The 72,089-nt window shown below is 35.4% G+C and overlaps 3 protein-coding genes across 3 annotated transcripts; all 3 read right to left on the bottom strand.

Moving 5' to 3' along the window:
- Positions 1-15,448: 15,448 nt before the first annotated feature.
- On the bottom strand, positions 15,449-18,643 carry LOC131064288 (cyclin-SDS-like). Its single transcript, XM_057998388.2, has 7 exons — positions 17,679-18,643; positions 17,211-17,375; positions 16,879-17,048; positions 16,657-16,785; positions 16,387-16,567; positions 15,822-15,866; positions 15,449-15,731 (listed from the first exon to the last, which is right to left on the bottom strand). Exons 1-7 carry the CDS (start codon positions 18,555-18,557, stop codon positions 15,699-15,701), a joined length of 1,602 nt encoding a protein of 533 aa, XP_057854371.2. The 5' UTR covers positions 18,558-18,643; the 3' UTR covers positions 15,449-15,698.
- A 7,900-nt stretch (positions 18,644-26,543) lies between these two features.
- On the bottom strand, positions 26,544-29,662 carry LOC131064289 (PHD finger protein MALE MEIOCYTE DEATH 1). Its single transcript, XM_057998389.2, has 3 exons — positions 28,991-29,662; positions 28,541-28,883; positions 26,544-28,279 (listed from the first exon to the last, which is right to left on the bottom strand). The coding sequence occupies exons 1-3, from the start codon at positions 29,280-29,282 to the stop codon at positions 26,794-26,796; spliced, it is 2,121 nt and encodes a 706-aa protein (XP_057854372.2). The 5' UTR covers positions 29,283-29,662; the 3' UTR covers positions 26,544-26,793.
- Positions 29,663-43,116: 13,454 nt separating this feature from the next.
- On the bottom strand, positions 43,117-44,162 carry LOC131868140 (uncharacterized). Its single transcript, XM_059215594.1, has 2 exons — positions 43,596-44,162; positions 43,117-43,170 (listed from the first exon to the last, which is right to left on the bottom strand). The coding sequence occupies exons 1-2, from the start codon at positions 44,160-44,162 to the stop codon at positions 43,117-43,119; spliced, it is 621 nt and encodes a 206-aa protein (XP_059071577.1).
- Positions 44,163-72,089: the final 27,927 nt, after the last annotated feature.

The following is a 72,089-nucleotide window of genomic DNA, read 5'->3' as shown; positions in this document are numbered from 1 at the left end:
ATTTGGCCTCATAAAAGGTGACATTTGAGCATACATCATAAGAGGTAAATATTAATTTTTTTTCAAAATTTGGCTTTGAGATTTTTTTTCTATTTCATCAACATCATAAATTAATTACTCTAATAAATACACCATTATTTCAATTACTATTAAATCAAATTTATATTAAGTGGATACTTGATAATTGACAAGACCTTTTAATAGATTGCATCATATATAATATATGTGGATATCTAAATGAGACTATAATACCCCTATTTATATATTCATTCCTTTACAATACCATATAATACATTATAGTATAGTGTAAAAAATAATATTTTAAAGTCATTGTGTATACTTGATACCTACTCATGTTTTGATATAACAAGGTGAAGATATTAGCTTTCTAGATTCCTTACTAACTATATATATACAAAAATATATCTCAAATTACTTATTATATTTTAAATTTATTACACTTCATTCTCAATTTATGAGTTAAATATCACAAAATAGAGAAATACCAAAATATTTTTACATATTCACACTATACTTATTACTCCTTTTCTTCTTGATAATCAACGTTGTTATAAGAGAATTTGCATCTTTTTTTTTCCGTCTTTATGCACACTCTCGTGCCTATGCTACATAAAGAAACATGCCACTTCATGAATGGATGTATCCTTTGAAACCAAAACTACAATTGCAAGAATACATGTTCACATTCAACTTATAAATCCACCCGAGTTCTTTGGCTTCCTCAACTAGTCCCTAAATGTCTTCTTGGCCAAAGATATTCATTCCTTGAGGATCCCTTTTATTGACAATTACCTCTATTTATCATGAGATCTTCTAAATATGGGCCTTTTTTTCTCTTGCATTCATTTCTTCTAAATGTTTAGTGTTGCTTGATAATCCGTAGCATTTGGTTACCATATGTCATGAATCTTTTTGTAGGCGGTTCATGTCACTTGTGACCTGCAGAAACTCCAAGCAAAGTATCAACTAACTTTTTGAGCTCTTTATTCTTAATCCACACATATGTGTTATGAGCTTAGTAGTCTGAAAAAGTGTTTGTTCCATCAAACTTATAAAACATAGATCATGAAGAAGAGATGAGATTTGAGTTGCCAAAGGCTCCACTTCACATAGACAAGAGGGATTTCATAAAGCTTTAACTTTGCTACAAGAATGGAGGAATATTAACAATTTCAATCTACTTTTTATTCCTCTAAGATTGAAACACATGCATTAGAAACATGGCAAGGCCACAAAACCTTTTTTTTTAACCTTGGCATGTGGCACACTATTGTTTGTTTCTGATTATTGGATGAAATCTTTTAAGAATAATTCTCAACATTACTATACAATTTTTTTTTCTTTATTGCGTGAGTTTGATTTATTTAAAAAGTCAAGCTCACAAATAATTTTTATAAGGCACAATCTTATTAATTTTGAATACTATTCAAATATGGATTTATAACAAATGTTATATTTGTTCATGATCTTAGATCTAATCTAACTATATTATCAATCTCTTTTAAACAATTCACTCTAATCAAATTTGAAATACTTCACATATACATGTAAATAATCTTATCATTAAAAGTGATCAATTGTGATATAAGAAAAGTATATGTTTTCTATGATTAATGCAAGATTATTTTTAATTGTTAAACACATTATTAAAGATACATGTATATATATATATGAAAAATATTCTTAAGGAGGTTGCTTTCACAGTGTTATAAGAGATGGTGTAACTAGTAATATCCCCTTTTTCCTTTTTTTATGCTATCTTTTATAAATCATTTATTGATGAGATGTGAACAAATAAACAAGAACCTCATAATTAATAATGTTAATCCTTCCATATAATGTTTTAATAAATTTTGTGTATCTATTCTCAATTTTTTAAAGATGCCCTTACAAATTAATTGGAATAATAGTGCCCTCAGTTGCATTACAAAAGACTTATGAGGGCAGTAATTGGGACAAAGAGAAGGAACATCATGACTTATCTCTAATTTTTTTGAAGTATCTAATGAAGGATATGTCTTATATTTCATTAAGAATATCAAAGTTATACTATATGTTATAAGAAAATTCATCAATATCATACTGTCACATTGATAAAGAGGAAATCATATACAAAGGGCAAAATATTTATTTATGAAATGTATAGGATAGTAAATATGCATAAGTAAATTTAATAAAGTGCTCAATAGCATTTTTTTTGAGATCAAAGATATTTGTTGTTCTATTGTATTTGATCCATTTTTTTTTTCAATCAAACTATTTATAATGGGTGGCTATTGCCCTTATAAACTGTCTAGGGAGCAAACCTAGAAAGGATAGCTCACCCGTTGCCTAAAATTTTCTATGGATCATTACTATATGTAGTAGCATGTCTATTTTGTATTGTAAACAAGACAACTAATTATTCATGCTTATTCTCATGAAAATATACATTGATCTCCTTGCTACCAATTATTGGACTATATTTTACATTTATGAGGAATATTATATGATCTTTGGCAAATGGAAAATGCATACTATTATGTTCTTTCTTTGCACCAAAAATCAAATTTAATTGATTACTATGTTACTAACTATATTGTTTCTTCTATGGCGAGATTATGCCTTCAAAACATATGGTGCAAGTGCTATTACATGGATGGTGCAATACTTTAATAAGAAGACTATCTTCTATATGTCTTTGAATCAAATGGGCAAAATATGAATGTACTAGCTCCTGATGAATCAATATGGCCTTGAAAGTTTATGGAAGAGTTCCATTTGGATACATATAAAAGTACCATCTTACTCAAGAAGTTACTTTGCTCCTGATGGATTTTCACTAACAGATGATAAATATATGGTTTGTAGATTGAAGAAAGCTTTTTATGGTTTGAAACAAGCTCCTAGAGTTTGGTATGCAAGGTTGAATAAATATCCATTGAAGCTTGGTTTTACTAAAGGCAGTGCTGATAGTAATCTATATTATAAGATCAGTGATAATGATATTCTGATTATTGAAGTTTTTGTTGATGATATTATTTTTGGAGGAGAAGATAAACTATGCATGGAATTTGCTAACAACATGAAGAATGAATTTGAAATGTCCATGATTGGTGAGATGAAATTTTTCTTAGGTTTGTAGATTACTCAAACTGACAAAGGGAATTTTATCTATCAAACTAAGTATTTGAGGGAATTTTTGAAGAAGTTTGGTATGGAGAATTCCAAACCGGTAAGTACTCCTATGGCTACAAGTGAGAAATTATCTATCAAAGATACTTCTACACCAGTAAATCTAACAAGGTATAAGTCTATGATTAGTGGTCTATTATATCTAACTCAGACTAGACCTGATATTATGAATGTAATAAGTATTATTTCAAGATATCAAAGTAAACCTAAAGAAAATCAAGAATGTGCAGTAAAGAGGATATTCTGGTATTTGCAGAGAACAACAGAATATGGTTTATGGTATTCCAGAAATGATGATTCCACTTTATGTGCATATACTGACTCAGATTGGGCAAGAGATACTGATGACAGGAAGAGAACTTCTAGTGGAGCTTTCTTTCTTGGAAAGAAACTGGTTTTATGGATCAACAAAAAATAGTCATGCATTTCTTTATCTACTACAGAAGCTGAGTATGTTGCAGCAACAACTAATTGCACTCAAGTCTTGTGGATGAAGCAAATGTTGAAGGATATCAGGGTAAATTATAGTGAGCCGGTAGTTATCTACTGTGATAACTTTGTAGCTATTGACATGTCTAAGAATCTGGTATTTCACTCTAAGACTAAGCATATTTCAATAAAGTATAACTTTCTGAAGGACAAGGTTGAAGCAAAGGAAGTCAAATTGGTTTATGTGAACACTAAAGAACAGATTGCAGACATATTCACTAAATTGCTATCTAAAGAATCATTTGAGTATTTGAGAGATAGGTTAGGGGTTTCTGCCCCTCCAGCAGAGACTTGATTGATGAAGTTTGTCATTAGTCTGACATGTATTATCAAAGATACTATTCATTTCGGCACTGATGAGTGGTGCTACTACTCAGGGGGAGTCTAATTAGCTTTGAGATTCAAAGGTTTATATCATTGCTTGATATTTTTGTCATCTTTCTGGCATTGATGTCAAAGGGGGAGTGATAGTAATGTGAAAAATCATTCAGAACCTCACAAAGATATCATTCACAGGGGGAGAACTATTGATTGTTGGTTGTCTTCCACAGGGGGAGACTTGTTTAGCATTTCTTGGTACTTAGATGTTTTTCACATGTAGTGTTGCCATCAATGCCAAAGGGTGAGATTGTTGGCATTATGGATGAATTGATTATGCGTTGCATTGATGTTTTTTCATTGATGTCAACACTAGGTGTTATGGTTGGTTATCAACAGACAAGTTTTGGTTAACGGTAGATGATCTAGTGTTACCGATAGAAGAGACTATCTGTTGGACACTTCTGACATGTTTGGATCAGTGAAGTATGTTTGATTTCATTTGGTGTATGCTACATGAGCATGTTTTGGTAAGCTGGTATTGGCTTGGTAATTGGATGCTATCATACACTCTGGTAAACTCTTACCGACACTAGTTTAAGGCTTTATTGACAGAGCTTTCATTGAGGAATCGTGATAGGATGCATAGTTAGTGTTGGTGCAGCTTCTTCATGGATTTTAGGATGCTGAAGATGTTCTTTGATCATGCAACAACTGTTTGAAGACATTACTTTGGCATGATGGACCCATAATAGGTCTGGTACCTATCTAGGTTATGGACTAGTATCATGCTAACGTGTACTCTACACATTACCGGGATTCCTCGAGATGATTTATGGATTTGTTATTATTATTTTGGTCTTAAGCCAACATGGCATATCATTGTAATATGGAATCATGTAATGATCTTATTGTAATATCTTTAGGTGGCCGACTTAATTGGTTAGGCCTTAGGGTTTGTATAAATAAGAGGTAGAAACTCTTTGTAGCATATCATGGTTATTGGAAAAGCCATGGTCAAGCAATGTAATGCGCGAATATTGCAATATCATTCAAGCAGAGGAGTTGGTCAATCATTGGTGATCGAATTGGATTCAGAAGAGGATTTAGTCCTCTGGCACTGAGCTTAACCGAGACTGTAATCAGGCATGGTAGATGCTATTTCTAGCAGTTCACTCTATTGGATTATTGTCCATTTATCTTGAGATGGTTGTAGCCTCTCTGTAGTCAGTGATACTCTTTTGTAATGAGCAGTATGCTCTAGGCAGTGTGCCTTCCTGCAAGTGCAAGCCCCTCATTGTAACACATACTTTCTGCAAAAGTATCATCTGACTGTGGGTAGGCTTCCCACTGTGGTCAATAGTGGTCAAACCTTCTTTTTAAGCTTTGTAATCTCGTAGGCTTGGTAGGACCCATAATGGTTTCATTATGGGACTGTGGGGTCCTTATTAACCCCCCTGTCATCCCGCAAGTCATCATTGGATGACATTACATCTGATGCAAGGATGCAGGGTCTCAATCCTCTTAAGCTCTTACCTAGCCCACATAACACTTGGTGGATTTTTAATCATTTTTTCATTTATGGTCGGGCCCACATTGTCATGTGGTAGCTCATTGCACTTTAAAATTCATCACTTGGTTGAGTCCACATTGCTCTTCCCTGCATAATCGGAAGGTCTTCTAATGATAGCTCACCATACCCATGGGGGCATAGGGTATACTCTCACCGATCCCTGCTAACTTGCGCACTTTCCCCCACCTTGACTTTTCAATTGCGGGGGTAGAAGGTGCATAGCCATCACACTTGAGTGACAAAACACTTGAGTAACAAAAGACATGAGTATTTTCTCTCATTTCAACAGTTATGTGTCAAGTCATAAGAACACTTAAAATGAATCATCATGGGTCGAATTTGGGATAATATGCATGTTATTGTTGGTCTATATAACCTTTTACATCAATAAAAAAAGTAGTGGCTAAAATTAACACTGCATATACAACTAATTGTTCATTAAAAATCTTAAATCTTGTAGTCTTAAGGTCATTAACATGTTATACAAAGGTAAGGATGTGGCTATATTTGTCTTTTCATTCAATTTATCATAGTAATGTGTTATAAATAATTTATATATGATCTTTATTATATTTAAGTAATTTATTTATAGGTATAAAATATAGAATTATTTTAGGAATTAATAATCTTGATAAATTTATCAAATAGATGATTATTTTGTAATATATCAAATTATATAACTTTCCTTAGAATAATCTTTAAAAGCTCATGTTTCATATATCAATAAAAATAGACTCAAAAATTACATAATTAAAATGTTTGGATAGAACACCCCAAACATAAATAAAAATTTAGACAAAGTATCATCCACACTTATCAAAATGCTAACAAGAAAATAAATTTTGTTTAATGTATTGAAGGATGAAACGAAGTCATATATAAATATTATTTTATAAAATATGTAGCCTTTAGTATTAACTTTCCAAAACTTATAATATGTATATGTAGATGTAGATGTAGATGCATATGTATGTATGTATGTATGTATGTATGTATGTAAGTCTATTATGAAAAAAAAAAATCTCTAGTCACATCAATAGAAAAAATATCAAATGAATGCCAGAAGGTTGCCAGATGGTTGCCAAATGGTTGCCATCAATGACAACACCAATTATTCTCATAAGAGTGTAGAATGCCAACATTACCGACATACAAGTTTTGGTTAACGGTAGAAGATCTAGTGTTACTAGCAGAAGAGACTATCAGTTGGACACTTCCGACATGTTTGGATTAGTAAAGTATGTTTGATTTCATGTGTTATATGCTCCATGAGCATGTTTTGGTCAGTTGGTATTGGCTTGGTAATCTAATGCTATCATACACTTTGGTAAACCCTTATCGGCACTAGTTTAAGGATTTATCGGTAGAGCTTTCATTAAGGAATCATGATAGGATACATAGTTGGTGTTGTTGTAGCTTCTTCATGGATTTCAAGATGCTGAAGATGTTCTTTGATCGTTCTTTAACTGTTTGAAGATATTTCTTTGGCATGATGGACCCAGAATAGGTATGGTACCTATCTAGGTTATGGACCAGTATCATGCTAACGTGTACTCTACACATTATTAGGATGCCTCGAGATGATTTATGGATTTGTTATTATTGTTTTGGTCTTAAGCTGACATGGCATATCACTATAATATGGAATCATGTAATGATCTTATTGTGATATCTTTAGGTGGCCGACCTAATTGGTTTAGGCCTTAGGGTTTGTATAAATAAGAGGTAGAAACTCTTTGTAGTGTATCATGGTTATTGGAAAAGTCATGGTCAAGGAATGTAATGTGCGAATATTGTAATATCATTCAGGCAGAGGAGTTGGTCGATCATTTGTGATCAAATTGGATTCAGAAGAGGATTTAGTCCTTCGTCATTGTGCTTAACCAAGATTGTAATCAGGCATGGTAGATGCTATTTCTAGCAGTTCACTCTATTGGATTGTTGTCCATTTATCTTGAGATGGTTGTAGCCTCTCTGTAGTCAGTGAGACTCTTTTGTAATGAGCAGTATGCTCTAGGCAGTGTGCCTTCCTGCAAGTGCAGGTCTGTCATTGTAACACATACTTTCTGCAGAAGTATCATCTGATTGTGGGTAGGCTTCCCACAGTGTTTTTTCCCTTTTCGGGTTTTCCACGTATAAATCATGGTGTTATGTGGTATGGTTGCTTTGCATTGATTATCTAGTTAATTGTTAAGTTGTATTGTTTACCGGTATTTGTTCCTACTGGCATCTATATGTGCTTTACCGGTACTTGATTTGTTTAAGGTTGTATTGTGGATTAAAAGTTATAATCTGTTAACAACCGATTCAGCCCCCCCCCCCCCCCTCTCTCAGTTGTTCACCAGTTATCCTAACAATTTGTGTCAGAGATTCGGTCCTCTTTTGCAGAAGCTTAACCGCTTGGGGTAGATCTTATGACAACTACAATTAATGAGTTAAGAACAATGACAAACACTTCACTTAACAGAGACATTTTGATTGGGAAATTATATACTTTTGAGCTTGAAGAATTTGGATCTTCTGGAGCTATAAAGTCTGAACCTACTTTACATGAATCATCATCAACATCTACTAGCAAAAGTGATTGGAAAGCCCTATATGCTAAAGAATTGGAAGACATGAGGAAAGAAGATGAAGAACTTGAGCAACTTGAAGCCTTATTTTCTAGAAGAGTACCTAAAGGACCAACTGGAAGTAAGGATGAAGGAAAAGCACATTTTAAATGTTTTTCATGTAATAAGATTGGTCATTTTTGCATCTAGATGTCTTGAAAGGAATGCAAGGTTTAAGGAAAGAGTTAAGAAATATTTTAAGCCTAACTCAAACAGATATAGATTCAAGAAGAGTAAACAATGCTACATAGTAGATGAGGAAGGAGTAACTAATGACTCTGGAGATGAACCGACATAAGACTCTGCTAGTGGATTTGGAAATGAAAAGGAATGGGTGTTCTATGCTTTGAAGGAAGATGAACTGGAACCGACTATCAAGAATGAAGAAAAACCCATGGCAGCAAAAGTTGAAGATAAGGATGAATGGGTAATTGATAGTGGATGCTCACGTCATATGATTGGAAATAAAGAGAAATTTCTATCCCTGCAAGAATACAATGGTGGTCAAGTCAGATTTGGAGATGACAAGGCATGTATGATCAAAGGTAGAGGTATTATTTCTTTGGATGGAAAGCATAACATTGATAATGTCTATTATGTAGAAGGTTTGAAGCATAATATTTTGAGTGTTGGTCAATTGGTTGATAAGGGTTTTCAACTTTAGTTTAAAGATAGAAAATGTAAAATCATTAACAAGACTGGTTTGGAGATTGCAACCGGTATTCAAACAGAAAGTAATATCTTTCACTTGAACACTAGTAATAAGACATGCCTGATTTCTCATATTGATGAGAGTTGGCTATGGCATAAGAGGTTGTGTCATGTTAATTTTCATTGTATTGTTAAGATCAGTTCAACTAAGGCAGTTAGAGATAAACCTAAGATTATGAAGCCTCATAATCTGATATGTAAGGAATGTGAATTGGGTAAGCAAGTTAGAAGTTCTTTTGAGAGCATACATGATAAATCTAATGATGTACTTGATTTGATTCACACTGACTTATGTGGTCCAGCAAGGACTAGAAGCTTTCAAGGTGATAGGTATTTTATGTTGATTATTGATGACTATTATAGAATGTTGTGGGTGACTTTTCTAAGGGAGAAGTCTGAAGCTTTTGAGAAATTCAAGATCTTTAAAGTGAAGGTTGAAACTAAAACTGAATTGAAAATCAAATGTCTAAGATCAAATCATGGCGGTGAGTTCACTTCTCATGAATTTAACAGTTATTGTGAGACAAATGGAATCAGGAGACAACTATGTGCACCTAGGAATCCTTAGCAAAATGGAGTAGTTGAAAGAAAGAACAAAACCATTTTGGATGCAGCTAGATCTATGATGATGGAAGCCAAATTGCCTCATATCTACTGGAGAGAACTAGTGAGTACAAAAGTCTACACATTCAACAGAGATCACATCAAAGGTGAACCTGGTAAGACCCCTTATGAACTATGGTTTGGACATACACCTATTGTTAAGTATTTTAGAATTTTTGGAAGTAAATGCTATATCAAAAGGGATGATTCAATAGGAAAGTTTGATCCTAGATTTGATGAAGGGATATTTCTTGGTTATTCAATTCAGAGCAAAGCATATAGATGTTATAACAAAAGATTGCAGAAAATTGTGGAGAGTGCTAATGTGAAAGTGGATGAACAATACATAAATCATTCTATATCATATGATAGGGAACCAGCAGTGGAAATGATCATAATTGAACTGGTAATGCCTCAACCGGTACAGGAAGCTAAGACAGTTACACCGACACAATAAGAAAATTCAACTGTGACTGAGATCAGAGCAATGAACCTGAAGTTCAAAAGGCACTAAGGTATGCAAGATTAAATCATTCTAAAGATCAAATTATTGGAGATAGAAACAAGGGAGTTATGACAAGAAGAAAACTGGCAAATGAAGAGGTATGTTTTATTTCTCAAGTTGAACCGGCAACTATTATTGAAGCTTGTAAGGATAAATATTGGTTAAAGGTTATGGAAGATGAATTAGATCAAATAGAGAAGAATGAAATTTGGTCTTTAGTTCCCCACCCTAAAAATAAGAATGTTATTAGAACTAAATGGGTTTTTAGGAATAAACTGAATGAGAATGGTCAAGTTATAAGGAACAAGGCTAGATTGGTTTGTAAAGGATATTCTCAAATGGAAGGAATTGATTATGGTGAGACATTTGCACCTGTAGCTAGAATTGAAGCTGTTAGACTATATCTTGCCTATGTAGCTTATAAGAACTATAAGGTTTATCAAATGGATGCTAAACTTGCATTTTTGAATGGTGAGCTTGAGGAAGAAGTTTACATTGAGCAAAATGATGGATTTTCACTGACAGATGATAAATATATGGTTTGTAGATTGAAGAAAGCTTTTTATGGTTTGAAACAAGCTCCTAGAGCTTGGTATGCAAGGTTGAATAAATATCCATTGAAGCTTGGTTTTACTAAAGGCAGTGCTGATAGTAATCTATATTATAAGATCAATGATAATGATATTCTGATTATTGAAGTTTTTGTTGATGATATCATTTTTGGAGGAGAAGATAAACTGTGCATGGAATTTGCTAACAACATGAAGAATGAATTTGAAATGTCCATGATTGGTGAGGTGAAATTTTTCTTAGGTTTGTAGATTACTCAAACTAACAAAGGGAATTTTATCTCTCAAACTAAGTATCTGAGGGAATTTTTTAAGAAGTTGGGTATGGAGAATTCCAAACCAGTAAGTACTCCTATGGCTACAAGTGAGAAATTATCTATCAGGGATACTTCTAAACCAGTAAATCCAACAAGGTATAAGTCTATGATTGGTGGTCTGTTATATCTAACTCAGACTAGACCTGATATTATGAATGTAGTAAGTATTGTTTCAAGATATCAAAGTAATCCTAAAGAAAATCATGAATGTGCAGTAAAGAGGATATTCTGGTATTTGCAAGGAACAACAAAATATGGTTTATGGTATTCCATAAATGATGATTTAACTTTATGTGCATATACTGACTCGGATTGGGTAGGAGATACTGATGACAGGAAGAGAACTTCTGGTGGATCTTTCTTTCTTGGAAAGAAACTGGTTTCATGGATCAACAAAAAACAATCATGCATTTCTTTATCTATTGCAAAAGCTGAGTATGTTGCAGTAGCAACTAATTGCACTCAAGTCTTGTGGATGAAGCAAATGTTGAAGGATATCAGGGTAAATTATAGTGACCAGTAGTTATCTATTGTGATAACTTTGCAGCTATTGACATGTCTAAGAATCTGGTATTTCACTCTAAGACTAAGCATATTTCAATAAAGTATAACTTTCTAAAGGACAAGGTTGAAGCAAAGGAAGTCAAATTGGTTTATGTGAACACTAAAGAACAGATTGCAGATATATTCACTAAACTGCTATCTAAGGAATCATTTGAGTATTTGAGAGACAGGTTAGGGGTTTCTGCCCCTCCAGAAAAGACTTGATTGATGAAGTTTGTCATCAGTCCGACATGTATTATCAAAGATACTATTCATTTCGGCACTGATGAGTGGTGCTACTACTCAGGGGGAGTCTAGTTATCTTTGAGATTTAGAGGTTTATATCATTGCTTGATATTTTTGTCAAGTTCTGGCATTGATGTCAAAGGGGGAGTGATAGTAATGTGAAAAATCATTCAGAACCTTACAAAGATATCATTCAGAGGGGGAGAACTATTGATTGTTGGTTGTCTTCTACATGGGGAGACTTGTTTAGCATTTCTTGGTACTTAGATGTTTTTCACATCTAGTGTTGCCATCAATGCCAAAGGGGGAGATTGTTGGCATTATGGATGAATTGATTATGTGTTGCATTGATGTTTTGTCATTGATGTCAACACTAGGTATTATGGTTGGTTACCAATAGACAAGTTTTGGTTAACGGTAGATGATCTAGTGTTACCGACAAAAGAGACTATCTGTTGGACACTTCTGGCATGTTTGGATCAGTGAAGTATGTTTGATTTCATGTGTTATATGCTCCATGAGCATGTTTTGGTCAGCTGGTATTGGCTTGGTAATTGGATGCTATCATACACTCTGGTAAACCCTTACCGACACTAGTTTAAGGCTTTACCGATAGAGCTTTCATTGAGGAATCATGACAGGATGCATAGTTAGTGTTGGTGCAGCTTCTTCATGGATTTCAGGAAGCTGAAGATGTTCTTTGATCGTGCTTCAACTATTTGAAGACATTGCTTTAGCGTGATGGACCCAGAATAGGTCTGGTACCTATCTAGGTTATGGACTGGTATCATGCTAACGTGTACTCTACAGGTTACCAAGATTCCTCCAGATGATCTATGGATTTGTTATTATTATTTTGGTCTTAAGCCGACATGGCATATCATTGTAATATGGAATCATGTAATGATCTTATTGTAATATCTTTAGGTGGCCGACTTAATTGGTTTAGGCCTTAGGGTTTGTATAAATAAGAGGTAGAAACTCTTTGTAGCATATTATGGTTATTGGGAAAGTCATGGTGAAGGAATGTAATATACGAATATTGCAATATCATTCAGGCAGAGGAGTTGGTTGATCATTGGTGATCGAATTGGATTCAGAAGAGGATTTAGTCCTTCGGCATTGAGCTTAACCAACATTGTAATCAGGCATGGTAGATGCTATTTCTAGCAGTTCACTCTATTGGATTGTTGTCCATTTATCTTGAGATGGTTGTAGCCTCTCTGTAGTCAGTGATAGTCTTTTGTAATGAGTTGTACGCTCTAGGTAGTGTGTCTTCCTGCAAGTGCAAGCCCCTCATTATAACACATACTTTCTGCAAAAGTATCATCTGACTGTGGGTAGGCTTCCCACCGTGGTTTTTTCCTTTTTGTGTTTTCCATGTACAAATCATGGTGTTATGTGGTATGGTTGCTTTGCACTGATTATCTTGTTAATTGTTAAGTTGTATTGTTTACTGGTGTATGTTCCTACCAGCATCTGTATGTGCTTTACTGGTTCTTGATTTGTTTAAGGTTGTATTGTGGATTAAAAGTTATAATCTGTTAACAACTGATTCACCCCCTCCCCCCTCTCAGTTATTCATCGGTTATCCTAACAAAAGGGTTTTCCCCATGTATATCTTGTGTGATGTCTATATTTATGCATGTATGTTTCTTATTTCATTTATTTTATATCTTGTTTATAATTATTAGTATCCTAATATCCTAGTTTCTAACACATTTCATCATGGAATGTACGACTTATGAGGATTTTCGTAATCAATACGAAGATTGTTTGATGGTTGACAACATGCATCCGCTATTTGAAGAAGATATGATTAATCAGACAACCAACCTACTAATTAAGATTAATAGTAGGAGATCCGACATGGAAAAGAGTTTCAAGAGAAATTAAAGATGGTTTCTTTAGTCCCATAGATTGTTTAGTCTCATGGATGTCATTGAAATCATTCATTCATTCATTCGATCAATAGTGGTCAAACCTTCTTTTTAAGCTCCGTAATCTCGTAGGCTTGTTAGGACCCACAATGGTTTCATTACGGGACTGTGGGGTCCTTATTAACCCCCCTGTCATCTTGCAAGTCATCATTGGATGACATTACATCTAGTGCAAGGACGCAGGGTCTCAATCCTCTTAAGCTCTTACCTAGCCCACATAACACTTGGCAGATTTTTAATCATTTTTTCATTTATGGTCGGGCCCACATTGTCATGTGGTAGCTCATTGCACTTTAAAATTCATCATCTGGTTGAGTCCACATTGCTCTTCCCTGCATAATTGGAAGGTATTCTAATGATAGCTCACCATACCCATGGGGGCGTAGGGTATGTTCTCACCGATCCCCGCTAACCTGTGCACATTCCCCCACCTTGACTTTTCAACTGCGAGGGCAAAAGGTGCATAGCCATCACACTTGACTGACAAAACACTTGAGTAACAAAAGACATGAGCATTTTCTCTCATTTCAACGACTATGTGTCAAGTCATAAGAACGCTTAAAATGAATCATCATGGATCGAATTTGGGATAATCTACATGTTATTGTTGGTCTATATAACCTTTTACATCAATAACAAAAGTAGTGGCTAAAATTAACACTGCATATACAACTAATTGTTCATTAAAAATCTTAAATCTTGTAGTCTTAAGGTTATTAACATGTTATACAAAGGTACGGATGTCGCTATATTTGTCTTTTCATTCAATTTATCATAGTAATGTGCTATAAATAATTTATATACGATCTTTATTATATTTAAGTAATTTAATTATAGGTATAAAATATAGAATTATTTTAGGAATCAATAATCTTGATAAATTTATCAAATAGATGGTTATTTTGTAATATATCAAATTATATAACTTTCCTTAGAATAATCTTTAAAAGCTCATGTTTCATATATCAATAAAAATAGACTCAAAAATTACATAATTAAAATGTTTGGATAGAACACCCCAAACATAAATAAAAATTTAGACAAAGTATCATCCACACTTATCAAAATGCAAACAAGAAAATAAATTTTGTTTAATGTATTGAAGGATGAAACGAAGTCATATATAAATATTATTTTATAAAATATGTAGCCTTTAGTATTAACTTTCCAAAACTTATAATATGTATATGTAGATGTAGATGTAGATGTCGATGTAGATGTATATGTATATGTATGTATATATGTATGTATGTAAGTCTATTATGAAAAAATAATAATCTCTAGTCACGTCAATAGAAAAAATTTCAGAAAAAGCAAATCCCACATAGATGTCGTGTTTTAATGAAAAATAAAACTAATAATTTGTATATATGCTAAAATAAATGTAAAAATGTACCACACTGCACATAAATGTCCTTCTTTGAATGAAAAAGGAGATTATTTTTGTATATATGCTAAAATAATTGTATTAAGAAATAATACAAGTTCAAAATTTGTGTAATTACTAATTTAAAATTTAATTTAACAATAAAATATTTAATAAAAAATACCAAAAATATCCATATACTAGATAAGAGAATAAAAATTATAAGTTATGAAATAATATCACTCAATTAAAAAAAAAAAAAACTTATCCAAGATCATATAAGTATCATACTTCACATCATTTTAATTGCATTATCAAATCTACTATCTAAAATTTCTCTTCTAATTCGCATTTACCATCTTGTTTAGCTATATGGCCACCGACAGTAAATATAGGTTAGTTTTCTCAGTGAGGATGCGCTTTTTTAAAAACATATTTTTTTGTAAGCAATTAAAATATCAGTGGGGAAATCTTGTAAGATCAATTATATAAAATATTGACACTTACTAAAAGAAAAGAAAATCTTAATCGTTAATGCAATCAAATTTATTCCGAACTACGTTTTCACAGAAAACACAGCAGAAATGGGGCCTCCCCGGAAATTTGTTGTTTTTACACGAGTACAATAAGACTGTAAAGCAAAGTCTGGATGGCGAGTCCGAGGAAAATCTTCTAAGATAAACAACGATTTATTCTTCTCATAACTATCTACTACCACACGTTCTCCAGCAACCATTCCAATCTCTGCATACAAACATTGTAATTAGGCGTCACAAATTCGAATTAGTGTAAAACATGATTTATCGTCTGCAATATATTTGTCAATTTGAATACCTCGACGCAGTCTTTCAAATCTTCATCATCATCCTTCCTACATTTCTGATAAGCGTCCACATTAAAACAAATTAAATAGACAGTTCGTGGATATTGCATATGATTTTCACATGATCCATAATATTATTGTACATAATTTTTTATTTTGATGCTATATTTTTTATTCTTTTGAGTCTAATTTTATGTTTCATCATCAATTATAAAATTCAAATTTCATCAACAATCATCCAGAAAAAAACAAAATTCAAAAATTCAAATTTGAATCAAACATCAAAGAAAACTTACACAATCAAAATTAATTAAAAAATTCAAATTTCATCAACAATCATTCAGAAAAAAAAAAATCAAACATTCAAATTTGAATCGAACATCAAAAAAACTTAAACAATCAAAATTAAAAATCAACAATCATCCAGAAAAAAAAAATCAAACATTCAAATTTGAATCGAACATCAAAGAAAACTTACATAATCAAAATTAAAAATGACGTACAATAAGCTTGTGGATATGACTGTTCAGAAATTTAAGTAAATCTAGAAAAGGAATATTAGATTAATAGAAGTACCTCGATTACCAATTTGTATGAATCTTTTCGATCAAGCATCTGACAGGCGAGAATGACTAAAGATGAAGCTATAGTTGACGGCCAAAAGCGGAGCAGCTGACGATCTACTAAGGACATGCATGCCAAGTATTTGGCCGTCGTCTCAAGCTCCACATCTCCTCTCGCAGCTTTCAAATAATACCTGTGCATAAATACCCGAGCTGTTACAGCTGTGCGCTCTCCGTAATAATGCGGCTAATGCCTGAAGAATGATATTAAAGATGAACATACCACAGAAAATTAGCAATCGTGGGTGTGTAGCATCGGTAATTTAATCCTTTGAGAAGAAGATATTCCATTGCAACGACTTCCCGTCGCTTGAAAAAATTGTTTGCGATCTTGAAAGTTTCCTGCTTTATACTAAGAGGCAAAGTACAGAGGTTAAATATTTTCCTTTTGGAAGAAATATTTGAATCTAGAAAAAATAAAGGCTTGGATGATATTATTTAATACCAATTATAAGGTTGCTTTTCTTCGAGTCTGATGGCAAGTGTCATGCAGGCGATTCCCAGGACCTGCAGCAGACGGTTGTCGCTTGGAAACGTTCCCTTGGAAAGGAATCTATCCATTAAATTTGCGCCTAAGAATAATGTTTCCCACTGAAGCTGATTCGACGCCGTGTGCTGTGTTCATATCAAGCCAATTCTTGTTATTTTTTCGAATTCAAAGAATTTGCCGAACTGTTCCACATATTATATGTAATAACTCCATGATTCAGTTATTTCTCTCGTCTTTTGAGAAAATAAAGATTTTTTGTGAAATATCCGACAAATAAAATGCAGAACCTCCATAATCCAGTTAATCATAACAAGACGCTGTTGTCCAATGGCATCGGAGAGGTTCGAGTCGAGATAATTCCACATATTATCCCAAAACAGTGCTTGTCTTCCTTCTTTTGCTCTAAATTTCTGAAAAGTTTTCTCATCTTCGTCATCACCAAGTTCGAAATCCTGCAAAGCTCATGGAATAAAGTATAGCTTAAACAGTTAAATATTAAAACAGAAATATTTATAAACTTTGACAAATTTCGCCTCTTTAGCTTTCCTGCAGCCATTTTTATCCATATTTCTGCAACAATTTTCAAAATATCTTAATTTCTGGCGATCTATTTTTTGCAGAGCTTAATAAGTCTGAACGTCAATTTGCAGAAAAGATATGTAGGCTCAACAAAATTTATGACCTGTGTTCCTTTAACATTCACATAACAATTCGAAATAAATAAATATAAATTAAAGGTTTGAAAAGTTTGTAACCTCGTTATTGTCATTTCCAGTACGGGATTCTGAAAGATCCGTTATGCTAAACGAAAGCTCCGGTAAGTTAGCATAAGCAAAGTCTTTCCAAGACAAAAATTTCTCCTCATACTCAGTTATTAAAGAAGAACAGGTAAGCACTGAAGAATGTGCAGCAGAGTCCAGTAAATCATCGGTACTCGCGCTGAAAAATGGACTAATCGGATGTACCTCATAATCTGAGTAGTAATATGGAAGATCAGGCGTTGCGTCAGAAAATGCACAAGGAGAAGGAAATGCCGCTTCACAATGGTCAAGCTTAGACAGGGCCGTTTCAATCTCTGGATCAAATACAGATTCGGTGAACGATAATTCCCCCGGATACACCGAACTTTGCACAGAATTCTTAAATTTCCTTTCCTTTGGAGGCTCAGAAGGCGAGAACTGATCTGGATAGATGACATTTTGTCTAAAGCAGTTTTCTGTCAAAATATTGTTCCTTGAAGACGAGAATTGTTCAGAAATGGCAGGTGCCGGTTCCCTTTCCAAGCAAGAATTCTCGGAAGAGGCAAATTTAGCCTCAATAGGTTTATTTTCCGAAAAGAATTCGGGCTCTGGATAGATATTTGAGTGGAGGTTTTCCTGGCATGAAATTTTTTCACATGGCTGCTGAAGGAGAGTGGAGTGTGAAGTGGAGGGAAGTGTGTTACAAGAGAAAGCCGAGTTTCTGCGGTGAATTAAGGATGCTGATCCAGCGCCTTTGTGAAGCAAAGCGGTTGAGCCAGAGGAAACGTTTCTCTTCGTTTGCTTCTTCTGCTTCCTTGGCTCAACTTTTGTGCGTTTCTGTGGTGGCGGAGAAACTCGATTCCTGGTCTTGCGCTTCCTCGCAACTTTCACCATTTTCTTCCACACAATCTCTTTCTTCTCTTCTCTTCCGCTGCGGGTGTAAACCGGGGAAAATGCTGATATAATTACTCGAGGGGATTTCTTTATTTATGTTAACGAAGTATCAAATACGGTAGGTTGTCGACCGTATCTTTGCGTGAGTGTGTTATTATTAGCAATTCAGATTTTTATTTTAGGATTTAATACCAATTTGTTGTTTTATATAGGAATATTCTTTTCGGTTGAGGGATAAAGATTAAAGGGTGTTTATTTTTCGAAATTATTTAATCGGGTGTTTATTTTTCGAAATTATTTATCTATTATTTTGATTTAATTTGTTATGGTATTCAATTTTTACATTGAGCAAGATGTGATTCTTTATAGACTTATTTAAAACCATTCAACGTCACTAATAAACCAAAGATCTATCGATACAATTTAAAATTTCAAATATGTAGGATGCAAATTCATTCCAAAGAATTTAGAGTATATTTCATAGAATATAGTATATAATTGTAAAATTAATCATTGGATAATATAATTTAAACGATTTTGATTTTCAAAAGAAACGTTTATAAGGTTGTTTAGTGATCACTTCTCAATATTATATTATATATGTGTATTCAATAAGAAGAAATTGAAGGTGAAATTTAGAGGAAAATGTAAATGAGGAAAGAAAATGTGTGTCTATATGGTGGTTACAAAATCTTAGTCTTCCCTATTTTTTATCTATGGAATGTACTTGTCTTGTATCCACAAGTTCAGTTGTGTTATTTATGGACTCATTTTCTTCATTTTGCTCGAGATGCATTAATCTATGTGATATTCTTGGTATCTATGAAGATTGGTGGTATTAATGAATATTTTTGCTAGTCTATTGTATGACCTAGTTTTGAGGGATTTTTGCCATGATCAATAAGAGTAGAAAAAATGATGTTGCTCTTTAGTCAAGCAAAGGGGATCACTTCTATAAATCATGGATTTGAACTTGGGTGGTCATGAATAAATATTGCTCTTCAATCATGCAAATGATTTCAAAACATGTGACCACAATGAGGAAATCAGAGAGAATTATCACTATTCAATCAAGCGAATGGGATTATTTCCGTAAGTCATGGATCTAAACTTTAGTGATGTGCGGATAAAAAAGGATCAATGCTAACAAGTACATATAGATTTAGGTTAGGTTTGGTCTATGTGCTATTTTTATGTAGTGACTAGCATACAAGTACAAATTCTACATAAAAGGTGACAGATGACTTGATTCTAAGTTGATTCCATATACATTCATTCCACGAGACTTGTCTTGAACCTTAATATAAAAATTGACTTAACTAGTTCAAATTCCAATCTTAAAATTTTAGGTTTGAGTTAACTCCAATTTCTAATTGACCATTGTGTATTGAGTTACACATAATACATTTCAAGTGTGCTCTTTGGGAGTTGTATCAAGGACTGGAACCCTAGTTCATTTGAATCCTCTAGAAGCTTTCATTCTTACTTGTATCATCATTAAGAACGTAATTATCATAGTGTCAATACTACATTATTTGCTTGCATCAACATTTAGGAGCTTGTGCATAATTATTTGCTATTTTTATCATTTCTAGAAATTGTTAAATTGGTATCAAAGGGATTTGATTAAAAAAGAATAAATCCTTATTAAGAAAATTTCTCAAAGGTATTCTAAATACCACCAATCAATGATTACAAATTTTAGACATAAAAACAAATGTAGAAATCAAAATAGACCTTCAATAAATAAAATAGATAAATAATCATTTTATAATTCTTAACCATTAATTTAACAAACATCAATATTTTTAACAATATTAAAAAAAAATTAAACATTATATATTAAATACCCTACTATCTAAATTCCAAATTATGTATTTTGTTATTTTAATTTTACAAATATTTTAATACATCCAATCCCAACCCATCTATCTTTTAAAAACAATATTCATAAGAATTTAATTCATTTACCTAAAATAATTCAGGTAGGTATGTTTTTTTCCTCTATATGATTCTTTAAATGACTTAAATACATGATCACCTTGTATTTAAAAATATTTAACCATGCAAGAGAACATTATTAATCTACATTTAGTGGTTGAGCAAGTGGCCAAAAAAATACAATCCAATTGTTGCCAATCATGAGCTTTAGTATTTTCTATTTTGGAAGAATCCTACTTTAATTTCTAGTATGATCATTATTCAACTATTATATTCTATATGATCCTCACTGATATGCTATTATGCTCCAACTCTACGAATAGGGGGTCAATCCTTATAACGCTGTGATCCATAATTCCTTTACATGTTTTCATTTAAGCATCATTGACATTATTGAATAAGTAGCTAGAAGCCATCAATTGTCTAAAAAAACCGTAAAGAAATTACTAAATGACACATAGCTTCCTCCACCATTTATTGTTATGGTTCACACGTGTGTTATGTAAGTTGCCCTTTGTATATACTTTTTTTTTTTTTAATATTTTTTATAATTGTTTGGAAATAGTATAACATCTATCTTTTATTTATAATTGTTTGAAAATAGTATAATATCTATCTTTTTTAACAGCTCCTCCTTCTCCTCCTTCTATACGTTATTGCATGAATTTATGTTGACAATGTTTTATATCTTATTACATTCTAACAAGCATTCATCTATTTAGATTGCACATTCTTTTTATATTTTTATGCGTGCTAAATGTTGAAGAGGCTCTTGTAGGCTAATGCAGGCCTTTGACGGTCTATATGACCCCTACATTGACAATGTTTTATATCTTATTATATCTAACAAACATTCATCTATTTAGATTGTACATTCTTTTTATTTATTTATGCGCACTAAATGTTGAAGAGGCTCTTGTAGGCTAATGTGGGCCTTTGACGGTCTATATGACCTTTTTTGCACTTTTAGATCATATATGACAACTAATCATTTTTTTCAAAAATTGTATATACGACACTTAAAATTACTAATAACCGTACAAATTTATAATAGATGATATATATAATATATTATTATAGTTTATAATATTGATATATATTATTTTACAAGGTTTATTATAAATATATAAATTTATTTTTCATGAAGCTTAAAGTATTTAGTTTATTGTAGCTTCAATCTATGAAGCTTAAGGTAATTATTTTGTAAGTTTAATTATTTTTATTTCTCAATAAAATTGGATTTTCATTTCTTTTTAAGAAACGAATTCTGTGAAGCTTAAAGTATTTATTTTATTGTAGTTCAATTTCAATATGTGAAGCTTAAAAGTATTTATTTTACTGTAGCTTCAATTTGTGAAGCTTAAAGTATTTATTTTACTGTAACTTCACTATTTATTTTGTATCTATGAAACTTAAGGTATTTATTTTGTAAGTACTTTTTTTTTTTGGATGTAGGTGAGCAGCTTTCTTTAATTATCATATTTCCTAAATTTATTTTACTCCAGCCTTTCTCTATCTTGCATTTGCAATTTTTGTAAATCTTGTCTTTCTCTCAACCTATTTTTCTTCTCTATGCACAACTTCTACTCTTCAAGTTGTCTCCCTTCTTGTTTTAATTCAATATCTTATTGCAAAATAATATTTTATACATAATTAATGTATTTGTTTTTGTTTAGGTGCTTCAAAAATATGTCTTCAAAGAGAAAGAAACAAGCTACCATTTGAGAAATGTATAGGTGGACTAGAGAAAGATCATGGAACTTTAAATTAATAACAAAATTATTTGCACATTGATTAATTAAAAATAAAAAATATTTTTTCATATTTGATATGTATCATTGATTAAATTGATAAAAATATTTAAATATAAAAAAATTTATATTAACTATTCACAAATTTTTAAAAATATCAACACTTAATATTTTTCTTAAAATGTAAAATGAAAGGCATTAGAATGACTAAGCTATCATAAAAAAATCATATGATAGACAGGGGTGGCCATCAAATTTCAATGTTGGGCTAATGTATTAATCAAGCCTCCAAAATCATTTTTCTTCCTTTCAAAATAGTTTTTCTAGTCATCTTATTGAGGGATGTTCCTCGTATGTTTATTTAATTGGATAGAGATCATTTTTCTCAATTTACTTTTTCATGTATCTACCTAGTATCTTTTTGTTTAGAAAAATAAATGTCATTCTAGACAACAATACTTTAAAGTATATATAAAAAAACACTCTTTGAGAAGAAAGTATTTTCTATATTAGTTGATGTTATCATATATATATAAAGAGAGGGAAAAATGTATATATTAATTAATTCAAAAAATATTTTTTATCATTGTAACAACTATAATATTTGTTTTAATATGGTGTCAACAATTTTATTGCATAAAATATTCTACTTTTAATTAAATATTTATATTAGAGAAGTTATATTTTTACAATTGAATTATTTTTTAAAGCCAACAATTGTATGAGAGTCTCTAAGATTTATTATAAGGGCAATTGATGCAGGAGCATCCCCAGTCTATGAGAAATCTTGCATCAACCAAAAATGTTTCCTTTCAGTTTAAGTTCTTGTTTAGTTCAGTGTGCAGTTTTCTGTGTTCCTGTCGGTAGGTGCCAGTAGTTGCTTTCTTTTCATTGCAGATCCTATTTTCAGTCTCTAGGCTGGTTTATGTAATTAATTCCATATTTTTGGTCCATTTGGATTCTTTTCCGACTAGTTATCGCTCCCGGTTGACTGTTTCTAGGTTCCAAGACAGTTCTTGTGCTTACCGATTGGTTTTCCTTCATTTCTGGAGCGGTTTCTTAGCGTGTGGATCTATTTGGGGTCTTGTCCAATGTTCTTTGGCATGTGGCCGACCTTCCTGCTGACCCACACTTCTTGGTTGTTATTTTCAAGAAGAATTTCTTTCATTCTTAAGGCCGACCTAGTTACACGTTTCATTTTCCTACATTGGTAAATGTAATCTTTTGTAGCCGACGCAGATATATTCTAGAGGGTATATATAGGGTATTATGTAATCATTTGTAAGAGAGAAGAAGTAGAAATCAGAAGAAAGATTTAGATTCATAATTAGTGATTTGGTTGACTCTGAGAGTTCCATATGGATTATATTTGGCTTGTAGCCTGCATGTAACCGGTTGACTACCAAATGTTCTATGATGGTTGTGTGATGATAACCGGTTGGTTCTAAGACAATAATATGATCCGTTTCTGTAATCTTGGTATGTTTTCTTGTTTCTTTCGTTGTGTTACTCTTGTTGCATAAGCCGGCCAGTTCTCTTTTGAGGGTTTACCAGTTATGGTTGCATCAGCAACTCACAAGTCAAAATTGGGAATGAAATTAGTCTTAGTAGAAAAGTGAAAAATTTGTGTGGTGGAATTTTCTAGAGAAGATAGAATTAAAGAGGCAACCTAGTTAAACATTTATTATGATGGAAGCTAGTACTAGTTAAAATTTAACCCAACCTCAAATATCTATATTCAAAGATGAAACTTATGAATTTTGTAGTATAAAAATGAAAATCCTTTTTATTTCTCAAGGTTTACGAAATTTTGTAGAAAATTGATTATATACAACAAATAGATGCTCAAGCTCTTGTGGTCTTGACTTGGACACATGGATACTACTTAAAGGAAAATAGTGAAAAAAATTCAAAAGTCTTGATCATCATCTAATAGGCTATACATGATACAATTTTTATATGAAATTTTGCAACTTAAAAGTTTAAAAAATCCTAGGGTTTTTTACAAAATTCATATTAGGGAATTGACAAAGTGAAAACAATTAAACTTTAGATGCTAATAAGATATTTTGAAAATCTGGTCATGAAATATTTTTAACCATGTGGAGCTCTTTACTCATGTCATGAGTTTGGTTAACCAAATCAAATATTATGAATAAAATTTAACTAATTAGAACATTATGATAAAAGATCTAAGATGTCTCCCTCCCAAATATGATCCTATTGTAGTGGTCATTGAGTCAAAAACCTTAAGCCTTCTATTAGAAGAGGCATCTGATAAGGGTTTAACAAGGCTAGAGGAAGAGTACAAAATAAAAATTTCAATAAAGAAGCTAGTAATGGACAAGGTAGAGGTTATTATAGATGAATAAATTCTAATGATAATCAAAGGAGAAATAAAATTATGAAAAATCAAATGTACAAAGCTAATACTACAAAAAAATAGTTATTATGAATGAGAGTGTTGGAAAAAAATAATGTAGAAATTGATTTGAAGGAAAAGTACATGAAAACAATTAATTTTTTGCATGCAATTCTAGAAAGGAAGGGTCAAACAATATATGTCTTCTTGAAAATGGTTATATGATAGGAAATAAAAATATTTTTATAAATATGAATGAGCTAATGAAAAACACTGAGTGTAGCATGGTAAAGATAAGGAAGCAGATATAGGTAAGGGGACCATTGTAGTCAAAATAAAATACTATGAGAAAAGGTATATTTGTGATGTCTTAAATGTACCTTGATTAGCATATAATTTATCGAAAATAACACAACTTATTGAAAAAGGATATTCTATCATATTTGAAAATAGTGAATGTGTTATTTATGATAAAAACAAAAACAATTAAATAGTGGCAAAGTTTGGCACATTGCAGAATATGTTATTCCCTTTAAGATTAGCATACATTGAAACTCAAGTTCTTAGAACTAATTATAAGGATCAATCTTGGTTGTGGCATACCAAATAGGACATTTAAGTTTTAGAAGTATGTTTCTCTCTTAAAAGAAAACAATAAGAGGGATACCACTTATCTCACAAGATGATTAGGTTTGTGAACATTGCATTGTTAGAAAACAACATTGAGATTCCTTCCCAATATGAAGAAATTGGAGAGAGAAACTACCACTTGATTTGGTACATAGTAGTATTTGTGGTCCAATACAAACATTGTCTCTTAATAAAAATAGAAGATTTCTCTTTTTTTTTTTTTGGATGGTTTTAGTAGGACTTGGGTCTATTTCATCAAATACCTTGCAAAATCTTAATCATTTAAGGCTAGTGGAGAATAAAATTACTTATCCTATCAAAATCTTGCATTCAAATAGAAGGGGAGAATTCACCTTTAATGAATTTCAAGATTTTTGTAAAAAGTTGTAATATAAAAGAAATTGAATTCTAGCTATACTTCTCAACAAAATGGAGCTATCCAATGCAAAAATTAACCCATTTTGTAAATGGCTAAAAGCATGCTTAAAGCCAAGGGTCTACCAAATACCTTTTTATTTGAAGATGTTGCTACATCTTGCCTATTTGTTGAATAGATGCCCAAAAAGAGTCACACATATGAAACCTTATGAGACATGTTATAAAACCTAGTGTAACCACCTTATGGTTTTTGGTATGCATTTCTTATGCTCACATAACTAAACAAAAAGGGCAAAAGTTTGATGATAAAAGCGAGAAAGATATTTTCATTGGCTATATTAAGGAGATCAAGTATTAACAATTATATAATGCAATGAGTGAAAGGTCAATTATTAGTAATAGATGTTATCCTTGTTGAAAATAAAGCTTGGCAATGAAATGAAATTTTGAACAAGGAAAGGAAAATAGTTATTGATTTGGAACTAGATGTTTCATCTTCTTCTCTTGACAAGTAGTAGTTCAAATCCTAGTGCATTGCCTCCATCAAGCTCACCACCTTATCCATCTAGGCCTTAAAATTCTTAAACAAATTTAGAAACTATTAGATTTGATTCAATTGCAAACTTTACTTTTTTTTCTCATATTCAAGTTGAACAAAGACAATTTGAAGATGCAACAAACAAGAAGTATGGATCAAAGTCATGAATGGATAAATTTGAAGATGCAACAAATAAGAAGTATGGATCAAAGTCATGAATGGATAAATTACTTCTATTGAAAAGAATGCAATGTGGGAGCTTGTTGATTTTTCACCTAAAAAAATGTTTTTGGGTTGAAATGGAGCTACAAATCTAAATCTAAATTTAATGGATCCAATGAAATGCATAAAGAAAGATTGGTGGTAGAGGATTTTTCTCAGCAAAATTAAAAGTCAGAATGTTGGGAAAATTTATTGTAACACTAATGAATGACAATTGAATTTTACAATGTACGCCAGTGTGGGTATTGGTAATCTCGGACTGTTTAAACAAAATACAACTCAGACTGAAGAATCTCTAACCTCATATGAGCATGCTTACTGTTGCTGTTGTACATGTACAGAGATGAATTAAGAAAAGCAAAAGAGGGTATCAAGAAGATACTGATGATGGGTATTAATGAATGGCAACATTGATCAAAGAATAGCTTGGTACAAGCCCATTCCGCAGCGGTTGCAGAGAAAGAGCTGAGGAACAGCATCTGCATCGCAAATGCCAGCGCAACGAGTGTGCTGCCACACCTCGCACATATCACATGCAATCATGCGTTCGCCGTCATCATCTTTGGCGCCACAGGGGCAGTCCACAGTCCAATCGTCGGCACCACCTTCGTAACGCAAATCACTCGAAACATCGATGCCAGTGCCTTGAACCATGACAGTAGAGCCGGACTCTAAGGTCCCAAAAAGCAGATCGTCGTCGTCGCCCTGCAGGTCCAGGATGCCTTCCACCACCAAATTCTCAGTGACAATGTAGGTGTCCCTGAGGGCTCGCTGGGCCTCCTCCTTGAGCTCTCCAATGGTGGCGTGGGGGGGCAGAACTACCATCTCAGCTGGAGGCAGAGGACGGTTAGTCATCGACATGTCCATGGACATGTGATTGTTCTTCTCTTTGTTCATCACTACCACATTGCACAGCACTCTCAGCATCTCGTCCTCGTCAATTGCCCACTCGTTGTGAGCACCCTTGCGTGTCATCTCGCCCTTGTAATCCTTGATGAACTGCTTCGTGTCCAGAATTATCTTCGTCGCCGTGGGAATGGCCATCAGAATGTTGCTGTTAGTGCCGTTACTAACAGTCTTGAATCCTTTTCTGGCGGGCTTGTAGTTCTCTAGAACGTGCTTATACAGATAAAAGATGTCTCTCTCAACTTCCGTCCTCCGCACCTGCCACAGGGGATCCTCTACGCCACACCCAAAATGGTCCACCGACTCTACCTTATTGACATCTTCCAGACTGTATTCCAGAATTTTGGTCGCCGGATTGACGGCCCTGCGAACGATAGAATCGCCCACGATACGGTTGCCCAGAGACTTGAGCACGAAATCCAAGAGGCCTGTATCTCCGATGTGTAGTCTGGCCACGTCTCTCACGTCCTGCCGCGACATCTTGTCCTTACTGCAGTTCCTCAGAGCGTCCACTACCACCTGGGCCGCAAGCTCGAGTCTCTTCACGGACCATCGGCACTGCGTATAGGCAGCTATGTGGTTGGAATTAAGGGCATTTCTTTCTGTGAACGACTTCGTGGAACCATTATCGCTGGTCATGGTGGTGCTGCCGCTGGTGGAGGGCGATGACTGCAGAGGAAGACGGGCCTTGAGCTCCAACATGTAGCGGAACAGATCTCCTACTGTCTGCAGTTCCTGTCTGCTTATTCTTTGGTACTCATGTACGATCTCGAGCACTTGAGTATCAACCCCTTGAAAGTGTTGCATCATCACTTTCAAAGGAATTCCACGAACAGCCTCGATGGCTTTACTGTACATTTGTGGAGTCACCCCGAAGCTCCCGTGTCCGAATACATAACCCCATCGTCCATACCACGATTGTCCATACGCAGCGCAATTGAGCAGCCTGAATGCCATACTTCTCTTCTTCGCCAAATCTTCCACGCTAACCTTCCTGCAAAATGGGGATTCTTCATAAACACAATTTCTAACAACAAACCTTACAGATGATAGAAAAATGGAAACAATTTTTTACTCATTAGGGTTTTGGAACGCATCAGAATAACGAAACCAAGTAACCCCTTTCTTAAAAAGAATGGCTAAGTATAAACCTCAAGGGTTTTGGATCGTATCATGATGATCGAAGGAAGCAATTCTGAAGTTACAGAAGAAGAATTATTGATAAATCTTTTAAAAACGGAAAGAAGAATAATACCTTGCTCGCAACATAGAGCACATTCTGTCCCAGAAATCCATAATGTGCCTTCCAGAGGCATACTTTGAACCCTTTTCTCGACCATTGATGCACAGAAGGTGCCCAAAGCCATTGCCATGGATCACACCGTGCAAGAGATGAGTGTGCAGATCCAGAGTTCTACCTTGCACCACCTTCTCACCGCATGTTAAACAGCTGGAGATGTTAGAGACACGATCGTGGCAATTGGGGCAAACCCTTGTTCCAACCATTGCAGCAGCTAATCCAAGCGGCCGCTCTGCGATTTCTGGCGCGGCAATGAGAAAATGATACCGTCGTTTCGAGACTAAATGATGACTCCAACCTAAAAAACAAAGAAAGAGAAAACTCCATTAGAGGATAATGCGATCAGAAATTAGGGTACCACCATGACAGAAAAAAATCCGAAGGAGTTTTGGGTGAAATGCTTACCAACACAACGGCACTGGTCGCAGTGGGGGTTTGGCGAATTGAGCGCATTCTCTTCGACAACATGAAGCGGAATGATGGCACTTTGTGTTTCTCCCTGCAAAAGAACGATCCAGGCGGGATTACCATCAATATTGTAAGGCTCTCTCTCCGCGCATTCCTCCAGGAAAACACGAATGTTGTCTCTGAAAGGCAAGTCATAATCCGCGGGGCAGCCTGGATCACCAAATGTCTGGAAATCGAACAGCTTCTCTCCCCGTTTCCTCTTCCGACGATTCTGACAATTCACGTACATGATCTTCCCTGATTTTGGCTCGAATTAAACTTTTACAGAGATAAAACTCACCCTTTATCAAACCACAAAAACACAGAGAGAATTGAACTGCCGAAGCTTCTGAAGGCGAAGAGAATTCGCAATTTCAAAAACACAAACGCGCCTTACAGAGCTACAGAGAGAATTTGAATAACAGTTGCAGGTTAACAATCTAATTTGAGAGCACTTCGGGTTAAAGATCGAAACGTTTCGATATCGTCCAACGGCAGAGATTTCGAGGCGAATCTTCGCCCTCATCTCGGCTGTCCAATGTCCTAACGGCATGAGGAATACGAAAGGGCTGCATAATCGGCGATAAGATCTCATGGGCATATTCTGCGCTGGTAAAACAAAGCTTCAAGGGTAAAACCCAGAAATTGTTTTCAAACATGCAGACAGGTTGACAGTTAGTTTGAAACTGGAATAAGGGTAGTTCTGAGCATAACGGTATTCCGTTAGATTTCAGTTGAAGAAAGGAGAGATTGGATATCAAATCTGATTATGTCCAGGGCCCGGACCAGCAGCCTTTTAGCCGGACTCTTCTTACAGATTCAAATGAATTAAATGTCCCTTTATTTGCGGAGTGATCAAAAGATTCGATTTCTTCATGGGCGTGACAAGAGGAAGTGGTCTGGATTTCAGTTAAATCGATTCGTTTTCATTTATTTAATTTTCCCTTTTCTAATTAAAATATTTCAGCGCAAGCGTGGAGCAGCCCAGAACTTATATACATACAGCAAATGTACAAACTCAATGTGAGTTGGAGTGCTCGAAACTGTTCTAACTTCTATTAATAACGGCCATTTTTCCTGTGGTTTACATTGTAACAGGCCATTTCAGATTTTTTTGGTTTAAATCGATGTTTTGTTTAAGGTTAAATTTTTTAATAATAAATATATTTGAATATAATAGAATTTTGTCAATAATATAAATTAAATATTAGATTAAAAATATTAATTCTAAAAATAATTAGTATAAGTAGTATGTAAGCTTCTAGATTAAATTGTGTTCATATTGGACATTTGGAAATACCCTTAGATGATGATGATGATCATTTATATATATATATATGGAATGTCATGATTAATATAAGTTTATAGAAATTACTTGTATAAAAGATTACAAGTCACTATTTAAGAAATCTATTCATTTAGAAATCACATTTACATTAAAAGTCAATTATGGAAGACCAAGAGTCACAACTTACAATTCCACATTAGATGTATCTATAGACATTTGAACTTGGGTCTCCACAATGAGAACCAACACTTAACTAAGTAAACTCAATCTCTTAAACGAAAAATTCTATTGTTGATATATAAGACATTCAACATATACATTATAAACAATATTATGAAACATTAATATAAATTAAGAATTGATATCATTAAACATATGAATTAATGAACTTTCAATCTATAATCATTTTAATTTGAGTTTTCATTACTATTGTGTATAAATATAATACAACAAAATGAAAAATTCTAAAGGTTACATGTAAAAATGATAAATTTTAGACAATCTGAGATATATTGTTGTTATACCTCTACCTCATTGCTGCCTAAATCAAAATTTGACTCTAAATATAATTCACTACCAATATAAAGGTTGCCTCATCCAATGGAACACCTACCAATCTCTCATTTCCCTCCTCCTCATCAATCTATGTGGTGTCATGAAGATCATCATCCCATCATAAAGCTAGATTTTGTCAATACCCAAGAGGCTTTTAAATTGAAGTCTAATGGTGTTATGCATTGCCCCGACTTCTCTCTCATCAAGAAATAAGACTATTTCTCTTGATAGTGTGGATTGATATGTAAGACTATTTCTCATGATAGTGTGGATTAAGATGTTTTGGATCATTTTTTTCTCTATAGTAGACAAATTGAACACATATAAAAGTAGATTGATGTTAAGAATCCTCAATTCTGGTGTATCCTTTCCATGTCATTTCCACCTTCTTCTATGGTCAAATTTTGTTAATATGGCTCTATAGGTCCTTGTTTATGATTTTCTAAATGTTGGACTATGAAGATTAACAAAGGTAGGCTAAAATTAAATTTATATTTTCATCTAAATAGACTTTTGAATGGCCTCCAATAACCTTTATCTTATCTCTTCATTATTATTTAAAGAGGCACTCTCCTAGTCTATAGTGCATACAATTTGGGATTTAAAGAAATAATTTTTATATGAAGAAATGTGTCCAAGTGTTTGATGCAAAGCTCCCAAGGATTGTTTCCAATCAACACAAACCAAGGACTCAAGCCTTCAATCAACTCCTAACACAAGGCTTCTCAACCACAAGGTACAGACTCCTCTCAGGACATATATACACCTGACTCTTGGTGTCCTTAATAAATTTTGTAACCCAAATACTCTGGAACTCCCTTGCTACCACTCAATCCCACAATAGGACAACCTTGTTCTCAAAACTCAATACACGCATCATGGACACATATGAGCATTTCATGACAACAATGAAGAAGTGGTTTAGAGACTCCAAAAACTACACAAGAAAACATCAATAAAACAATTTGTGACACCAAACTTGGTCTCTGATTCTTGTTTTACATAGACTGTGCAATACTTAGCCTTCCAGGCCTAGTAGCCCTTCTTCAGGTGAAAATGGAATTACAACTCACAATCCCTTGGTTTCTGACACAAACCCAAACACTTCTCTAGACCCCTCTTAGATATTCTAAAACATATCCCAAAACCACCATATGATGCTGTGGACTACTATTGTCAACCCACAATAGTCACCTATACCTAATACCCCAATTAGGTCACTTTTGCAAAGTAAGTATCCTAAAAACTCTTCACCCAACCCAAAAACCACACTCAGTACTTATTTCCAATCTCCAAACCACATGATCCAACTTTATTCAATGTCTAAACCTCTTAAAATTCCCTCACATAATCAATTTAGCAGTCAAAACACTCTTACACAATCTGTCACATAGGGATGCCAGATTGATTATTGTCTCTCCTGATTGGAAAGCATCCTTGCTCACTCTGCCACCACCAAAATGTCAAAATAGACCCCTAACCCCATACTTTCACCAACTTTCATCATCTACCATTGATGGAGTACGGAGTTGTGGGCATATTTGTGCCAAAACCCTCGGTGGAGAGGGTTTCAAACCACTAGTCACAAAAAATACAATAACTTTCATTGTACTAGATTAAATAAGGTCTAACTAGGCTTAAATGAAAGGTTATTCACATGACCATTCAACCGTGCTAAGTTAGATCATCCTTTGTCCGTACAATTCCATACAAAATAGACTGTTACAACAACAACTATGAAATTACAATGCAAAACTCACAATTCTTATTGCCAATCACCAAAGGTTACATCAACCCACCTTGACTTGATTTGAGAGAGGCATATATAGGCCTATTACAACCACTCAAATGGCTATAAAATATTTTCAAATCAGTTATTGTTTGCAACTTGACAACAAAAGTTGCTCATGCAAATTTTTGCAATTGTGAAAACTTTTAACTCCAACCTATGACACCTTCCTAGATCCATCAAAAATATCACAAATAGGTTACAGATGGTTTACAAAGTTCAATTACATTTATCCCACCCACTTTCACACTTGGGTGTTACCTTTGACCATGAGTTGACCTACTAGGTCCTGATTGATTACAAATGCACAAGTGGCACCAAGGCCTTACAAACATGGATAAGTCAATGTGAAATGGTCTAAATGACCTTATTACATACTCAAAATGCTTGAAAACACAAAACACTACAAAAGACCCCAAAAGGTCTCAATGAACCCCTAGGTGCTCCTACACCATACACCCAGGGGTAGAAAAACTCAAGTCCCTTGAGGAACCAAGTCAGCTACAAAGGTACCATGATTCTTGATGTCTTCTTCACTCATCCATGTAGCATCTTCATCAAGGAGGCCACACCATTTGACAAGGTATTCCTTGTATGACTTTCTCGGGTAGTTCTTTTCACTACCTTGGTGTCCAATATGCATTCTAGTTTCAAGGGTTGACTAGGTGGCAAGTCCTTGACCCAATCATCATCCTCCTATGTTGCCATACCTACATAAAAACCTGCAACCATAGTACCCTTATATGGAACCAAATCAGAAACATTAAAGATTGGAGAGATTGCTAGACCCAAAGGTAGTTCAATTTCATAAGCATTCTGACCAAATTTATGCACCATCCTGCAGGGTCCTATTTTCTTCATCATCAACTTGGTAGGTTGGCCTTTTGGAAGCCTTTCCTTCTTCAAATGAGCCAAGACCATATCCCCTACCTAAAATTGGACATCTCTCCTCTTTTCATCTACCCTTTCCTTGTACTTATGTGCATTCTTTTGGAGAGTTTCTCTTACCCTATCATGAATGTCCTTCATAGTTATAAAAAAGTCCTCACCGTGTGCACTTCTTTGAATTCATGTCAAATCTCTGAGTTCAAAAATCCCCCTTGGATGCAAACCATATACTATATCAAAGGGACTCCTTCCTATACTCCTATTTGTAGAATCGTTATAGGCATACTCATCTTGTGATATGATCATGTCCCAAGCTTGCCCATGCTCTTTGGTTAGACACCTCAATAGGTTGCCTAAGGATCTATTAACCACCTCATTTTGGCCATCTGTCTGAGGATGGTATGCTAAATTGAATGACAAATTGGTTCCAAGCTTTCTCCACAAGGTTCTCCAAAAGTGACCCACAAACTTGGAGTCTCTATCGGTGACAATGTTGAGGGGTAAACCATAAATCTGAATAACCTCCTTAAATAACAAACCTGCTATATGGGAAGCATCATTGGTAATTTTACATGGCAAGAAGTGATCCATCTTGCTAAACCCCCTTTGAGTCCTAGGTAGACCCAACACAAAGTCCATGCTAACACTCTCCCATGGTCTACTAGGGATTGAGAGTGGTTAATATAAACCTGCATTAGATGATGTTCCCTTAGCCTTTTGACAAAGTTTACAACCCTCAACAAAATTTCTAACATCTACCTGCAGCTTAGGCCTGTAGCGTCCTAAAATTGCGACACTTGCAATTTTGACTGCATTTCGGTCTTCACGATGGCGACGCAACACGCAACCTGAATGGAGACCCTGAAACTTGCTCACGACACTGAAAACTACATTTTTCAAGCACCCTGGCCTGAACCTCCTTGCACCCTGCTGTCCCGGGGGGTGGGACCAGAGCGCCCAGTGCCTTGGTCCCTGGGTCCTATTTTGGGCCCGGTCTCCTAAGGGGTCTCGGGTCTTTTTGTTTGCAATTTGGAAATTAACTTTCCTGGTCGGCCTAAGGTCGGGAAAATCAGTCTATCAGCCCTAAATGACAAGTATATAAACTACATTTTTCTCTCTCATTTGGCATGAAGAGGATATGTGTACAAAGCATGGAAATTATACTCAAGCATTCAAGCATTCAAGCATTCCTTCTAAGTCTCCATTCAAGGCTAAGTGTTGCATTCAAGACAAGGATTCAACCATTGAAGAGGAGATCACATACTACATGCTACAACATACAACATACAACATACAACATCTAAACCTTCGCACATAAGGATACAAACATCCTTAGAACAAGGTATTAGTACTTGTTTTACATACATTTACATTTACAGCACTTGCTCATTTCTTGGTTAATTCCAAAACCGGGGTTTGACCTAAAGGCAAACCCCTAATCCCTAACCCCCCAATCGTCTTCGCTTTTCTGTGTGTAGGTTGCAGGTACGCGGTTGAAATTGAAGATCTGGAATCCTTGTGCAGAGACGAACAGATCCCCCTTCGTTTCGCGGATTTTTCGGAGGACCGTGGCGCCGGGCGCCATCGTCCCGACAACTTTTGCTCAAATTTGCAGGACAGTGCCCTATCGACATTTTACTGCTAATTCCAGGTCCGCAACTTCATCCTATAACCCGAACTCAGTTTATAAGCGAATCTTTATCACTTTTTATGCATGCTTAGCTTAATTTCCTTAACAACATTCTTTACAAAAGAGGGTAGCCTTGCTTTCCTAACCCTTGAAATTCATTTAGCATCCAATCTTACATTGTGTGGGATTGGATCTTATGAGTTTCAACCCCTCTTTTGAATGTAAAGTCTCTCCCCTAAGTGAAAAACCATCGAATCCTAGTGAACCTCCCTTCTCTCTCCTCGGAGTCGGAAGAGGGGAGAACAACTAGGGTTCGATCGCGATTTTTCCGCTTTACATTTTGGTGAACCCGACGTGAACATCCTTTCTGATTTTTCATGCTTAGATCTGAAAAAAAAAAATTGATTACATTTCCATGTTTGATCTTTTGCGAAATTTTAGAGGTGATTGCATAAAAACCCTAAATTTTCTTTTTAGTAATTGAACCTGCGAAATGTCTAAATGTTAATGCCTGTTTCAGATCTGCCCTTCTATTACAAATTTTCAATTCATATTTGTGCTTTAATTCTGAAAATTAAGTGGTTAAGTGTCAAAACCCTAATTTTTGAAACCCTCTTGATTCAACCTTTGTCCGACAATTTCACTGATCAAAACATCTCCAAATCAGCTGTAACTTTGGATTCTGCAATAAAATCGCAATATCTTTCATCCCTGAAAATTTGGAAAAAAGTTGCGAGGACCGTGGCGCCGAGCGCCATCGTCCCCGACATTTTTTCCGAAATTTCGGGAGCGAGATCTTACTGTATTTTCCTGCTAAAATCCAGAATTTTGGTTGATTTTATCAATTTTAACACTTTCAAAATAACAGTCAAAGTTGGTCTTGTGATTGCTTGGATTAAGGCTTCTAAACATTTAAAAATCATTGAAATTGAAGTTTTGTGTCAAAATTGTGTTCTTACTGTCCTAAATCTGAAAAGTGTGTTATCATTCATTAAAAATTTCAGTGCTTTATTCAAATTCTTGCATTTTGTGACTTTTGAAATTAAGTGCTTAATTACAACAACTTTGATTTCCGCTTTCAAAATTGAATTTTGCGTGAAATTGAGTCAATTTTCAAAATTCAAAATTTGCATTGCTCTTGACATTCCCTCTAAAATCATAAAATTCAAAATTTCAAGTTTCCCTCTCTTTTTCAAAATTCAAATTTTTGCATTTTTCAACAATCTTGATAGAGTTCAATTTCGAGATTACAACTTTAATTTGGCCTATCTACAGATCGTAAAATCACTCAATTTTTTCAGATTAGCTCTAAAATCATCATACCTTTCATCCCTGCAAATTTCGAAAAAAGTTGCAAGGACCGTGTTGCACTCCGAGCGCCATGGTCTCGGACATTTTTCCGAAATTTCGGGAGACTGTTGTGATTGCATTTAACAGCTTAAATCCAGAAGCTTGGCTGATTTTACTAAAAATTGCTACCTCTAAAATCAAAATTTTCTCTCCTTCTCTAGTGCATGAGTTTTACAACAATAAGCCCTACTTACACTATTCCCGTTAGACGAAGCCGTAGAATTAAGTCTTTCCAAGGTTTAACTACTGAGGAGATGGAACCTAATTTGAATAGCCTTTTTAATGAGGACATGGGTAATTCCTCTAATCCTCCTAATGATGAAGAAGCTCTCCATGAGGTTTCTGAAGAACAACTTTCGAAATTGGATAACCAATTTGACGATTTTCGACAATGGATGTCTCAAGAATACCCTGATAGTCAAGCTCTTCCTTTAATTGAGGGTCTAAAACGTATGCTTCAAAGTGATAAGAATGGAATTGATATTTTGCGTGGTATTACACACATTGTGAATTCAAATGTGATGCCTATAAAAAGTTGTGCCGAAACCTTAGGTTATACACAACCTCCTACACAAGTCAATCATTCTATTCCTTTGACAACTCCTATTGCTAGTATACCTACCTTTACATCAAACATCATGGCTACTTCTATACAAGACATTCCTCCTATGATTACTAGTCATGGGGGCAACCCTTCTTCTTCAATTAACCCTATTCCTTCATTCAATCCGATTTCTTCATTCGTCCCTTCAATGAGTGTTCCTATTACATCTCCACAAATGAACATGACGCAAGGGGGCAATTCATTTAATCATTCCATTCCTCCTTGTAGTGTTCCTCCTGTCCAATCATCTCCTATGACTAATTATCATAGGGTCCCACCACCTTACTCTCTACCTTCTTTCAATAACATAACACCTCCATCTCAATCTAACACATCCAATATGAACTCTTCGACCGAAGCGACCATTAACAATCTTGCACAAACTGTCTCTTCTTTACAGCAACAAATTGCCTCTATGAATCAATCTAAGTTTAGTGTGCCCACATTTGATGTTGCGAGCCCACTTTCTCTTGACATTGTTCGAGCTATCCCTCCTAAACATGTTGAAATCCCGCATTTGGAACTTTATAATGGTAAAGGAGATCCTCTAACACATGTTAAGACTTTTCAAACAATATGTACCGATTTTGCTTATGACCAAAGGTTGCTTGCAAAACTATTCACTAGAACATTAAGAGACAAAGCCCTACAATGGTATTGCTCGTTGCCTTCTTATTCTATTACTTCTTTCGAACAACTTGCAAATGCTTTCATTCAACAATTTCAAAACAATATAAGTCCTAAAGTTACTTTGATTGATTTAATGCATTGTAAACAAGGTGTTAAAGAAAAAGTGACTGATTTCATTGGTAAATATAAGCATTTGTATGCTCAAATTTCTTTTCCAGTGCCTGACAATGATATTCAAAGAATCTTTATTTCTAATTTACAAAAAGATATTTGAGACAAACTTCTGTTTTCTGAGTTTACTTCTTTCCAACAGTTGTGCGCCACTCTTCACAATTATCAACTGATTGTGAGTCAAATGGAACAATCACATCCTATGGCTCTGAGTGACAAGGGTGATAGCAGTCAACAACCATTTGGAAAGTTTAAACCGAACAGAGATTCCATCAAATTCAATGAAAACATCATCAACAACAATGTGAATGCAGCATCAGGTGTGCCTCCTATTTCTAAATTTTTCAAGAAAGAAAAAAAGTATACTCCTTTGAATGAATCATTGCATAGTATTATGAATAAGTTATTGGAACAAAATGTGCTTACTCTTCCTCCTATAAGACAAATTGATCCTGCAAAGATTACTTCACCTTATTTTGATAACAAAGCTTTTTGTCAATTTCATCGTCAGCCTGGGCATGATACTGAAAAATGTTTTTCTTTAAAGGGTAAAATTCAAGATTTGATTGATAACAATACTATCTCTATTTCTGGAGTAAATGATAAAGGCAACACATCTGTAGCTCCTCCTAACCAAAATCTTCAGATTTTCACTGATCCATTGCCTTCTCATACCTCTAATGCAATTGAGGCTAATGATTCCTCTCTCTCATCTGATGGTCTTGTGTCTATGACTCCGAATGCGATTAACTTTGTTGAGCAGCAGAAAATCCCTAAAGAACCTTCCATCACATTTGATTCCAGTGAAACCATTAGGGCACCTGATGGTCCTTTATACATAGTTGCAAAAGTTAAGAATACACCTTGCCGTGGAGTGCTTATTGATCCTTCGTGCATGGTTAATGTTATTACTGAAGAATTTCTTTTTACTTTGCAATTGAATCAAGTGATATATGACAAAACAGATGTGATTGTGAAATTATTTGATGCATTTTCTTCTCCTGCAATTGGTTCTATTACATTGCCTATTGAGGTCCATAACAAATCTCTTGATGTGAACTTTGCTATTATTCCATCTTCCGAACAATTTCGTGTGAAGCTTGGCTATCCTTGGCTATCTTCCATGAAAGCTATTGCTTCTCCTATTCATAAGTGTTTGAAATTTCCCCATAATGGTGAAGTTGTTACTGTCAATCATAGTCTCTTTAAACCAGCTGAAAGAACCTCTAGTGTTCCTATTGATTACTTTTGGCCTAAACAATTCCAATCTCTTCCTCCGCGAAGTGATCATCTTTTCAAATCTTATCAAAAGTGGAAAACAGATATGATCCTATCTCTAAGTGAACCTAGAGCACCTAAACTTGATATTCCTATCATTCTTGAGAAGGAAGTTCTTCCTTTGAAAGATAAAACTAATGTCTTTCCTCAAGAAGATTCTCAACCCATCCCTATGGATGTGACTATGTCTATACCTAATAAACTTCCTAAGAGTAGACCTATACCTCCTCGTCATGATGGACTTGGTCTTCTCCCTAAACCAAAAATTCCTCCTTTGTATGGAGCAGTTCCTCCTCCTTCTTTTTATAGAGAGAAGAGACCTTCTTCTCCTCCTATTATTCAGCCTAAGAGACCACAACCTAAACACCCAAGTGCTAAGGATGAGAACATTCCTCCTCCTCAGTCTTCTCCACTTCCTACTAAGACTAGACGAAATCGTTCTGCACGTGAACGCCGACGAAAGCGTCGTCTTAGAGCTCAAACTTTACAATCTCCAAAAACACCTTCAACAAGCATTATTCCGTTTTCTCCTCAGCTGGACATTGAGCCTAAATCTCCTAAACATAAGATGCATGATGGTCTTGATCCAGTGCGAGTTAAAGATCCTATTTTTATAAATCTTGATGATGATATGGATGAAAATGTTATGCATGATGAAAATGTTACTTCTCTTGCTTCTGATAGTGAATATGAACTTGTTGATATTGATAACCATTTATCCAATGAATTTTCAAAAGCACTTATCCTAGCTCCTAGACAAGAACAACGTGGCTCGGAACATGAACATAGCCCTTGTTTGGATCTTGTGATAGCTCCATCTGCTGTGTTGGATGTTCCTCCTCTGGCGTGTTCCCTGCCTTCCCGAAACATTGATCAGCAAGATCGGGGGGTAGATGACATGCTAGACTAGTTACATTAGCATAGCAGATTCTCTCCTCCTCTCTTGTGTTACTTCTTCTATATGTTATTCTCATTCTTCTATTTGTTGTCCTTGGTGTTGTCTACTTGAGGACGATGCAAAGCATTGAGATCTCTCGATCTCTCTCATGTTGACTCAAAAGACACATGTGTTCCCTTCTTCTAGGTGACCTTCCTTGATTGGGGAATGAAGAACAATTATGCATACATACATATGATAGATATACATGAATTATCATACAGCATACTGACCCCGAGGAAAGCGAAGTCACCTTGTGCTTTGTGTTTTGTGTCTATTATCCTTGGGTTTATCTCACACTTGGGGGCTAAATCCTTGCGATAACGTGCTCCTTTCCTTTCTCATTTCTTATGTGTATCACTACGTTAAAAAAATCACCCCCGGTGAGGCGTGTGCGATCGCTTTAACGTAGGGGGGCATACATCCCGTTCATATCTTTTCAAGATACTTGAAAATTTCTTGGCAAATTTAGCCTTGCCTTGAAAATTTTTGATATCTTTCTTGCATGACTCATAGTGAGGGAGCCTTGGTTCTTCCTCGCGATCTTCCCTTTTACTTTGTCAATCGAAGTCGTAAGATCCTTAGTCCACTGGGGGCTTGGTGTATCTTGCCTCCTTGACGTGGTGAAAGTCTTTCAATGTTGTTTCCTTGTACTTTACCGGAAGTATGAGCATACATACTCCCGCTAAAGTGGGGGCTAAATGTAGCATCCTAAAATTGCGACACTTGCAATTTCGACTGCATTTCGGTCTTCACGATGGCGACGCAACACACAACCTGAATAGAGACCCTGAAACTTGCTCACGACATTGAAAACTGCATTTTTCAAGCACCCTGGCCTGAACCTCCTTGCACCCTGCTGTCCCGGGGGGTGGGACCAGAGTGCCCAGCGCCCTGGTCCCCAGGACCATGGCGCCCAGCGCCCTGGTCCCTGGGTCCTATTTTGGGCCCGGTCTCCTAAGGGGTCTCGGGTCTTTTTGTTTGCAATTTGGAAATTAACTTTCCTGGTCGGCCTAAGGTCGGGAAAATCAGTCTATCAGCCCTAAATGACAAGTATATAAACTACATTTTTCTCTCTCATTTGGCATGAAGAGGATATGTGTACAAAGCGTGGAAATTATACTCAAGCATTCAAGCATTCAAGCATTCCTTCTAAGTCTCCATTCAAGGCTAAGTGTTGCATTCAAGACAAGGATTCAACCATTGAAGAGGAGATCACATACTACATGCTACAACATACAACATACAACATACAACATCTAAACCTTCGCACATAAGGATACAAACATCCTTAGAACAAGGTATTAGTACTTGTTTTACATACATTTACATTTACAGCACTTGCTCATTTCTTGGTTAATTCCAAAACCAGGGTTTGACCTAAAGGCAAACCCCTAATCCCTAACCCCCCAATCGTCTTCTCTTTTCTGTGTGTAGGTTGCAGGTACGCGGCTGAAATTGAAGATCTGGAATCCTTGTGCAGAGACAAACAGATCCCCCTTCGTTTCGCGGCTTTTTCGGAGGACCGTGGCGCCGGGCACCATCGTCCTGACAACTTTTGCTCAAATTTGCAGGACAGGGCCGTATCGACATTTTACTGCTAATTCCAGGTCCGCAGCTTCATCCTATAACCCGAACTCAGTTTATAAGCGAATCTTTATCACTTTTTATGCATGCTTAGCTTAATTTCCTTAACAACATTCTTTACAAAAGAGGGTAGCCTTGCTTTCCTAACCCTTGAAATTCATTTAGCATCCAATCTTACATTGTGTGGGATTGGATCTTATGAGTTTCAACCCCTCTTTTGAATGTAAAGTCTCTCCCCTAAGTGAAAAACCATCGAATCCTAGCGAACCTCCCTTCTCTCTCCTCGGAGTCGGAAGAGGGGAGAGCTACTAGGGTTCGATCGCGATATTTTTCCGCTTTACAAGGCCAATAGTTTTCACTTGATATAGGGTCTTATCAAGACCAAAGTGTCCACTCGAATTGTCATTGTCTTCTCCTTGATGATATTTTCTCTCATGGAGAACTTAGGAACACACAATTGACTCTCCTTAAATACCAAACCATTCTGCAACAACTACTTAGAATATTCAATATGACACGAATCAAAAAATCGATGACAAACTTCATATACCTCCTTAAAATTTGCATCATCCTTGTAGAGGTCCTTAAGGGCTTCAACCCCCATGCTTTGTAGTTGTACTTATTGTACAGCAAGTTCCCTCCTATTAAGAGAATCAACCACTTTTTTGGCTTGACCTTTCTTGTGCTTGATAGTGAAAGTGTAGGCTTGAAGGCACTCCACCCATTTCATGTGCCAGTGGTTTAGCTTTTCCTATCCATTCAGTTTTAGTTCTCCTTTCTTTACCATTGTGTTCTCTATTTTCTGACCATTCTCAATCATTTTCAATTCATGGTTATCAGTCCGACAAAAAATAGTGCCTCCATTTCTTCAAAGCCTGCACCATAGCATATAATTCCAATTCATATGAGGAATACTTCCTTTTTGCATCATTGAGCTTCTCTGAGAAGAATGCTACTGGCTTGCCTTCTTGGCTCAATACTACCCCTATAGCCTGATTACTAGCATGACACTTAATTGTAAGAACCTTATTAAAATCAAAGAGAACAAGTATAGGTTGTTATGCCACCCTTTTATTTAGGTATTCAAAACCCCTATCTGCCTCACTAGTCCAAGAAAACTTACATTTTCTCCCACCTTTAATGGTATCTATCATAGGTGCTAAAATTTGACTAAAACTCTTTATGAACTTCCTATAAAAACTAGTAAGTCCATGGAAGATTCTAACATCACCTACTGGCCTTGGGGTTGGTCAATTGAGAATGGCTTCTACCTTGGAAGGACCCATCTTCAAGCTTCCTTTGGAGATAATAAATCCAAGATAGATGAGTTCTTATTTCATGAAGTCACATTTCTCCAAGTTAATCATGAGCTTTTCCTCATGCAACCTCCTTAACACCATATACAAATGCTTCATGTGCTCCTGTTTTGACCTGCTAAACACAAGTATGTCATCAAGATAAACAGCAACAAATTTACTAATAGAAGGCTTCAACACCTCATTCATTATGCACATAAAGGTACTAGGAGCATTTGATAGCCCAAAGTGAATCACCATCCATTCATAAAGACCTTCATTGGTCTTAAAGGGAGTCTTTCACTCATCTCCCTCTCTGATCCTTGTTTGACGATAACCACTCTTGAGATCAATCTTGCAAAAGTAACATGCCACTCCTAGGCAATCCATTAGGTCTTCAATCCTTGGCATTGGGAATATATATCTGATTGTGTTCCTATGAATGGCCCTTGAACCTATACAAAGTCTCTATTTTCCATCCTTCTTTGGGGCTAGGATGGTGGGCACTGCACATGGGCCCAAGATTTTCCTCACCAAGCCTTTGTCTAACAACTCTTGTACCTTCCTTGCAATCTCCTCATTTTGAGAGGGTGTCATCTTATACATTGCTTTGTTAGGTAATGTAGCACAAGGTATAAGGTATATGTGATGGCTTATGTCTCTAATTGGGAGTAAGGTGTTAGACATCTCCTCAACCACTATGCCTTTGTACTTCTCCAACAAACTCAACACCTCTTTAGGAGTGTCCTTCTCTTTGCTTGCTAGCAGATCTAATTCATCTTTTGGCTTCAAAAACAAGGAAAACCCTTGACCATCCCCTTCCGTCAAGGTCTCCAAGAACTCCTTTTCCCTCACTATCATAACACTAGCACCCACTTGTCTGCCTACACCATCATCCAGCAAAGGGTTCAAGGTGAAAGATTCACCATTCTTTGTTATGGTATAGGTATTCTTTTTCCCATCATGTTTAGCATTGAGATCATATCGCCATGGACGCCCTAGGAGCAAGTGACAAGCATCCATTGGGATCACATCACATAAAATTCTATCCCTATATCCTCCAATTTGGAAATCTACCCATGATTGCTCATCTACAAGTACTTGTTGACCCCTATTCAACCAAGACATCGTATAAGGGGTAAGATGGGGAATTCTCTTTAATCCTAACTTCTCAACCATTTCCAATGAGACTAAATTATCTGTGGACCCTGAATCAACTATGACTCTACATACCTTCCAACATGATTTATAAGAGGTTCTAAAGAGGGTCTTCATTTGAGGTGGTTCCTTGGTACTTGGCACCTTCAAGAGAGTCCTCCTCATCATTATGATATCTCCATAATTTGGATCAGTAGGTTTAGGTGGGGTGTTGACACTCTGACATTCCTCCTCTTGAACCAACTGGTTTGTCCTCTCTCCTCCATGTGAACTAGAGCCTTGATTCTCAGGACACTTAGAGGTTGTATGTCCTACTTGATTGCAATTGTAGCATCTGCTGGTGAAGGTGTTGGATCCTCTCCCTGGTCCACCAAATATTCCTCTACCATTGGGCCTTCTCCCTATAAAACTTCCTCTATTGCTTCAGTCCCCACTTTGTTCATTGTGGCTAGACTCTCCTTGTGATTTTTGAAACTAATTTCTCCCTCCAAAGATGCCTCTACCTCTGAAGTTCCTTCCTCCTTTACCCCATCCATTGGAGATTTTTATCTACCATTTGAAAATTATTTAATTTTATTGGCTAATATCTCGTTATTTATGAAAAAATAAATATTTTATTAGCGATTTCATAAATTCATTGCCATTTTCATTATCTAATTAATACATCACGTTGAGTTCAGACTTTGCATGATGTATCGATAAGTGCAACCTCATAGACACATCACACATACCTAAAATCCATCAATGACTTAAAATCGTTCGATGATCGTAGATCAATGGCTAAATTTTTATTTTGGCCCTAATTTATGAAGAGAACATAGTTCTCTAGAAAGTCCCTAGAATGGAATTGGAGACAACAGACATGTATCAAATCTTATCCTAATCAAGCATCGACATGTTAATTCTATGAGGATCCAATTAATACTGAGAGGGGGGGTGAATCGTTATTAACGGGTCAATTTAAAACTTTAAACCCAAATCAAACTTACAACAAATCTAACTTCATTTAACATATATGTCAATTCACTAAGCAGTACCGGTAACCACTTATAAATCTCTGATAAACTGCTATAACCGGTGTATTTAGAAATAATGAATAAATTAAAGATAATCAATAAAATCACATGAAAATGATTCCACACACCATCTTTTTTGATGTGGAAAACCAAATAGGGAAAAACCACAGCGGGAGTTAGTACCCACACAGATTTGTACTCTTTTGAAGTACGTCCTGTTAGGAGCTTACAATACGCCCTATTAGGAGAAAACCCTATTAGGAGTCACTCGATTAAGGGATTTGGATGTGCAGCTCGATTAGGAGCTTAATGACCTGTTAGGATGAACCTCGTGAGAGGATTCACCACTCTTTTTTAGAGATACCCTGTTAGGGAATTTACAAGATTAAGGTCTGTCAGGACCTACTCGGTTAAGGGATTTAATCTACTGCAACTATTAGGAAACAACAGTGAAAAAATTATTTGTTACTTGCACTTCTTAGCTTGCTAAATCAGATCCAGCTATACTCCACTATCTGCAACTCTTAGGCAGATCTCACTCTTCTTTGGTATGACTTCACACTCTTCTCTAAGACCACTGACACAATGAACATCAACTAAGCCAACATAAATAATACTTTCCACTAGGTCGGCCACTAAACCCTAAATTACATCATAGATCATCACATATCTTTACAACTCATTATAGATCATCATATGGATCATTATAATCAATTATAAATCAATATCAACTATTGAATGATCATAAGTCATCACAACAAGTCGATTTGGTACAAAGTCAAACCCTTATCTCATTCCGCTAAGAACTTTGCACATTCCCAAGAAATTCGCTTTCCAAATGTGCCAAAAAAACTTTCAAACACTTCATGCAGTTTGTGTTGCATTATCATCAACATGTAGACTTGATTTCAATCACCGCCATACCAAAAATCATTACCGATTCTAAAACCCTAGAAAAACTTCATCAAAAATTAGAAACATGCCTTCCAATAGTCATCACAAGATGCGGTTCTGATCAAATACTCATTTCCATGATAAGAGCTTACATTCCAAACTGCAAATCACCAATCATTACCAATCATCCACTTCAAGTAAAAAATCTCTTCATATACCAGTTAAAGTCCTATTTAAGAGTCTTTTGTATATTGTCGGTAAACCCTATCTCTGGTAGAATAAATCACTTAGATGACAAACCAAACATGAGATAATATCATTAATCATCAGTTTCCATCAATGATAACACAAATAACTAATCAAGTCATCTAATCGCAAAATCTCAATCTCTTCATCACAAATAGTCTTCTATTCTCTACCAGTTCAGTCATCAGTCTTCAACTGCATCACCTCATCTGCATCAGTTGTGCCAATCATGCCAACATTCTCCCCCTTTGGCATTGATGGCAACACCAATCATATTGCAACACCACCACTGCTACTTGTTGTCAATATCATACCATCTTTCAGTCTCCTCCTTTTGTCTTCTCCTGCTAAACCAATACTTCTCCAGCTTCTCTGACCCTTTTCTTCTCTCAAATATGATCTTGTTCTTCTCCCAAATTTGATCTTGTTCTTCTCCCCCTTTGATAGCAATGCCAAAGGTGTATGTGCATCACTGATCTCTTTTTACTACTTCTTCTGTCATCATCATTTCTGTTAACTAAATCATAACATTATATCCAATCATTGTATCAGATCATTAAATCAGAGCTTTATATCCGAGTTGCTCCCCCTACGGAGTATCTTGCACCTCATCAATCCTTAGTGAAGAATAACATTAGATCTACAGGATTGATGCATCTCCATCATTCTATTTCTTCTGGTGTAGGGGTCTAACCCCTAGTTTACCTCTAAGAAACTCAAAGGTAGCCTTCAGTAAGGGCTTAGTAAAGAGATCAGCTATCCAATCTTTACTCTTCACATATTCCATCTTGACCTATTTTTCTTGAACTCTTTACCTTAGAAAATGATACTTCAATTCAATGTTCTTGGTTCTAGCATGAAGTACAAGATTCTTAGAGATATTTATTGCACTTGTATTATCATAATAGATAGTCACCGGTTCAGACATATCTATTTTGAATTCTTTTAGCACATGTCTCATCCATATTGTCTGCATGTAATTCATGAATGCAACAACATACTCTACTTTAGCTGTACATTGAGAAACACATGTTTGTTTCTTGCTCGTCCATGCCACTAATCTTCCACCAAGAATAAAGGCTCCATCGGTTGTGCTTTTCTGGTCATCCACATTACCTCCCCAACCTGCATCAGTAAAGACATCCAAATTAAAATCTACTTTATAGGGATACCATAAACCATAGTCTATTCTGCCTTTGAGATACCGGAAAATTCTCTTCACTGCCACCAAGTGTGTCTCCTTAGGCTCTTTCTGAAATCTGGCAACTAATCCAACAACATGAGCAATGTATGACCTACTATGAACAACATAGTGCAACTTACCAATGATAGACCTATACACTTTTTCATAAATAGAAGGAGAATCATCTTGTTTGGACAACTTGCAGCTCGTCACCATCGGTGTTCCTACTGGTTTGTAGTCTTCCATGCCGAATGTCTTCAACACCTCCTTGACATACTTGCTCTAACAAATAAAGATACCACCATCCATTTGCTGGACCTGTAACCCAATAAAGACTTTGTTTCACTGATTAGATACATTTCAAATTCCTTTTTCATTGCATCGGCAAAATCCATACACATATCATCATTTCCACCAAAAATTATGTCATCTACAAACACTTCTGCTATTAGCATCTTGTCTCCATCAATCTTCAAATAAATGTTGTTGTCCTCACTGGTACGTTGGAATCCAATTTTGATCATACATGCATGTAATCTATCATACCATTCTCTTGGTGCCTTCTTTAGACCATATAGTGATTTATGCAATTTACATACCATGTCTTTATCATCAGATAAAGAAAATCCATCTGGTTGTTCAATGTAGACTTCTTCTAGAATCCCATTTAGAAAGGCTAATTTGACATCCATCTCATAAACTTTGAATCTCTTATATGCAGCAAATGCTAGCAGCATCCTCACTCCTTCTAATATAGAAACCGGTGCAAAGGTCTCTCCATAATCCTCACCTTCTTCCTATGCATAGCCTTTGCAAACTAACCTCGCCTTGTTTCTTACAATTTTTCCTTCTTCATCCAACTTATTCCTAAAGACCCATTTAGTTCCAATTACATTCTTATCCTCCGGTCTAGGAACAAGTGACCATGTCTGACTCTTCTCAATTTGATCTAATTCTTCTTCATTGCATTAACCCAATCGTCATCTTTTAGTGCTTCCTTTACTGTTTTGGGTTCTATTGTAGATATGAAGCATGAGTTTTCTTTGATTTTCCTCCTTGTTTGCACACCAGCATTCTTATCACCAATTATCTACTCTTGTGAATGGTTTAATCTGACATACCTAGGCAATACTGGTACTGGTTTTGTATCTTCTTCTTCTTGTTCTTCATTTTCTTCATCGATGTCATCACTTACTGATTGAGCACCTAATTCTCCATTTGTCGGTTCTTCATTGATCTGTGCTTCCGATTCAATAATCACAAGTTTCTCATCATCTTTTTCAGGCTCAGATCTATTGGTACCTTTTGAATTTCTAGAGATATCATCTACCTTCACATTATCACTTTCAATAATCTTCTTAGTTTTCTTATTGTAACATTTATATGCCTTACTTCTAGTAGAGTAACCAAGAAAGATTCCCTCATCAAATTTTGCATCAAATTTCTCAGTGTGATTATCTTTCTTAATAAAACATTGACTCCCAAAAATTTTGAAATAACTTACACAGGGATTTTTTCCATACCATAGCTCATAGGGTGTTTTGTTGTTACCTCTTTTTACTAGTATCTAGTTTAAAGTGTATACAATAGTGTGTTATCCTCCCCTACAATTTTCATTTAGAATGTTCACGCTTGCGGGTTGCCTTTGGTGTTTTTATTTATTTCGGGTCTTTTGTACCTTTTCATTTTGAACCAAAGTCATTGAACTTTTAAAAACAATCCAATAGGTTCAAGGTTCAAGGCGCATTTTAAGAAAATGTCTTTAGCAGCCTTTATCTTCACTAAAGAAAGTGCATTATTGTTATGCATTTTGAACTTTGAACCCGTGAACCTTTTTGGTTCAAGGTTCAAAATGTCTTTCTTTTGTGAGTCGTGGCTATGTGATGTTGTTTAATGAGCGGGTGTCAATATGTTTTAAGTCAGCTTTGAACTTGAACTTTGAACCAATTATCTTTTCAGTTCAACGATTCAAAGGTTCAAAGTCCTTGCTTGTTAGTCATGTTTATTGCTCATTCTTGGTATTGTTTTGAGTCGCTAGTTCATTTTTGTTCTTACCGGATGAACTTGAACCATTGAAATTTTTGTAAGATGGTTCAAGGTTCATAAGATTCACTTCAAGCTGATTCTAAGACTTTGTTAACACTAAAAGTGGCGTGGCAAGAAGGAAATTCCTGGCATCTAACAGTTTAAAATTCCAAATTTGGAAAGTAATCATGAGAACATTAACTATTTGTGCGCAAGTAATGGGCAATTAAGAAGGTGTCAAATTTTTGGTCATTTCGTTGTTACTTTGCACGCTTAAGTAAATCATTATGAAGCGTGTGTGGTTTTCTTGGTACTTTCCCGTCTGTTTAAAGGGGATAAATGAATTCATTTTTTATAATTTGTAAGGGTTGCAGTTGCTGTAATTGAGCAAATTGGAGGCGCCGAAGGTAAATTCAGCTCTACTTTCCTGAGAAGGTTTCCAGATTCATGGTGGTAACTAGTAAGTTTAGACGATTCCCCTATGTTGTATTTCTTTAGTTCTGAGGATTTATTAGTGTAGGAAGAAAATCTTTAGCTTGTTGGAGTAGAATTCTACCCTATTTTAGAATGGCTTGATTAAAAGTATAAATTGGCAGCATGAGGTCCGTATTGCCAAAGCTTGGTCAGACTTCATATTTAGTGAGCATATTACCAGAGTTGGATGATACTTACTTGGTTCACACAAATTTAGGGTATTTTCTAGAAAAAACCAAGAACCCTCAACCTGGTTCGATGATGGAGAAAATAGTGAGAAGTGGTCTCGTTGAAGCCACTGCATTTCCACTTGCCGCATCATGTCCAAATTTGGTGATTTCTTGCATGAATAGATATGATGTAGGGAATAGATACATAAGAACCAGTAATGGTGAGCTACTAGTTGGTATTTATAGGGAAACAGTAATGGCGGTGATGGGTATCCCATACAAGGAATCATATGAGGATTGGTCTATTGGGACCTCATATGCCTTCTTCTCAAAGAAAAAGAGTATGTATAGGAGTGTAATTGCAAGAAACTGGCTCCTTAGGGTTCAAAAAGGAGGGTCATGGCTGCCAAAACCCCTGACTAGAGAGCACTTCATCACAGAAGTGCGAGACATTGTTATACTACTGAATAGGCTAAAAGGGAACTTACACTCCTTTTACTAGGAAGATTGGATGTATTTTTACATTTAGGTGTTGTTATCTAGTGACAAATATCTTGATTGGGCCATGGTAATTGCAAAAAGACTCCATGAAGGTTTGAGTAACTTTGTGGGTATGTCTAGTTTTTATATATCCTCTTATCTTTTCTACATACCAGCTTGTACCAGAGATTGGCCTGGTTTGGTCAATGAACCATGTGTGGATGGCATGAAGGTGTATGATTACTACTTTGTTATAGAAATAGAAATATGCAGAACATATTGCCAGATGGAATGGTGTCTTTGTAGGGAGACTGGCTTTTGAACTTCAGGGTGATGTGAACAAGAGGATGTCAGTTGAAGCAATGGAGTTAATAAGTATATACGGAAGCCTCTTCATTAAATTTCCCAAATTCACCTATCTTCAGGTAGGTGGTTCGAGGGCGAACCATTCAAGCTACCAAGGTATGCCTTCGATAGCTGTGTACTTATAGAGGTGAGCAGACAACTGGCTCATATCGATAAAAAGTTGGGGGTAAAAGGTGAATCTAGAGCTGCCTTCCCCATTGAACTTGGATACTATAGTTGCAAGTCTGTATCTGATGCTCTAAATTTGGAATTGGAATTTAAGAGAATGAACCTGTAGCCCTATGTTGCAAGACATAGGTTTGATAGCAGAGGTTGTGTTGTGGAAAATCTAAATGTGGATGACCACTTCCATCATGAACCCTAGTTGGAAGATTACTGGGAGAATTGCAGTGATGAATATGAGGTAAGAAGGAGACTATGGTAAAGATTTACTCTGCAGCAGATAGTCACCATGAAGCTTCCTATCAATGTATCCGGAGTTCAGGAGGAAATAGGGGAAGATATTCTGGATCCAGAATTTGACAAAGAAGTTCAAGGGAATCCAATCCCTGAGATTGACTGGAATAAAAAGGAAGATGATAATGTTCAAGATAAAACTTTCAATGTTGTTAGGAGAACTGAGAAGTGGTTGAGAGACCAAAAGTTTAAGAAAGGATCACTCATATCTTCTCATGAACCAAGAGTTGATTCACATACTGTGACTCAACTTCCTATTTCTTCCACTAATGAAATTGTTGATGTTGCAGGTGGTTCAAAGCCAAGTGTTGAAAAAATCCAACCCAGGAGATCAGGAAGGTCACCATTAGGTTCTATAGCAGCCCGAGTAACTCGGTCAAGGAGCAAGAAAAAGAGTAAAAAGCCAACATTGAGCCAGATTGTTGTGGACTTGGATTGTAGTGAAGAGGTAGAAGTAATAATGGAACAACAAGATTTCTGGTGAACCTGCGGTGCAGGAAATGGACACAAGTAAAGAAACAGAGAGTGAATTGGATCCCATGAACACTCTAGTTATTGTCAATTCACTAGATACTCAGACAACTCCTCCACCTAAAGAACCTACAAACACACTGCGATGGTTGGAAGCTGCTGTTGGGAAGAAATGAAGAGTGGTTTTGATTACTATTCCTATAGAAGGCATGGTCAACAAGTGTCTTGGAAAGGTATCCAAGCTGAAAAGACTCAAGACATAAACAATGCTTGAGATGGATGAAGCAACATGTCATTAGACAACCGAGATAGCCAATCCTATTCTAGATAGAGATGCGAACAAGGCTACCAAGGATGACTCCATGGTTGAAAAGATTGATCTGGGGGTTGCTTCGCGAGCCGTTGATGTTAAACATTTGGAGTCTTCCACGAAGAGAATGATTTATAGAACGTGGAAGGATGAGAAGGATAAAAGGGAGCTGAAGCAAATCATCACTCAAATGGCTAAGTACATCAATGCCATTCATCATCTAAATCCTCAACCCTTGTCACGGGTGGCAGTATCATTTGATCCCAAATCTCCAGCAAATCAAAATATGTTGGATCAAGTCCAAAGAAATAGAATGGTCCTGGAGATGTTCAATAACTAGCTGGATCTTATAATTCAGCAAGGTTTAGACTATATTGTCAGCCTAGTAAAATTATATGAGGATGTTGTGACTGTGAGAAAAGAACTGGAATTAGAGGTCGTTGCCTGGGAGAAAGAAAGGACCAAATGGGTAGTAGTTCTTGCACAAATAAATGATATACAAAAATATGGAGTGATGAAGTTCTTGGCTGAAAAGCCTATGGAAATCTTGGATGAAAATGTGTTATATGTGTCAAGGAAAAATGTGGAGTGGCGTAATTCAATTATCAAACAGGGCCATGAAGAATCCACTAAACTGCTAAATGGATTGACTAATTTAATTGATACAATGCAAAAGGATCTCAAATGTATTGATATCCATCTTATGAAAGATGATGCCTAGACAATTGAAGCTGCCACAGAGATGACAAAATTTTTTGAAGAAAGGATACAACTCATTCGAAAGACAAATTCCTTGACTACGGGTGACTTCTCTAAAGTAGCCAGGATTGAGTCAATGCTCGCGGTATGTTCTGATCATCTAAAAATGCACAAGGCAAGGGTGACACAAGTGAATATGGACAAGGAGGTTTGGAAGCAACGAATCCAGCACATTAGACTCCCCTACTTTCAAGAAATTCTAAACTTTTCGGCGACACATTTAGAGTGGCGTGGTGTGCGCAGTTCTGTGGCAAAGTAGGATAGACCAGTGGCTTCCTCTGCCACGGTGGAGTTGTGATTAGTTAGGGGATGAGTTTCCAGCCTTTCAATGGCTATTTATTTTAGTTTCTCTTGTTTTTAGCAAACAATTTCTTTAACCTCCGGTTAAAGGAAGGTTTTAATGATGATGTAACAAACTATGAGCCTGGAGGCTATTTAAGCTAGGAAGTTAGTTTATGTTAGGGTCCGAAAAACTATGATTTTTCAAGAATAAGCAGTATCTATTTTTTTGTGAATTTTCTAAAATTTGGAATGACTGGTTTAGTAATGAAATGTTATGGTGTGCAGTCTTTGAATCTATGTGTTTAAGGATTGGCTATTTTTCTTAAGAAATTAGCTAATGTGTATGATGTCATTTTGTTATCAATTATTCCTATGTTTTCTGAAATCATCGTTACCATTATTTACAAGTAAATTCATTGTGGATTGAGTTGTGATGATCCCCCTTGTCTTGTGAGGCATGAGAGAGATTCGATCAGAGTTCATATCGCTATGCACTTACTTTTGCTCTGAATTTATGTGACGAACATGTGTGAAAATCAGAGTCTATGAGCTCTTATTGATCTTCAAAATATCCTTTCTGTTTTATGTTAAAAGCATTCCTTTGTGTTGATGGATGAATGCTAAAGCCTTTCCATGCTTTCTAGTTAAAAGTGTATTCGTTTCAAAGTTTTCTGCATAAAATTTATTGCAAATCATGAGGAGATTCCCTCTAATATAGAGGATGGATTTTTAATTGATTCATCCAACTATTGGTTTATTTTTTTTTTTTAATAAAGGGGTATACAAGAGTCATATTATTATTCAAAGAAAGTAAACATTACAATTTACAAAAAAGGGACAAATCTGTTAACCAACACAGTGCTAACTACTTCTCTCCAAAACATTTAAGGTACATTACCCTATAATAGCATGGTTCTAGCAGCTTCAACTATAGTTTTGTTCATCCTTTCTTCTATGCCATTCAGTTGTGGTGTCCTCGGAGCTGACATCTGTCTCTTGATACCATGTTCATCACAATACTTAACAAATTCATCAGATGTGAATTCTCCTCCTCGGTTTGATCTTAAACACTTCAATTTCTTACTAGTTTCATTCTCAACTAGAGCTTTAAATTATTTAAATTTACTAAATTCTTCTTATTTCTCCTTCAAAAATGTCACCCACATCATTTTAGAATAGTCATCGGTGAAAAGCATGAAATACCTATCACCGTAATATCTCTTTGTTCTCATAGGGCCACAAAGTTCAGTATGTACCAAATGTAAAATATTCTCAGAAGTACAATTCTTGCTCTTGAAATAAATAGAGGTCATCTTACCAATTTGACAATCTTTGCATATCACATTATTCGGTTTAACAAGTTGGGTAAATCCTCTTACAACACTTGACTTGTTTACCTTAACCAAATTATCAAAATTAACATGACAACATATTTTATGCCACAACCAATTTTCTTCCACTCTTGCAACCAGACAATTATTAACATTACTATTCAAATGGAATAAGTTACCTCTAGTTTGCTTCCCAGTAGCTATCAATTCACCATTACCTCCAAGAATTTTGCAGACTCCACTTTTAAACTCAAGAAAATAACCTTTATCATTGAGCTGGCCAACACTTAAAATATTATGCTTTAGACTATCAACCCAAAACACATCATCGACATTGCTCTTCCCATTTAGAGAAATTGAACCTTTACCTTTCACCATGTAGGGAGAGTTATTTCCAAATCTAACAACACCACCATCAAATTCATCAAGGGTTATGATATTACTTTTGTCTCCAGTCATGTGGTGTGAGCAACCACTGTCTATAATCCATTCATCACTATTCTCCATAAGAGATACTAGTGCCTTTTCATTTGTCAGTTCCTCCTTCATGACTGCAAACACAATTTCCTCATTGTCATCTTCATCTGTAGACTCCTCATCGGTCACACCTTTATCCATTGCAACATAACATTGCTTTTTTCCCTTTCCTTTATATTTTCTAAATTTCTCTTTCTTGTCAACATTAGGACAATTAGCAACAATATGACCAATTTTACTACAAGAAAAACTCTTCAAAGGTAGATTTCCTTTATACTTATAGGTGCCTCTTGGAAATATTTTTGCTAACAGTGCCTCAGGTTCTATCACCTAATCTTCATTGGCTTCATTTCCCTAGTTACTTCCATGACTTGACCTGCACTCATGATTTTGACATATTTTCCTTTTCTAGCTGATGAACCGGTAACTGAATCTTTAAAGGCAGATTCAATAGATTTTGTCACACTATTATCAAAACTATTCAACTCAAAAGTTGTAAGTTTACCAATCAATGAATCAACAATTACCTTATCCTTTAAAATAGATCTAAGTTCTTGGATTGCAGATACTCTTATAGCATACTGAGGTTGAAGAGTTCTAAGCATTTTACTTACTATTGTGTCACCATCTATTTTACCTCCAACACTCTTTATGCCACCAACAACTTCTTTGATTCTTTGACCATACTATGCAATATTTTTTCCTTCAAGCATTCTCATGTCATCAAACTTTCCTCTCAAGCTTTCCTCTTTGTCTCTTTGTACATGCTCATCTCCTCCATAGATTATATCTAACTTTTCCCAAACCTCACCTGCAGTTTCCAATCCTTGAACATCAATATATTCTGAATCAGATAAAGTACTAACAATAGCTTCTAAGGCTTGCATGTTCTCTTGCTTCTCTTTGAGTTTATCTGGTGTCAAGGGAGTAGTAGTAGGAACAACATTTTTTTTTTCAACTTGCTTCCAATATTGTGCACCAAGACCTTTGATGTAGATCTTCATTCTATCTTTCTAGATCTTGTAGTTATCCTTGTTGAACTTAGGACCCTCTTTCTTCATCATCTTGACTTCCTCAAAATCTTTCCCTCAAGAGTTTAGGCTTTCTGTACACAGAGGACCAAAGCTATGATACCAATTGTTAATTCTATGAGGAGGGGGGGGGGGGGGGGGTGAATCAGTATTAACACCAATTTGAAACTTTAAACCCAAATCAAACTTACAAAAAATCTAGCTTCATTTACCACATATGCCAATTCATTAAGCAATATCGGTAACCACTGCTAAATCTATGATAAACTATTATAACTGGTGTATTAATAAATAATGAATAAACTAAATATAATCAATAACATCACATGAAAATCATTCCACACAAGAACACCTTTTATTTGACATGGAAACCCAAATAGAGAAAAACCTGTCAGGATAATCGATGAACAACTAAGAGGGGGGAGTGAATCAATTGTTAACAGATTATAACATTTAATCCACAATACAACTTCAAACCAAAACACATAAGTATTCAAATACCAATAAAGCAGAAATAGATGTCGATAGACACAGATACTGGTAAACAATGCAAAGCAACAATACCACATAGCACCATGATTTGTATGTGGGAAACCCAAAAAGGGAAAAACCATGGTGGGAAGCCTACCCACAGTCAGATGATACTTCTGCAGAAAGTATGTGATATAATGAGGGGCCTGCACATGCAGGAAGGCACACTGCCTAGAGCATACTACTCATTACAAAAAGAGTCTCACTGACTATAGAGGTTAAAACTACCTCAAGATATTTGGACAACAATCCAATAGAGTGAACTGCTAGAGATAGAATCTACCATGCCTGATTACAGTCCTGGTTAAGCTCAATATCAGAGGCCTTTGACCTCTTCCTTAATCCCAATTCAATCCGCAATGATCGACCTAATCCTCTCCCTAGATGATATTACAATATTCACACATTACATTTTCTTGCCCACGATCTATAACGAGATCTTACAACATTTATACCAACCCTAAGACCTAAACCAACTAGGTTGGCCACCAAAAAGATATTACAATAAGATCATTACATAAATCCATTTTACAATGATATGCCATGTTGGCTTAATACCAAAACAACAATGACAAATTCATAAATCATCTCGAAATATCCCGGTAACGTGTAGAGTACATGTTAGCATGATATCAGTCCATAACCTAGATAGGTACCGGACCTATTTTGGGCCTACCACGCTAAATAAATGTCTTCAATTGGTTGAAGGATGATCAAAGAACATATTTAGCATCTTTAAATCCATCTAGAAGTCACACCAACACCACTTATGCATCTATCACGATTCCTCAGTGAAAGCTCTACTGGTAGAGCCTTAAACCAATGTTGGTAAGGGTTTACAAGAGTATACGATAGCATCCAGTTATCAAGCTAATACCAACTGACCAAAACATGCTCTAGAAGCACGTATCACATGTAACGAATCAAATTCCATATATCCAAACATACCAGAAGTGTCCAACAGATAATCTCTTCTGTCGGTAACACTAGATCTTCTACTGGTAACCAAAAGCTATCTATCGGTAACCATCCATAACAGTTAGTGTTGACATCAATGACAAAACATCAATGCAACACATAATTAATTTTTCCATAATGCCAACAATCTCCCCCTTTGGCATTGATGGCAACACTAGATGTGAAAAACATCTAAGTACCAAAAAGTGCCAAACAAATCTCCCCCTTTGGAAGACAACCATCAATCTAAATGATATCTCTATAAAGTTCTGAATAAATATCTCCCCCTGATGTATACAACTCCTTTTTCTTTATTTTCACATCAATATCTCTCCCCCTTTGACATTAATGCCAAAAATTTGACCAAAATATCAAAGCAATAATGTAAACCTTAAAGACTACTCCCCCTGAGTAGTAGCACCACTCATCAGTGCTGGAATGAATAGTATCTGATAATGCATGTCAGATTGATGATAAAACTGCAGCAATCAAGTCTCTATCGAAGAGGCAGAAACCCCTAACTTGTCTCTAAAATACTCAAATGATTCCTTAGACAACAATTCAGTGAATATGTCTACAATCTGTTCTTTAGTGTTCACATAAACCAATTTTACTTCCTTTTCTTCTACCTTGTCCTTCAGAAAGTTGGTACTTTATTGATATATGCTTAGTCATAGAGTGAAATACCATATTCTTAGACATGTCAATTGCTACAGAGTTATCACAGTAGATAACTATCAGTTCACTATAATTTACCCTGATATCCTTCAACATTTGCTTCATCCATAAGAATTGAGTGCAATTAGTTGTTGTTGCAACATACTTAGCTTTTGCAGTAGATAAAGAAATGCATGACAACTTTTTGTTGTTTCATGAAACCAGTTTCTTTCCAAGAAAGAAAGCTCCACCAGAAGTGCTCTTTCTATCATCAGTATCACCTGCCCAATCTGAGTCAGTATATGTACATAAAGTCAAATCAACATTTTTAGAATATCATAAACCATATTTTGTTGTTTCTTGCAAATACCAAAATATCCTCTTTACTACACATTAATGATTTTCTTTAGGATTACTTTGATATCTTGAAATAATACTTACTGTATTCGTAATATCAGGTCTAGTCTGTGTTAGATATAACAGACTACCAATCAAAGAATTGTACCTTATTGGATTTACCGGTGTAGAAGTATCCTTGATAGATAATTTCTCACTTGTCACCATAGGAGTACTTACCAGTTTGGAATTCTCCATACCAAACTTCTTCAACAATTCCCTCAGATACTTAGTTTGATAGATAAAAATGCCTTTGTCAGTTTGAGTAATCTGCAAACCTAAGAAATTTTTCATCCCACCAATCATGGACATTTCAAATTCATTCTTCATATTGTTAGCAAATTCCGTGCACAATTTATCTTCTCCTCCAAAAATGATATCCTCAACAAATACTTCAATAATCGGAAAATCGTCATTAGTGATCTTATAATATAAATTACTATCAGCACTGCCTTTAGTAAAACCAAGCTTCAAAATATATTTATCCAACCTTGCATACCAAGCTCTAGGAGCTTGTTTCAAACCATATAAAGCTTTCTTCAATCTGCAACCCATATCTTTATCATTTGTCAGTGAAAATCCATTAGGCTGCTCAATGTGTACTTCTTCCTCAAGTTCACCATTCAAAAATTCACATTTAACATCCATTTGATAAACCTTATAGTTCTTGTAAGCTGCATAGGCAAGAAACAGTCTAACAACTTCAATTCTATCTATAGGTGAAAATGTTTCACCATAATCAATCCTTCCACTTGAGAATATCCTTTACAAACTAATCTAGCCTTGTTTCTTACAACTTGACCATCCTCATTCAGTTTATTCCTAAAAACCCATTTAGTTCCATTAACATTTTTATTTTTAGGTCAAGGAACTAGAGTCCAAGTTCTATTCTTCTTTATTTGATCTAATTCATCTTCCATAGCCTTTAACCAATATTTATCCTTACAATCTTCAATAACAGTTGCCGGTTCAACTTGAGAAATAAGACATACCTCTTTATTATCCAGTTTCCTTCTAGTCATAAGTCCCTTGTTCTTATCTCCAATGATTTGATCTTCAGAATGATTTAGTCTTACATACCTTGGTGTCTTCTAAACTTTAGGTTCACTGCTCTGATCATCAGTCACAATTGAATCTTTTGATTGTGCCTGTGTAACTATTTTAGCTTCCTGTATTGGTTGAGGCATTGCCAGTTCAATTATGATCATTTCCACTGTTGGTTCCATGTCGTATGATATAGAACGATTTGTGTACTTCTCATCCACTTTCACATTAGCACTCTCAACAATTTTCTGTAATCTTCTATTATAACATCTATATGCTTTTCTTTGAATTAAGTATCCAAGAAATATCCCTTTATCACATCTAGGATCAAACTTTCCAATTGAATCATCCCTTTTGAAATAGCATTTACTTCCAAAAATTCAGAAATATTTAATAGTAGGTGTATGTCCAAACCATAGTTCATAAGGGGTCTCACTGGTTTCACCTTTGATGTGAACTCTATTGAATGTCTAGACTATTATACTCACTGCTTCTCTCCAGTAGATATGAGGCAGTTTGGCTTCCATCATCATAGATCTTGCTATATCCAAAATGGTTATTTTCTTTCTTTCGACTACTCCATTTTAGTGAGGACTCCTAGGTGCAGATAGTTGTCTCCTGATTCCATTTGTTTCACGATAACTATTAAATTCATGAGAAGTGAACTCACCTCCTTGATATGATCTTAGACATTTGATTTTCAGTCTAGTTTTAGTTTCAACCTTTGCTTTAAAGATCTTAAATTTCTCAAAATCTTTAGACTTCTCCCTTAGAAAAGTCACCCACATCATTCTAGAATAGTCATCAATAATCAACATGAAATACCTATCACCTTGAAATCTTCTAGTCCTTGTTAGACCATATAAGTCAGTGTGAATCAAATCAAGTACATCATTATCTTTATCATGTATGCTATTAAAATAATTTCTAACTTTCTTACCCAATTGACATTCCTTACATACCAGATTATGAGGCTTCATAATCTTAGGTATATCTCTAACTACCTTAGTTGAACTGATCTTCACAATACAATCAAAATTAACATGACACAACCTCTTATGTCATAACCAACTCTTATCAATATGAGAAATTAAGCATGTCTTATTACCAGTGTTCAAGTGGAAGATATTACTTCCCATAGAATACCGGTTGCAATCTCCAAACTAGTCTTGTTAATGATTTTGCATTTTTTATCTTTAAACTAAAGTTGAAAACCCTTATCAACCAATTGACCAATACTTAAAAGATTATGCTTTAAACCTTCTACATAATAGACATTATCAGTATTATGCTTTTCATCCAAAGAAATAATACCTTTACCTCTTATCATACATGTTTTGTCATCTCCAAATTTGACTTGACCACCATTGAATTATTGTAGGGACAAAAATTTCCTTTTATTTCCAGTCATATGATGTGAGCATCAACTATCAATTACCCATTCATTATCTTCAACTTTTGCTGCTAGGGCCTTTTCTTCATTTTTGATATCCAGTTTTGGTTCACCTTCCTTCAAAGCATAGAACACCCATTCCTTTCCATTGTCGGATCCACTAGCAAAGTCTTTTGTCGGTTCATCCCCAAAGTCATCAATTACTACTTCCTCATCTACTATGTAGCATTGTTTACTTTTCTTGAATCTATATCTGTTATAATTAGGCTTGAAAGATTTCTTAACTCTTTCCTCAAACCTTGCATTCCTTTCAAGACATCTAGATGCAAAATGACCAATCTTATTACATTCAAAACATTTAAGAGGTGTTTTTCCTTCATACTTACTTCTTGTCGGTCCTTTAGGTATTCTTCTAGCAAATAAGGCTTCAAGTTGCTCAAGTTCTTCATCTTCTTTCCTCATGTCCTCCAATTCTTTTGCATATAGAACTTTCCAATCACTTTTGTCGGTTGATGATGATGATGACAATGCATGAAAAGAAGGTTCATATTTTACAACTAAAGAAGATCCAAATTCTTCAAGCTCAAAAGCAAATAATTTCCCAATCAGAATGTCTCTGTTAACTGAAGTGTTAGCCATTGTTCTCAACTCAGTAATTGTAGTTGCCTTCATCTTGTAAGCCAGTGGAAGGGCTCTCAAGACTTTGGAAACTATTTCATCTTCACTTAGAAATCCTCCACGACATTGTATTCCCATAACAATCTCATTTACTCTTTCCATAAAGACAACAATTCTTTCATTATCTTTCATTTTCAAGTTTTCATATCTTACCTGGTAACCATCAAGTTTAGCAATTTTTACAATAGGGTCACCTTCATTCAGAGTTTTCAATTTCTCACACATAACTTTTGTCAATGATTTATCAGTCAATCCCATGATTTGTTGACCAGTAAGTGCACACAAGAGGGCTTCTCTAGCTCTGCAATCATTTTCAATATTCTTATCCAAGTTTATAGGAGCAGGATTGCCAGATGCCAGATCATAAGGTGTGTATCCTTTCTCAGTGATCTCCCAAATATCCTTTCCAAGACATCTAAGATGAGTCTCCATTTGAATTTTCCATATCCCATAATTTGTCTTCTGAAAATAGTTATCGGTGGATTAGAAGTGTCAGCTACCATAGGATCTACCTCAAGTGGTTAAGCTTCTGCAAACAAGGACCAAATCTCTAATACCAATTGTTAGGATAATCGGTGAACAACTGAGAGGGGAGGGGGGGGGCTGAATAAGTTATTAACAAATTATAACATTTAATCCACAATACAACTTCAAACCGGAACACATAAGTATTCAAATATCGATAAATCAGAAACAGATGCCAGTAGACACAGATACCGATAAACAATGCAACTTAACAATTAAAAAGATAAAAAATGCAAAGAAACCATACCATTTAACACCATGATTTGTACATGGGAAACTCGGAAAGGGAAAAATCACGGTGGAAATCCTACCCACAGTTAGATGATACTTCTTCAGAAAGTATGTGATATAATGAGGGGCCTGCACATGCAGGAAGGCACAGTGCCTAGAGTGGACTGCTCATTACAAAAAGAGTCTCACTGACTACAGAGGTTAAAACCACCTCAATATATTTGGACAACAATCCAATAGAGTGAACTGCCAAAGATAACATCTACCATATCTGATTATAGTCTCGATTAAGCTCAATATCAAAGGCCTTTGACCTCTTCCTTAATCCCAATTCGATCCTCAATGATCGACCTAATCCTCTCCCTGAATGATATTCACACATTACATTTTCTTTCCCACGATCTACAATGAAATCTTACAACATTTATACCAACCCTAAGACCTAAACCAACTAGGTCGGCCACCTAAAAGATATTACAATAAGATCATTACATAAATCCATTTTACAATGATATGCCATGTCATCTTAAGACCAAAACAACAATTACAAATCCATAAATCATCCCGAAATATCCCGGTAACATGTAGAGTACATGTTAGCATGATATCGGTCCATAACCTAAATAGGTACCCGACCTATTCTAGGTCCATCATGCTAAAGAAATGTCTTCAAGCAGTTGAAGCATGATCAAAGAACATCTTCAACATCCCGAAATCCATCTAGAAGCCGCACCAACACCACTTATGCATCCTGTCACAATTCCTTAGTGAAATCTCTACCGGTAGAGCCTTAAACCAATGCCAGTAAGGGTTTACAAGAGTATATGATAGCATCCAGTTATCAAGACAATACCAATTGACCAAAACATGCTCTAGAAGCATGTATCACATGTAACCAATCACATTCAATAGATCTAAACATACTGGAAGTGTCCAATAGAAAATCTCTTCTACCGGTAACACTAGATCTTCTATTGGTAACCAAAACTTGTTTGTCAGTAACCATCCATAACAGCTAGTGTTGACATCAATGACAAAAAATCAATGCAACACATAATCAATTTGTCCATAATGCCAACAAAACCATGGTGGGAGTTAGTACCCACAAATATTTGTACTCTTTTGAAGTACGCCTTGTTAGGAGCTTAGCCTTGTTAAGAGCTTACAATATGCCCTGTTAGAAGCAGACCTTGTTAGGAGTAACCCGGTTAAGGGATTTGGATGTGCAGCTTGGTTAGGAGCTTAATGACATGTTAGGATCAACTGCATGAGAGGATTTACCACTCTTTTTTAGAGCTACCCTGTTAGGGGATTTACAATATTAAGGCCTTTCAGAACCTACTCAATTAAGGGATTTAATCTACTGAAACTGTTAGGAAACAATAGTGAAAAAGTGATCTGTTACTTGCACTTCTCAGCTTGCTAAATCAGATCCAGTTATATTCCACTATCTTCAACTCTCTAGAAGATGTCACTCTTCTTTGGTATGGCTTCACACTCTTCTCTAAGACCACCGACACAATGAATATCAACTAAGCCAGCTAGGTCATCCGCTAAACCCTAAATTACATCTTAGATCATCACAGATCTTTACAACTCATTATAGATCATCATATGGATCATTAAAATCAATTACAAACCAATATCAACCATTTAATGATCATAAGTTGTCATAGCAAGTCGATCTGGTACAAAGTCAAACCCTTAGCTCATTCTGCTAAGCACTTTGCACATTCCCAATAAATTCGGTCTCCAAACGTGCAAAACATCTTTCAAACACTTCGCGCATCTTCTATCATGTTATCATCAACATGTAGACTTGACATTGATCACCGCAATACCAAAAATCATTACCGGTTTGATGATTTCTTCACAAGTTCTAAAACCCTACTAAAACCCTAGCAAAACTTCATCAAAAATTAGAAACGTGCCTTCTGGTAGTCATCACAAGATGCAGTTCTGATCAAATACTCATTTTCATGATAAAAGATTTCATTCCAAACCACAAATCGCCAATCATCACCAATCATCCGCTTCAAGTAAAACATCTCTTCATATATCGGTTAAATTCCTATTTCACAGTCTTTTGTATATTGTCGATAAACCCTGTCTCTGGTAGACTAAATCACTTAGATGATAAACCAAACATTAGATAACATCATTAATCATCATTTACCATCAATGACAACACAAATAACTAATCAATTCATCTAATCACAAAATCTCAATCTTTTCATCACAAATAGTCTTCTATCCTCTACCGATTCAGTCATCAGTCTTCAACTGCATCACCTCATTTGCATCAGTTGTGATAATCATGCCGACATGATATTTATTAATGTCTTGTCACTGGCATTCTCTAATTATGATCCACTCAACACATGGTTTCCAATCTGGTAATTGGTAGTGGTTTACGGTTGTTTCCAATTTCACACACTCGTGCATTTATGAGAAAGATTTACTGAGAGATATGAAAGATTTATAAAAATTTAAAGAATAAAGGAATTAATATGGTTGGTGAAGGAATTGCTAGTATTAAGAGCTATTTATAGATGATCTCTACTTCTTTCATCTTCAATTCGCCTTTGGTAGATAAATTGTTGGAGTTGATGGTAGTTGAAATTTTGCCTCTGGTTTAGGTCTTTAGGCTGTATAATTTGGCATTCAGATTTCTAAAGATGGACACTACTATCTAGTTGATAAACACATCTGAGGAGGACCAGAGGGCCTTTTTGGGCTATGTCAAAGACCTGGAACCCTCCAATCACCTTTTAAGGAGGTCGGGTTGTTTACTAATGAGGTTGTGAGCATGGTGTTGGGCTGAGAGTTTTTTAGGAATGATAATAGATATCATGTTAACATGGACATTACGTCTCGGTTCTTGGCGTCTCTTCTGGACCTCGGAGGAGAAAAGGTGGATATGTTGATGATGTTAAGGAGGGTGTTCAAAGAAGAATTCCTTGGGAATGATGTTACTATTGTCGTCTTTCCAGAAGTAGGGGTGGGGATCCCTTGGGTGAGTGATTTACCCAAGCTTCTCCTCCCAGACCATAATGTGGCCAGACAACCTTTTCTTTTGAACCTGAATGTTGAGCAGTTGAAATGACATAGGAAATGGGCATGGGTTGGTAGGGATTTACTCTGAAAATGGTTATCCTAGATGAATTGCAAGAATACAGATGGCTCGAAGAATTCTCAGAGCTTCTCATCTCTGAATAATTCTACCTAGACAAGGGAAAGGTCCTTAGGGTTACCCATGAAGGGTTTCAATTTTTTGTCTTGTTTTTTGGATACCACTGGTCCACCATCCACTACCAATGCCCTAGCCCATAGTAGTTTTGTTTTTTTGGCTATCTCCTCGTAACCTCCCTCATTTTGGCTTTAAATTTTGAGAGGGAAAGGGACTCCAATAGTCAAAAATTATAAATTTGCCCAATATATTAATGAAAATTTGGCAAATTCCAGTTTGTTTTAGTTTTCCTTTTATGGATTTAAAAATGCTTTCTATTTCGTTGTATTATTAGTTCCCGTCATGACATGATACTTAGTATAATCATTATGTTCTCAAATAGCTTAATAGTTATTAATTTGTGTGGATATAAAATTTAATTCTCACCATTAAAAAATATAAAATTTTAAACAAATGTCAAATCTCATTAAATTAAATCTCGAGCAAAGAGAAAGGGAAATTCCATTTTGAGCACAAGTTGGAATTAGAAGATTCTAGATATGGGATAGTAATTAAAGGAGGGAAGATAGTTTTGAACATAGCAGGTCTATTCCAATTTCTTATCTAAAGTTAAAGAACAAACTCAGTGTCACTTCTAAGACGGTCTTTTCTAAAAGATATTTAAAGTCCTTGACAAAGAAGTATTTGAAAAAACATAATTTGTTAGGGATTGGTTGCGAGTGATAGCATCCAATAAGGATTGCAATGCCTACATGAGCTATGTTATTTCAACATTGCTGAGAATGAGCCAAGGGATGAAGATTAAATTTAAGTTTTGACAGTATTTTGGTGTAAGTGATACTGATTTTTTTAGCTATAAAAGAGTTGGTTGCTGCAATTCTGTCATAAATATCATGAAATAATTAATTAGATATGGGATGGTAAATGCATGAAGGTTGAAATAATTAATGAGTTTAAGGGTTAGACTATACTTTATTTAGTTTCTACCATTAACTTAAAATAATCTAATAGCCCTCTTTCTATTTTGTGAGATAAAATTTACAAACAATTTTCAATACTCATGGGGCCAAAAATTGCTTTTAGACCATTGGTTTTCATTGAAGTCAACAATTCAAAAGCAATTTCAAAGCCCACAAGCATTACAACTTGTAGGTAAGTTTTACCTCATGGAATACAATGAAGGTCATTAGATTATATTTTAAATCAATGGTGGAAACAAAAGATTGTTGATATAACCCTAAAGTAACTAATAATTATGATACCTTGTGTTGTCTTTGTGCTTTCCTTTGGTTGTCTAGTGTTGTTTCCTTTGTCTTGTGTTCCCTTTTTGTTTTGACTGGGAACTGTTCTATGTGTGGGTGATCTGGCACTATTGTTTTATGCCTCTTTTATGCTTTATCCTTCTTCTGCTTTGTAACAAGGTTCCGGGTTCCTTTCAAAAACCTGTTTTTAATTAATCAAAACTAATAAATACGATACATTATTGGTGAATTAATTTGGATTTCTACGAAAAATTATAAAATGTTTGCGAATCTGATCCAATCATGTATCAAATATTATGGCGAATATTTAAGTTTAAAATATTAATAAAATAAATTCTCTGGTGATTTAAATAACATTAAAATAAAAATTTGTAAAAATGTGGCGACTTGGGTCACCTTAAAAGTTGAAATTATTAGCCAAATTTAATTCCCAAATTTCAAAAAATAGCCAATTGGCAAATATTAGCCACTAAAGTTTTCACTGATCATACACATGCCACTAAATGGTTAACATTTAGGCGACTTTAATGTCAGCTTGTGCGGTTGAACTAGTACATGTAGAGGAATGATGGCAGAGTTTGTGATTAATCACAATGGAAAATATCAACAGCTACCACCATTGGATGTTAGAATTGAGTGTGAGGTGTTTAAAGCTTGGGTGGATTGGAAGTCGAAGGGTCATGAAGTGTAGTTGGATTGCCATTTTCTTGGTATCATATTGTCTGCACTTGTAGAGTTGTCTTGGGTTTCTTAAGCAGGATGGAAGCCAATTTATCCTTCCATACTGATAAGAAATTAGTCTCATTTCTCAGACGATTTACAGACAAGAGGTTGAAAGGTTTGTTCTTGTTTAAGGATGAGCAGTTGTATGAGTGTGAAAATGTTGTTGGGAGAGGAAATTGTCCATGTAGGTCATCACTATAGGACAAACATGGAGGTATATTCATTGATTGCCTCTTGGGGTTTCCAGTTTGAGGACGAGGTGGACAAGGTAAAAAAATGCTCTGAGAGTTGTAATTGATTCAAACTACCTGTTAAATCTGGATAATGTGTGTGCTCGTGTGGTCCCAAAGGTGGGCATTGTTCCCGAGGTAGGGGTGGTTGGTCCAGTGGCACTGCTACCACTCATTCGATGGGTTGATGATGATTGGAAGGAAAGATGCAGAGCTCTTGCTTGGCGTGGGTGATAGGCCTTCAAAATGTTCACAAGTTTGATGCAGTCTGATGAGGTTTTAAGGGTCCTTCATGAAGTGGCACAAGCAGAGGTGGGTAGAGAGTTGCGGCCGAGACCCAAGAATACCTAAGCAATGAAACAACTCTCAGAATTCTATGATGACCTAGAGTACAGGCCGCTTCTAGGTTAATCCTACTATGGCTAGTGGTGTTTGGTATTGTTTGTTTGTATCTTTTTGTTCCATGTTTGTTTTCTCCCCAACTTTGTATGTACGCGGGGATGTCTGCTCACAATTTTGGTAGGCCAAATTGGAATTGTGGGGTTTCTGCATGTAGTAGGGTTTTGTTTTTTGTTGGGAATGGTGGTTTTGGGGATGTTTTTTGTGGTGGCAAGAACTCTGGTGGTTTTACTATACCACCTATACTTGCATATTTGTAATATTTTATTTCTAAGTAATACAATACAAAAATTATTGATAAAAAAAAGAAATATCATGCAAGTTTTGAAATTACATATTTAAATTATATATTTAATTCATATTTAAATCCTATTGATAATGGGACCAACGACAACTGACAATGGATGCCGTCATCTATTGGATGAGCACAGATCAATGGCTTAAGGAGTATTTCGGGCCGAATGTGGGATCTCTAATTTTTTTGCAAACTTCCATCGGAAACACATGTCATTGAACACCGACACGAAAGAAAGGTTATGGTCCACGAGATGACGAAGTGTCAGGTGACGTGGTGTTTGGGTGGCAAAAATCCTATGTATAATGGGACCCACGATAACTGATAAAGGATACTGTCATCCATTGGATGAGCACAGATCAATGACATAAGGTGTATTTCGGGCCAAATGTGGAAACAATAAACATTTTTTGCAAACTTCTACCAGAAGACTTGCATAAATGATAAACATTTAATTAAGTATAGTTAAATTCTAAATTTGTAATTGTATACTTAATTAAGTGTAATAAGCTCTATTTCGAGCAGAAGTTGTAAAGGATTAAAATATCTTCAAAAACATTCTGGAAAAGTGTTTTGTGTGACGTGTCAGATTGTCAGTCCTCAGAATTTAGAAAGAAGCAATGAATTTTTTTCCCTACGATAGCGAATAATTATTAATAATAATTTATAAAATTACAACACGATTCTATAAATTTTTCCCTTTAGGTTTTACTTTTGAAGGTTTTCAAACTAAGGGACTCATATTGGTATTTTGATTCTTGGACAAACCACTAAATCCAGGGAGATTCATAAATGACTACTAGATTGAGGAATGCAACAGAGTCTGTCTGCGCCAGTCTACTCAAATAGAAATTCTGGGTAAAATATAGAACACCTACATCTCGCGTTTTTAATTTTTGAATCTCGTGGTTTACCATTTAGATTGTAGAACTAGAATTAGGGGTTCAACTTGAGGGTTAGAATTATTTTGAACCATTAACATTACCAACGATAGGGAAACCATATAGTACAACTAAAACCTAGGTGAGTAAAAAAATAGACTTAACCGAACTGGTTAAAACAACAAGTTTCACTGATGAATACCATGATATTTATGACCCTGTTATCCATGGTAAAAAGTGAATCACAAAAATTAGATATGCATTGTCATATAAGGAGATAGATCCAGATAGGGAAAAATATATTGTCCTTAACACAATGTTAAATGCAAGTACAAATTAAGGTATGCTAGACTTCCCAACATGATGTTACCTGAAGTATTCCCTTGCCCAGAAATTGTCATAGTCTGTGCCCAAAATTATGATGAAGATGGAAAAGTAATTATCAATAAAAATACTCAAGAGGAAATTTTGTCCATAACCCACGGACAATTTTCTCGTTTGTTGAACCTAGGGATTGAAGCACAAAACTCAAACGTTCAAATTGACCTAGGAAATCTGGCAAAGCAATATGATAGAATCGATGCAAATTATAAAGATTCATTTATCAAAGGTCTAACAGTGCTTGGTACTCGATTGGATCAGAATCATAAGCCTCCTTATGATTATAATATTTCTGTACCATGGGTTCAAGATACTATTTCCTTTCTAACATTTTGCCTGGGATTGGAAAATGAGAGGGAAGTGGGTGTTAGCCTTCTTGAAATGATTTTTAATATCCATTGCATAGCATAACCAATAAGATTTAATTTTGTTGAGCACGTTGTTCAATCCATGCAAACACAATTACTAAAGATTAAAATAGGTTCTCGTAAGAAATTTAGGTTCACATTCTACTTGTGCTATCTTCTTCTATCAAAGTATCATGCAATATTCAAGACCAACAAGCTTCACATTGAGGTCTATAAGATTGATGAGAAGACTCAAAAAAGAACAGAGTGTCCAATATATGAATGTGCGCCTAAGATAAGGATGGATGATAACAGGAAGAACTACAACTATTTTTTAGACTTCTTTTTGGAACCAATGTATAATGAAGTTACAAGCACTCCAATGCCTAGATTGTTTGTGTCTTGTAGAGACTGCATTCAACTCGTAAGTAAATACAATTGGCTGATTGGTTCTTCATGGAAGAATACACTGTGTTAAGGTTTTACAGATCAATAATAGAACCCCACAAACTTCCAATACATGTGACATAGAGGGGTTTTGTATGGGAACATGTACGGAAGTTGGAGAGCATAGATGTACTCCTTCATGGCCAGCAAAAGAAGAGCCTATTTCCTTCCTTGCCTTTCTTATGTGGAGGGTTCACATTTGATAGAAAAACCATCAAAGTGGCATATGATTTTTTGATAATTTTTAGCTTTGGTATTGAGGGCCACTAGCAGTATTATGATCCACTCAACATCATTCAAACAAGGCTTAAGAAAAATGGGAACTTTGAAAGGTTATGTCAACATGAAAGTAAACCATTGCTAGAAAAGCTTAGAAACACGGACTCTTGGGATGAGGTAAAAAAGAGATGGAGAAATTTGTCACTAACAATAAAATTTCAATAGAAAAATTGTCATCACAAATTATGGCATTGCACACATAGAAAACAACAGAGCAGGGCATCCAAAATAAAAATGAAAATATGAGGTCTTACAATTTCTACCAAAAAGATGCTAATCCATTTAACAAAGCTATTCCCAAAAAAATACTACAAGAATGTAAAGAAAGACATTGGACTCAAACCAAAATAAATGATTTTTGGACTATGAGGAAGAATCTCGGTGAACCAAAGAGCAATGTGGACTTTGATGAAAACGACAAGGATATATCGAGTTTAGAAAATTTTGGAATATGGAGCATCCCACAAAAGGATATGATAGAAGTGATGATGAAAATGAGTATGAGGTTGAGGTCACACAAAAAACTACTACAATCTCTACAAAATTGAGTGGAGTAGATGCTTTCATGAAAGAAAAATATAGCAAAGGGGCAAACATTGTGGAAAAAATGGGTTTTGAAGGTGGTGGTCTAGGTCCCAAAGGAGAAGGCCCTTGGTTTCCACTTGAGGTACCACTTCCATCAAATTCAAAATCAAAACATTCTGAGAAACCAGTCATTGGACTTGATTCGTCAGATTCATCACATAAAGGTACTACTCATTACCCTGCATCTCCACTTCAATTTGTTAGAGCTTCAAATCCAACTTGTGTAGACACTCAGATTCAATAACAACCACTACCACAACATGGATTGGTGGTGAATCAAGTGCCACTGCCACTGGTGGGGAATATTTCTATTTGTCCTAATCAAATGCAACAACAAGATATCTCTCACAAGAGGACAATATTAGTAGATACTATACAGAATCCTAGTGATCAAGGCAATATGAAGAAGCAAAAAGTTATGACAATAATGACTAGTACAAAAACACCTTTAGATCAAACCCCTCAAAAGAGTATAAAAACTACACTTGAAAGTGA

The sequence above is a fragment of the Cryptomeria japonica genome, chromosome 2 (genome assembly GCF_030272615.1).
Source record: "Cryptomeria japonica chromosome 2, Sugi_1.0, whole genome shotgun sequence".
Lineage (NCBI taxonomy): Eukaryota > Viridiplantae > Streptophyta > Pinopsida > Cupressales > Cupressaceae > Cryptomeria > Cryptomeria japonica.
The sequence above is the reverse complement of the archived record's forward strand: the minus strand, read 5'-3'. Positions and strand labels throughout refer to the sequence as shown.

Coding starts and splice junctions, on each gene's coding strand:
- LOC131868140 (XM_059215594.1), bottom strand. CDS start 44,162: ATGTCTTGGTTGAATAGGGGTCAACAAGTACTTGTAGATGAGCAATCA. Junction 43,171..43,595: donor ATGAGGAGATTGCAAGGAAG/GTACAAGAGTTG, acceptor TGTGTTTAGCAG/GTCAAAACAGGAGCACATGA.
- LOC131064289 (XM_057998389.2), bottom strand. CDS start 29,282: ATGTACGTGAATTGTCAGAATCGTCGGAAGAGGAAACGGGGAGAGAAG. Junction 28,884..28,990: donor CGACCAGTGCCGTTGTGTTG/GTAAGCATTTCA, acceptor TTTGTTTTTTAG/GTTGGAGTCATCATTTAGTC. Junction 28,280..28,540: donor TGCTCTATGTTGCGAGCAAG/GTATTATTCTTC, acceptor CCCATTTTGCAG/GAAGGTTAGCGTGGAAGATT.
- LOC131064288 (XM_057998388.2), bottom strand. CDS start 18,557: ATGGTGAAAGTTGCGAGGAAGCGCAAGACCAGGAATCGAGTTTCTCCG. Junction 17,376..17,678: donor CTGGAAATGACAATAACGAG/GTTACAAACTTT, acceptor TGAGCTTTGCAG/GATTTCGAACTTGGTGATGA. Junction 15,867..16,386: donor CATACAAATTGGTAATCGAG/GTACTTCTATTA, acceptor GACGCTTATCAG/AAATGTAGGAAGGATGATGA.